The sequence below is a fragment of the Lactuca virosa genome, chromosome 7, assembly GCF_052849685.1.
Source record: "Lactuca virosa cultivar CGN04683 chromosome 7, Lactuca_virosa_CGN04683_v6, whole genome shotgun sequence".
NCBI classification, from domain to species: Eukaryota; Viridiplantae; Streptophyta; class Magnoliopsida; order Asterales; family Asteraceae; genus Lactuca; species Lactuca virosa.
In genome coordinates, this window is record NC_136432.1 from 2,178,663 (window position 1) to 2,250,751 (window position 72,089).

Sequence of the window (72,089 nt, forward strand, 5' to 3'; positions counted from 1 at the left end):
AATTATAGTTATGGGCTTAGACACCTAATCCAACAATTTATGTGTTGATTGTGTGATTGCGGGTGGGTTGAGGCGGTCCTGCTTTGTGCTCTAGGCCAACATACCCAAGGCGGCCCAGATAGACTGCAGACCCATCAGGGCGTACTAGTCAGGTCGAAGGCCTGGAGAACGGTCCAGACAGGATGAAGGCCCGGGAGGGCGGACCAGACATGTTGAAGGTTCTGAGAGTGGGCCAGATAGACTGAAGGCCCGGTGCGGGCGGTCCATTCATACTGAAGACTCTGAGAGTGGGCCAGATAGACTAAAGGCCAGGTGCGGGCGGTCCAGTCATACTGAAGACTCTATATGGTTGGTGTTTGTGTGTTATGATATTGATCTGGTTTGTATGGCGTTGGTATTTTGGGGGAACTCACTACGCTCCAGTCTTACAGTTTTGGATTTTGTTTCAGGTACTTCAGATGATCGCGGGAAGGCGAAGGATTGATCGTGCACCTCCTCACATTTTATGATTTGGATTTCTAGGATTCTCTGATATGAAACTATTTTGAAAACATTTTTGTAATAACTAATGGTTTTTGAATGCTTGAAAAAGTTTTAAATTGGCTTGAATTTTATGGATGTTACAGCGCGCGGAGTTGGGTCATCGTGGATCGATTGACCAAGAGTGCCCATTTCATACCGATTCAAGAGAGTATTTCGGCCGAGAAGCTGGCAAACATCTACATCAGGGAGGTAGTAGCTCGGCATGGGGTGCCGGTTTCTGTGATTTCTGACAGGGATGTGCGGTTCACTTCCAGATTCTGGAAGAAATTTCATGACGAGTTGGGTACTCGTCTCCACTTCAGTACAGCTTTTCACCCTCATACGGATGGGCAGAGTGAAAGGACGATTCAGACTCTGGAGGATATGCTACGCGCATGTGTATTGGATTTTGGTGGGAGTTGGGATACGTATCTTCCGTTAGCGGAATTTTCATATAACAACAATTATCACGCTAGTATAGATTGACCTCCCTTCGATATGCTTTACGGGAGGAAATATAGAACCCCAATTTGTTGAGGCGAGGTCGATCAGAGAGTCATGGGGAGTACCGAGGTGGTACTCAAGACTACCGAGATGAGACAGCAGGTCCGGAGCAGGCTCCAGACAGCACAGAGTCGGCAAAAGAGCTATGCCGACAGGCGCCGGTCACACCTAGAGTTTCAGGTAGGAGGTATGCTGCTCCTGAAGGTGTTACCTTGGAAAGGTGTCATCCGGTTCAGGAAGCGGGGCAAGTTGGGCCCCAAGTACATCAGTCTATTCACGGTTTTGGCTCAGGTGGGTCGGGTTGCATATCGACTGGATCTGCCAGTCGAGCTTAGTCAGATCTACAACACTTTTTCATGTCTTCCAGCTGCGAAAGTGCTAAGTGGACGATTCCGTAGTTGTGCCTTTAGGGGATATCCAAGTGGACGACCGCCTGAACTACGTCGAGAGGCCAGTGGCAATTCTGGATCGGAAGGTGAAAACCTTGAGGAACAAGGTTGTGCAGTTAATGAATGTGAAGTGGCTGCACTGCAAGGGGTCAGAGTGGACATGGGAGCCAGAGGAGGAGATGAGAGAGCATTATCCAGGATTATTCGAGACAGAAGACTTCAAGGACAAAGTTTGAGACAAGTGGGGGAGAATTGTAACACCTGGTTCTTGGTATGCATTTAAACTTAAAATTTATTCATGATTTCAGAGAAACTCGACGAGTTGGAAGCCCCAGACTCGTCGAGTAGAGATTATGTGGACCGCGGATTTGAGAAACCTACTCGACGAGTTGGGAGGCATCAACTCAACGAGTAGGCTGGCAGATGTGAAACCCTAATTTTCAGGGTTTACACCCTATTTAACACCTTAACCTCAAGGTGTTGGCCTCATTTCCATCCTCCACCGTCCTAACCCTAAATCTCGAAACCCTAAAGCTACTTTGAGTGATTGTGAGCCATTTTGGGTGTTTTTGGTGTGTGTTGAAGCCATTTGAAGAAGGAAAAGCTTGAAGACATAAGAAGGATATTTTAGATCCAGAATTCTTGCCTCCTCCACGTCACTTTTCTGGTATAAAGCTTGAACCTTGCTTTGTAGTTGCTTAGATCTTCTTTTAGGGTTATTTTGTTTGGGTTTTGTCCAAATATCATGGTCCTCGGGAGTTGGACGTCCCAAATGGTAACACTTCAGATCTAGGGTCTTGAGGGGTTTTCATGGCATAAAGGTGCCAACTTTATGGCCATGGGAGTCCCATGCAACCTTTAGACCATCATTTTGGCCTTTTGGAGCTTCTTATGGCCATGCATGAAGAGAAAGCTGGAACTTTACGTGATCTATTAGTCCTTAGAGTCCATATCTATGACCTCATGGTCTATATTGTAGTTTTGCGGGTTTATGGATTAAGACTTTGGCCTTTTTGGGTTAGGGTTTGAGCTTAATCTCTTTAGGAAGGATAATAGTGGGTAAAGTGGGAAACTTTACCCTTCTAGATGCATTTCCAGTCGAGATCTGAAGTATAGGGTTTAGATCTGAAGAATAATGGCTTAATGAGTTAAGAAGGGGTTAACAGACTGAGGAACTCGACGAGTTCATGGAGGAACTCGATGAGTTGAAGTAAAGTGTCCTGATTTTGTTGATAAGGAAGAACTCGACGAGTTGAATCGCGAAATCATGATTTTGTGATTCATGGAAACTTGAAGAGTTGAAGGGTAACTCGACGAGTTGAGTCAACTCGGAGCGTTGACTTTGACTTTGACTTTGACTTTGACCAAAATTGATCCTTAAGGGGTTATGAGTATAAAAGGGTACTTAAGGAAATATTTTATGTTTAGGGGATTGAGTTGGGTTGATATTTGGAGCCGGGGACTGTTCAGCTACTTTCCAGTATTCGAGGTGAGTTACCTTCCCAGTAGCAGTGGGTCGAAGGCACCAATGCCGACCCACTTATTGTTGTTTATAGTGAGATGATTATCTTTGTGATACTTGTCTGGTATGCCACTATATGATACGACTTATATGCTTGTATGTTATGATATTATGTGGTAGTAGTAGGGAGGGGTGAAATAGACCCCGTAACCGGTTGAAAGAGACCGAAGGGGTAGGCCAACACCCAGATATGCTAGGCAGTATGTGATTTATGTGCTAGGATAATATGTGGTAGTGGTAGGGGTGAAATAGACCCCGTGTCTGGTTGAAAGAGGCCGAAGGGGTAAGCCAGCACCCAGATATGCTCGGCAGTACTGGTTGAAAGAGACTGAAGGGGTTGAGACATACCCAGTACCGGTTGAAAGAGATCGAATGGTTTGAGACATACCCAATATCGGTTGAAAGAGACCGAAGGGGTTGAAATATACTCAGTACCAATTGAAAGAGACTGAAGGGGATGCAAGCACTCAGATATGCTTGATGGTCGTGTATGTATGGTATGTGGTATGATGGGGGAACTCACTAAGCTTCGTGCTTACGGTTTTCAGTTTTGGTTTCAGGTACTTCTTCGAAAGGAAAGGAGCGGGCATGATCGCAGCGCATCACACTTTGGTTTTTCCGCACATGAGATCTTTGGGAGTTGTACTCTGATATTACTTTTCTATGACATGTTTTGGATATTTGACATATTGGTTATGATATAGGATGACATTGTTTATGTTTTCAGAATATCATTTTTATAAATTACATAATAAAAAATGAAATTTTTGGTCATGAATTTTGGGATGTTACATGAGTGTGGGGAACATTATGCTTTGATGTACTCAAAATCTGTTCTTTTATTAGGCAGTTATAAAAGCTATTATCAGGCGTGATGTAAACCATGCAAAAGGCGTATGTAGTCAAGATGGGATTTGTTCCTCTTATTCATTAAGATTTAGACATCTAAGGCCTGACGTAAAGTTGAACACTTATATGAGATTGACTGCGATCCATATCTCATGTTCAACATGATGTCTGTAGAAAAGGGATAACTGATAAACTTACTTTACTCACCAATTGTAGCCTTGGGGCTTCTGGTAAATTGGGCGTTGATGGAATGGCTCTATGTCATATGTTGTTGGGGGCAGTGAAATGTTGCTAGACGTTCACCACTGCCTATATCAATTTAATATGAGTCTTGCGCAAGTGGGAGATTGAAAGATCTAGTATGCTCAAGAGTCATATTAAAATGATATTGCTAAATAACATATAATCCTAAGGGTCACACTAACAACAAATTGATACAAATGATTATTTATTAGAAATTTATTTTAATAAATATTCATAAACTCTTATAATAAATTGGGAAAAATATTTATTTCAAGGAAATAATTAATTTACAATACAAGTAACACAATATTTCATAGTGTATGAATTAATAAGTCATGTACAACATTTTGGACTAGGTAAGCCTTTTGTCTTTTAGCAAAAAGACAAAGTTTATATCTTATAAACTTTGAGTTTATAAAATATAAACGCAATCTTCTCTTTTCCATAAGCATGGTCGGCCATGCATGAGGAAAGGAAGAAGCATGGCTTTCTTATTTTTTTAATCAAAAGTATTCAAGGTATTGTGCATGCTAGGGGAAAAGGTTGTCTAAAGTGCTTAATGGTTAAGGACTTATGGATTAAGATTCTACTTTAAATAGTGGAGAGTGGATTCATTGGTTCACTCCTTGTAATTGTCGAGAGCACTCCCTCTCCTCTCCATATTCTCTCAAGTCTTGCACTTTGAAGATATTTGTTGCTTGCATCCTCTCTTTAAGTCATAATCTTGTTTTGACTTTAAAGCTTAAGAGTTGTAACAAGCATTACATCAAGTTGGAACATTGTTGGTGTCTCAAGGGTTCATCCTCACTCCATCAACTTCCAAGCCTCCCCTAGAGGACTCAAAGTGCTTCAAAGGTTATTACCACTTCTTCCTTCTATGGTTGTGTTTTAAATCTTTCTTTTACTTGCAAGATGATCCTTGGTGGGTGATAAAATGTTTATGTTATTTATAAAACTCAAGTCTTCCGTTTGCCATTATTTGTAGTTTTTGAAACTAAGTTTTAAATAAAATCCAACAACATAATGATTGAGGTAATTAACTGAATTATATTCATTCCATGGTAATTCTATTATAATTTACTGTGCATAACAAGATATATGTATTTTTTTATAGCTCAAAGCAAAAAAATATTATTGAGTATGCTAAGAATGTTATAGAAAGGAGGATCAACAAATCCTCTGGTTTTCGAGTATACCAGATTGATCAAAGAATATATGAAGGGACTGACCAAATGAAAAATGGTATAGTTAACTTGGAATCTCGTTGTTGCACATGTGCGAAATGACAATTGTCTGGTATACCATGTTCTCGTGATATGGCGATATTCAAGGAACTGACATATCAACAATGTAGACAATAGATGTCACCGTACTTCACAATGGAAAAATATTGATCAACATATATAGAGGTTGTGTTTCATGTGCCAATTCTAGCTGAATACGAACAACCGGATGAAGTCATGGTTGTATTACCACCATTGATAGACAATCGATAAGTCGAACGACCACGAAACCATAACTATATCCCATCCCAAGGTAAAGGTCTGATTCAAAAAATATAGTCGTTGCCGAAGTATCGTTCATACAAGCATAAATTATGACACTCAGTTTCCCACAGATTCAACAAAAACTAAATCTTCAAGTAAGACTAAGTCAAGTGTCAAAAGTAAGGATAAGTCGAGGAGTAGATCTAATGTCAAAAATACTCAAAATACTAGTCAAGATTATGATATTGTTAATCTGAATTACTCGTAGTCATGTTTGTACCAAATTATATTATTCTAGAAATTCTTTTTCAGTCACAAAAACTTGTTTTTGCAAAATCGTGAAGAAATTGTTTAAAACATACACAAAAAAACACCATAACTCAATAATCAGGGTAATTTGCAGTACTTATCCATGGCAAACTCTCGGAACAGCACAAAGCAGGACGGTCCTACGGAGTAGGCTGCAATAGCTCGGTAGGGGGTGGGACGCTGCAAAAAACTATATATATATATATATATATATATATATATATATATATATATATATATATATATATATAAAGGTTAATGCTATGTTATTTTCTCATAGCAAGTTATAGATTATAAGGTAAACTAAGATACATACATTGTTAACATCAAGAATACATTCACTATCAGCAGTGTGTAAATGCATCATCCTAGGGTATGCAACTGCCCGAGGGATAATACCATGTATAGTGGATCAAACTCTACTTACTATTGGGAAATGTCTCCATGATCCAAATCTACAAAAATAATAAATCAAACAGCTAATCAACATAATAACGTTAGAGGTAGAGTTGTGCCATCGTTGTCATCAGCCTGGTCATATCAGGGCGAATTGTCCCCGCATAGAGGTTAGGGTTGCTCATGATTCATCGCTGGTACTTCCGCAGGAAGTCAAGATCGAGTCGCAATAGATCGCTAATATGTAATTTGAAATTCCCCTTTCTGTAATGAAATTATGGTGTAATTACTCTTAACCAGCAGTTGTATTTGCTTTGAAATCTCACTAAGTTTTGGGTAAGTGTATCCATGGGTTTATTTCTCTACTTGTATGTGGATTATAATTTCAAGAAATATCATATGCCAATTGCATACCATGAGTTGTTAGTGGATTAGAAGAGGGATTGTATCTCGTATAGAGAGTTCTAAGTGTTTGGTTGTTATTTAGGGTTGAGGTCGAGATCGGCTCCGGGGTATTACGTGAGAGGTTTGTGGTTAGTTCATCGGGCTAGCTCCCCTGTATCGTTGGGTATAGTGATTTCATCATCTGTTTGGGAACGGTACCAGAAGGATACGAGTGTTAGACGCATAGATGTTTGGTCATTGGATGTTTCAATAGAATTGTACTTTCGCATGGGTTGTGTTCGGTTAGAGTTCAGTGGTGCTGTGAGAATGGAAGTGGGAGCGAAGATTCGCCAGCCAGGGTAAAGATTGAGGCCTCCATTCGCCAGCATGGGAGGTGGATTGAGGTATCGGACCAGATCAGATTTCAAGAGTACTCTTCAGGATTTCATAGAATGGGTGATCTTAAGGTTTAACTGGTGACTGATCGCTAGCATTGGTAAGTATATGTTGTCATCAGTGGATTGTTAGAAAGTAAGAAGGATTGGGAATCCTTCAATTCTCACGTGACGTGAAGACTTAGTAGAATCTAAGTGGGGGAGAATCGATCAGGTGTCCAAGAGCAGAAATGAGTGTGAAACTAGGATGAGTTTCGCATCCCCGCTAGGGAGAAAGACGGTCGAGTGGCAGTCTAGTTTGAGGATTGTGGGAGTTGGAAGCTCGGAAAACGTTCCAACATTTGGTCCACATTTTCCTTTGGCATCGGATAGCAGGCCTCGGGAAACAGGTTAGGGATTTCAGTCAGGACATGAGTTCATCTTGGGATATTAGATCGGGTATATAAGATCAACTTTGGGTGTGTTCGGAATAGTAATCAGCGGAAAGACCGAGGTTAGCGGTTGAGTTAGCATGAGAAGTGTGGTAAGTCTACGGGTGTATCCGTAGCATTCACAAATTTGTCGGATAGTGTTAGAGTGTTGTAAGCCTGCGGGGGTAGCCGTAGCATTCACTAGGTTAGTAGATAGTATAGGAGTGATGTTAGATCACGGGATGAACCGTAGTACCCATTAGTTCTGGTGCAGCAGTAAGGACGTGGCAAATCCACGAATTTGGGATACGGATTAGTTTACAGATTTTCTTGGATGAATTAGACCTGGTTGAGCCAGTGGCTAGTCCGTAAGGACACCATTGCAGTCATGGGAGCAAGAAAGAGATAGACCGTATAAGGTCGTTTGTGATATAAGGCTATTTTTGTTCATGTAGCATTCACTTTTAGCTTGGATTTGGTGAGGCAGGATTTGACGTATGGACCCGAACGGTTGGATCAGGAGGTCGTTAGAGCCATAGTGGCAAGATAACTAATGGAAACTATTGACAGATGAGGATTTCGTTCGAAAGTCGCTTAGGGTAACTGTAGAGGAGCCTTTGGCTCAGTAACCAGGTGGGAACTCGGTATTTCAAATAACTGGCAGATGAACTGAGACCATGAAGTTCTCAGTGAATTTTGCAAAGCAGCTAGGAGACATCATACTGTTTCAGGCAGTTCAGTGTTACAGGAATTTCAGTGCTTCGGACAGCTTCGGTGTCTCGAGCGATAATGGTGTTATAGGATGTCATGAACGGACGAAGCGACTGGTTGATTGGGAAGTGATGAGTCACTTACAGTGGGATTAAATAATCTCAGAGTAGTTGATTTAACCCTGTTGCACAGCTCTCGTATGAGTCTAACTGTTGCAGGGATGAATCTTCTACTCTAAGGATTATCTGAGCCTTCTGTCAAGTATAAGAATTATGCAGCAAGGTTATGGTTAAGGACATTGTTTTCGAAGGTTGCATCAAAGTCATCAGGGTTGGAAGTTTTGTGGTTGACCAGTTGTTCGATGAGGTTTGAGCATGGTAACATTGCAGTGTAGGTGGTCGGTCAGGGAGGCGGACCATTATGGAATTCAGACTTTGGGGAGGCAGAAGTGGTTTGCGGAAGCTAGGAGTTCGTTTCTTCGGGATAGAAGTTCGGTACGATTTCGGTTGACTTGAGAAGGTTGTTCTATGTGCAGGATCATCGGTTGCGTTCCACAAATCAGTAGTTTTGGATATGAGTATTGGTAAGGAGCGATTTCGAGGACGAAATCTAATTTAAGTGGGGGGAGTTGTAACACCCGGTTCTGGATTGCTTCGTTGTTGGGGGCTGCGGGCCAGTCATCAGCACTCAAGAGGCTTAAGGCTTCGGGAAAGGAAGGATTTAGCCCATTTCGGATATAGTTGCCACGGTATAAGTGGTCCAAGTATTTGATCGTGTTTTCGGAAGCCAAGGGTGTAATCGTAATTTGACCTCCCGGCCTTTTATGGATTTTGGATTTTAGTTCGGTTGGCTTTCAGGCTAAATAAAGTTGATAGAAGCATAGGGCTTCTCGTTAGCTTTCCGTGGATATAAAGAACGTCAAAATTGGACTTATAACGAAGAAGTTATGGCCTTCGGAAGTTTCGTGGTTTTCAGGCTTAGCCGAGTACGTAGGGCGTACACAAAGCGTACGCGGGGCGTACTAGTGAAGAAGGCAGTACGCGGGGCGTACCTTGGAATACGATGGGCGTACTGACCAGGATGGTCGCGAATGTTCTTAGGAGTACGTTGGGCGTACGCCAATCAGATCAGAACCCTATTTTAGGGTCTTGGACCCTATTTAAGCTCCTTATCTCATAACCTAACCCTAATATCTTCAGGCTCCATCCCTCTAAACCCTATAAATCGACCCATAGCCCCCATTTGAGTGATTGTAGATTTTCAAAGTGATTTTTGTGTGTTTTGGTGCTTGAGGAGGAAAAAGGAACTTCTTGAAGAGTCATTGTTTGACTTGGAGCTTTTGGATCCAAGCTTTGTGCACCTAGATCTATCTTCTAGAGGTATAAAGTCTTAACCTTGACAACTTCTTCATGTAGATCTAGCTAAGTGGTACATTTGTTATGGTTTTGGTCCCTTGAAGTGGTTCTTGTGAGTAGAAGTTACTCCAGAACCTTTGAGCTTCATATTTGGCCCTTATTGAGGTTATGGAGTCATAAAGTTTGGATCTTGATGGGTATAAACCTTTCATGCATGATTTGGTAGTCATTTGATGAATTTTGGGACTTAGGGTTTTGATTTGGGCCCCATTGAGTTATACAAAGTCATAAAGTTGGAAACTTTATGACTTAAGAAGTCCCTTGAAATCAGATCTGGAAGTTTGCACTGAGGTCTTAAGGTATTAAGAGGTTTTAAGACATTTTGGGAGTGATTTTTGACCTTTTTGGAATTCATATTTGGTGTTTGGGCTTCATTAAGCCATGCAAAGGCTTAAAGCATTCGACTTTATGGATCAAGTCACTTATATTTGGCTATTCTGAGATGTTGGACGTCTTGACTTAATGGATTAAGAGCTAGAATTGAAAGTTGGTCATCAGGAGGAGTATGCTGGGCGTACAAGCCTGTACGTGCATCATACAAGCTCTTAAGCCAGTACGCTTAACGTACAAGCTGAGTACGCCCCGCGTACTCAGCAGAGTGGGATTTCGGGTTTTGGGCTTCAGCTTGGGTCATCTGTTTGGGCCTTGATGCTTGGGCCCTAATGGACTATCTGAGTAGTTGAATTCTGGACTAATTGGAGAATTAGACCTTAGGATAAGGCACATGAAAGGGTTTGGGCCCAATTTGGAAAATTGGGCCATTAGTGGGCTTTTTATGGATTTTGGAGTTTTGGTTTGATTAGTTTTGGGCTTGGTCCTTAGTTATGTATCTTGTTGGGCCAGGGGTAAAATGGTCATTTTACCCCAAGTATGGATTATGGATCATGGTATAGAACCCAATTGCTAATTGGGCGATATTTTGGTATTAATAGCTCGAGGAGTTGCCAGGACAACAACTAAGGATTTCTTGCAGTGGACTTCAGCAGCATGAGGTGAGTTACCTTCCAGTAGAAGTGGGTATAAGGCCACAATGTCGGCCCACTAGTAGGAGTTCGTAGTTAGATAATGGTCTGTGTGATAGTTATTTGGTATGCCACTATCTGTTATGTTATATGTGCCAGTATGCTATGATTTTATGTGGTAGTGGTAGGGGTGAAATAGTCCCTGGTATCCGGTTGAAATAGATCGAAGGGGAGGCCAGCACCCATATATGCTAGGCAACAATCCGGTTGAAATAGACCGAAGGGGAGGCCGGCACCCATATATGCTTGGCAATGTATATGTTGTGTGGTATGTGGTATGATGGGGGAACTCACTAAGCTTCGTGCTTACGGTTTTCAATTTTGGTTTCAGGTACTTTCTTTTCAAAGGAAAGGAGCCGACGATCGCAGCGCATCACACTATGATTTTCCGCACATGAGATCTTTGGGATTACACTCTGATATTATTTTATGATAACATGTTTTGATTACTGAAACTTTGGTCTTGACATGTGATCTTATTATGAATGTTTTTATACTGTTGGTTTTATAATAACTTAATTAAAAACGAAATTTTTGGTCTTGAATTTTGGGATGTTACGGTATGTTCCAGAGGCCATTCTGGAACACAATTCTCGATTAACATATGTATGTTCCGGAGGACATTTCGAAAAAGAATTATGGGTTGACATTTCGAATGAACATTCTGAAATACCATTCCAGATCAGTTCTACGTATTCCGGACATGTTCTACATATTCTGGACATGATCTTTGTATTTCGAAGTCATTCCGGACTTTTTAGAACTATGATTTTTTTAAGATTTGTTGCTCTAGTGCACACATATACCCACATGTAATAATACAATAAAAACAAATAATACTTATGTAATCGCATCAAAGCACACAAAATAAGCAAAAATATATCTACTTTTTAACATATAATATTAAATAAAGACATAATTCTAAAGAGAATCGAAACGTACATATAAAAAATGAATCTCTTTATTTCTAGAAGAAAGCATTCTTTCAGTTGGATTTGTGTCCGGAATGAAGCTGAAATAGTTCGAAATATTATTTATAGGAGGGATCATAATTACCCGGTCGGATCTCTATACCATTTACTCATTACGAAATACGGATACGAAATGGATCATTCCGGACTGAATTGTTATTTTTCAAATAAATTTCTTTTATATTAATTTTTTTAAAATACTATTAAAAAGTTGTTAGATTCCTAATTTCCTTAATATAAACTAGGAAAAGGTCCGTGCGTTGCACGGGTGAAAGTTTAGTGGCAAAAATATAAAAAAGTAAAAATAAAGTGTCAAAATTATAAAGAGGAAAACTTTGTTGAAACTTTAGTGGCAAAATTAGTAAAAATAAAGTACAAAAACTATAAAGAGAAAAAGTTTGTTGAAACTTTAGTGGCAAAATTATAAAAAAGTAAAAATAAAGTGGTAAAATTATAAAAGAATAAAGAAAAAGGATTTTAAAGAAGTAAAAGTGAATGTTTAGTGACAAAAATATGAAAAAGTAAAAATAAAGGGGCAAAATTATAAAAATGAAAAGTTTATTGAAACTTTAGTGGCAAAATTAAGAAAAAGTAAAAATATAGTGTTAAAATTATAAACATGGAAAGTTTCTGTTCAAACTTCCCATGTGTTTTAATATATATATATATATATATATATATATATATATATATATATATATATATATATATATATATATATATATATATGTGTTTGTTAATGATATTAAGTTGACCCAGTTTTGCTCATTTATCTCAACAGTCAACAGATGAGTGATGACATCATGGTCTTACATAGAAGAACTGTAATGGGTATTTTACCCGACCCGACCTGAACAAATAAATAGAAGAACTGTAATGGGTATTTTACCCGACCCGACCTGAACAAATAAATACGGCTGGCGTTTAAGATACAAGAGAATGAACCAATAAAACAGTTTGCTTCCAAAGGTGTCTAGGCTGCCTACACATTAGTCATGTACTATTTTCTCTAATTCTTATCCTTACTTGCCACCTCATCTTTCCTTCTCCTGCCACGTGTATGATGAATCAGATATTTATCAATATTCTATTTCTACTACAAAGCCAATAATTGCTGCGGTAGGCTTACATTATATAACAAAAATACCATTTTACGGTTTTCCCAAATAAAGTCATTTTTCTTCTTTTATTTTCTCGTTTTTTTAGTTTTTCTTTTTATCATGTTAACGAACCTTTATATGTCAAGCATTCGTGAAAGTTTTCTCGGGCAAACGGCAAAAAGCTTATTATGGTGAAAAGATAAATCGTACTCATCTTCTTGAAGTACCTAATATACTTTTGTTTTTGCTTAAATTTTTGCTATAAAGAAAAGATAAACGACGCCGTATGATGAAAGAAAAAGTGGGGAAAAGAAGATAATAATCGGATAAATAAATAAATAAATAAAATGACAAGGCAGTGGATTGATTACTGGGACAAAATTCACATCTTTGTAACTTTGTGAACTGAAGGATGGTGATTCATTCAACATCATCATAAAGCAAGAAGATTCAATCCACCTTCTTAATTTCGCAGTCAGATCTTACCACCCGCGCCAACTTTCCCATCAATCTCTGGTGAGAATTGAGATACTTTACTTTCAGTTTCTTCCTTCTCTCTCATCTTCGCATGTTTTCAATACTCTTCTTAAATCTTAATCACTCACTCTTTGTGTATGTGTCGCTATTGCTATTAAAGATGACAGAACTCCATCTCCATGGTGGATTAGTAATTACTCATGTGTTAAATTATTAGTTATTTCAAAGATGTTTGTGTAATTAGCTTTTGCGAGTCTTTCTGTATTATTTGGTTGTAGAAATCGGATCTTTCTTTGTTGTTCTTGTTTCTGGTTCAAATTTTCATTCTGTTGACCGGAATATCAAATCCTTTGTTCATTTGGGTTTATCATTTTGAGTGCCTTGATTTAGGTTTCGCGAATTTCCGTCTGAGATGAAATCCAATTTCTAGAAAAATATCATAAAAATCTGCAAGGTTTGACTGAAATCGCTGATCAATTAAGTCGAGCATAGGAGTAAGGGCTTAATATTGCTATTCACTTGCTTGCTTACGGTTTTGGTAACTGCTCCCAAACATAAATAAAATATAAAATATGTGTATTTGTTCTGTCTTGTGTTTGATTGTTGCCAGGTATAGAAATAGTATGCAGTATGCAGTGTCATCTAATGAAATGGTGAAACTATATGTATATATATGTGTGTATATAGGTGTATTACTGAAGCAATTAATGGAATAAGTGAGTAATGGCTGCAGCTGAAGCAAGAGCAGCATGGCAGCGAACTGCAAACCGTTGTTTTGTCCAAGAAGATGCAAAAAGAGCTCCCAAATTAGCATGCGTCCCTCCAGCAGCATCCTCGTCTTCATTGTTTAAACAAGCCGACACTACTAGACCTACTACAAATGGGAATGGGAATGGGAATGGGGTGGACGATTTAGCCCCTCCCACTGCCAACTCCATGTACTCAAATCTCTCTTCAGACTCAAGGTGGTGGCTTCATTTGCAGCCTAACCCTAGTAACTATATGTACCAAAAGGAACAGGTCAGCAGCAGCACATTGGAATTTGTCGACATTATGGATTCTCAATCAAGTGTGAAGGGTTGTAGTTGTAATTTAGGGGAAGAGTCTTATGAGTTTGTGGAGATGGATTCTGGTTCTAAACAAGTGGATGAGTTCAGTTTGGGGTCTGAATTCCCTCACTGGATGGAAAGGGAGAATGAGGAGCTGCCATTGCCATGGTGGCACAAAGATGACCTGGCATCCTTTGTGGCACAGAGATCACAAGATTTCATGGAGAATTGTGATCTTCCTCAGCCTCAAAGTCAAAACACAAGTTTCACCTGTTTTGGACTTTCAAAGCCACAAAATTCAGCAAGCGTCCATGGTATTGCTGTCAGGTATATACTTTGACCATTATTTATTTTATTATTTTTTTTTCAAATCTGTAACTCATTTTCTTGATTTATTCTTATCTGGTCAGCCCTTTAAGTACTACTACTACAGTAGTGGTTGATGAAGGAGGTGAGATGGATCCAAGCAAGCGTAAGCTGTTAGAAGCACTCTGTCATTCTCAAACACGAGCAAGGGAAGCAGAAAAAGCAGCAAAACAGGCTTACGAGGAGAAACAACATGTTGTGAAGCTCATATTCAAACAAGCTTCTCAGTTATTCGCATATAAGCAATGGCTCTATCTTCTACAACTTGAGAATCTTTATAACCAAATCAAAGCAAACAAGATCCCATCAGATTCTCCATGGAACGTGCCTCCTCGAAAGAAACCTGCCAAGAGGAAAACACCCAAACCAGGTTACAAAGATGATGATGATGATGATGATATAATCGGTAAGTATGCTGTGGCTTTTGCTGTTGGATTAGGGCTTGTTGGTGCAGGTTTGCTTCTTGGGTGGACTGTTGGTTGGATGTTTATCATTTAGTATGTTTCAAGCAATTGTAAGACCTAGTGTACAAAACTTGTTTTCTTCCAATTCTTAGCTACCAGACTGCAGTATATAAATATAGTTTTTGTAACGAGTTTGCAGTTAAACTCTTGTGTTCATCATGTGTCACAATCTCATATATGGATAATCGTATTAGTAACTTCCAATCAATTAGTCTCTATTTGCCAAGTCATGTACATATATAAAGATCTCCCCATCTTCTCATGTAGCCATATTGGAACAATGTAAATCTTTGTTTAGTTTTTTATTTGGTTGATTGTTTACGGTATTAGTTTGAATATTGTATTTGTATGTTGGTGTCTTGGTTGGCAATTATTTTTTGATTTAGTTTAGTTTCTGCAAATGTTTGTTTCGGGGTTGTGAACAGTTATGGTATAAAATCCCAACAAGTGATATTAGATTCACTGTTTTAGATCTGATCAAACAAGTGCTATCCTTTAAGATGAATATGCATCAGATTTTTCGAAAATGTCATCTTAGGAAGTCAATCCAACCATCACATATTTTTCTGTTTTTTTTTTCTCTTTTAAGAATTTAACTTGTTTTAGTATCTTTGTTACGGTCGTTATTCGTTGTGGATTGAACTCATTTGAAGTTTCAAGCCATTACCATTTTTGTGGATGCATATATTATAGATAGTGTTTACATTTGACCCTCTTCGGATGATTCATAGTATTCAAAAGGTACTTTGTATTATCAGAGGTGTTCGTTTATGGAGATAGCGGAGATCTCGAGACTGCATCACTCGTCCATTGAAGGGAGTTGTTTGAAGTTCGGGCATTTGCTCATTCAGTCCTTCCACTTTTCAATTTGCCCCGGTGATTGTCTCTCCGCCTATCCAATCTACCAAAGTTCGTTTGATACGTGCGTTTTCTTGTGAGTAGATAAAGGAGAATTTTATATACTATGGTATAAGACCATTTCGGCACGAGTGGTTGGCATTGTTACATGTATATAGGTTATGCAAGCAATCAAATAAAAGCAATAAAACGACATAATTAACATGGTTCGGTCAACGCGACATACCGGCAGGAACCGTAGCTCTTCCATTATTCAACTATTTTCAAAGTGATTACATTGGAATCTCTAGCTATGAATACTTACAGCTGTAAACCCTAGCAACTAGAAACTATAGGTTGATCGCATATACAAGTAAAGCTATGTATGTGACTTGGATTTTATACCAATATTTACCCTTCGAAATCGTCATTCGGGTTTCTTCACTTTGTTATGGTTTGTTGTTTATTCTTTATTATGGTCATTAAAATCCAAGTCACACTTTAAGGTTGGAGGGAGTGGCTCGCTAGCCAAGCTCACCCCAGCTCGCTAGCCTCGTCTCCTCCACTCCCATTAAAGTCGTTAGGTCCCTCGCCAAAGATGGCTCGTTGGCGGGCAACGAGAGGAAAGAGAAAGAGAAAGAGTAAAGGAAAGGAAGGGCAACATTGGTTGGCTTCATTTTCTTTTCTTTTTTTTTCAAAATAAAAATAACTTAACAACCTTATGCTACCACTCCTTACCTAGATGCTACAAGATGCTACAATTCTATACATCATATGTGGCTTTAAAAAATCATATGTGGCTTCAAAAAATCATATGTGGTAGCATGTTAAAGATGCTACCACTCCCTCCAGCCTAACAGTATCATTTAAGATGAATATGTAATGCTAAAAACTATATTTGATGTACTTACAAGGAACTTGAGTTTAGAGGTTCATAGCGTACTTTTGGATTTCATGTCACCATGTCTTGTCTATTTCGATCAAGAGACCTTCATCAATAAACCTAGGTTGTGTTTAACCTCTATGTGATGAACGCTAAGTGGCATATGGGGTTGTTTTATTTGTAATTATGGTAGAACTTGATGGTATTTATTTGCAATAAAATTTTGTTGTGTTGGAAGTCACTTTACTTTATGACAAGAGTATGATCATTCTTTTAAATTCTCATCTTTGGATATTTTGTTTGGCTCATATGTGTGTGATGACCATGTTGAAGCTCATTTTCATAAATCTCAATTCAGTCTTATGAAGCATTATAATATTTGGATCCAAAATCAATTTGTTGAAGATCAGAACACGATGTATCCTTATGAAAGCGAAGCGTTGAGGAATGGTTATTTTTGAATTATGACTTCAACAGATTAATGAAATAACCTTAAGGACCAACACGTTTGTATGAGGATTGGTTTGTTGCCTTTTGTGGACAACTCATCCTACCATGTCTGTTTTTACCTTTGATTCGTGTTATAGATGGTGAACAAAAGCAACTAGAACAACCAAGACCATGAATGTTTGGATGGAAACCCTTGCGAGAAAAACCACAAGGCATTCATATTGTATTATAACTACAACCAAGAACATGTATTGTTGGACACTTGAACTGATTTTGACATTATATTAATGACACTTAGAAGAGACTTGTTTTGAGATGCCCCACAAATTTGAGTAAACATAATGAAAGGTTGGTAGTGTGAACCAAAGTGTTTATTTTCACCCTCTTGTGCTTGCCAAATCGATAGTATCTAATCTTTTCGGTATTTTTATAATAAGGGATATGGATTTTGAAATTTCATAAGTGGAAGGGATGGCTAAAGTTGTCAATTTTTAAAATTTAACAGGGAAGAGAATATCAAAATGATGGGTATAGCAGAACCTACAATAGTAGTGCCTCAAAGATAATAGTGAACATTTAATTTTCTTAGGTCTCGTTTGATAGTTTCTTACTGAGAAAGTGTTGACTAGGAAAGGTATGTCTGGGTAATAAATTTTGCCTGAGTAAGAAACCATGTTGTTTGATTGTATATCTGATTGAATGTGTGACTGAATGTGTTGACCAATGAAAAAGTACCATTTTACCCTGTTGGTCTATATAGTGATGGATGAAGTTGTTGAATAATTATAAAAACATACAAATTGTATACAAAATGTAAATTACACACAAGTTAATTAAAAATCCAAATAAAAATTATTTGAATAAATAGGCCATGATCGAATTTTATAAGTTATCATATCAAAATTTTATAAATGGGATCTCATTTGCTTCACTGATCTCGATCCCAACTCCTTCCTTTCTCTTTTTTTTCTTTTTCTTCCTCCTTGTTGTCAAGAACACACCACCAGTTGTGGTTGTTTTCTTTTTCTGACGAGATCAAAGAGGCAACAGCCTCTTGCCCCACATCGATAGATATGTCGTCACCGTACCAAGCTCCACCACCACTGCCTTCGATTTCCTTCCTTCTTGTCTCGATCAAACACCATAGAACCACCCCCACCTGCTGTGCCCAATCTGCTCCACCCTTCCTTCCCCTTTCGTTTTTCTTTTTGCTAATCCTACACTGGACCACCTCGTTTGTTGCCATTGTTCATGTTTGTTTTCCCTTTATAGGAATTAAATTGATGAAAAACATACCTTCTACCAACGGGAATAGAGAAGGAGGTGGAGTCGGTGGCTGTGAGGAAGGAGGATGCGGGTGGCTGTAACGTCCTGTTTCGAATCGTTTCCCATTTTGGGGTGGTGATCAGGGATTGGGTATTAGCAGGCTGTGGACCCTTGAAGAATTAAAATCATGGCTCATTTGGAGGTGGATGATGTATTGGGATGATCTGGGTATTCGGTTTGTGTTTTGGAGTCAAATGGTATTTTGGTAATATGTCAGCTCGGGCTTTTATGGAAAGTGGATGTTTGATCGGGAAATGGCATAGAAAGTATGAGTTGATTAAAGCGTAGAGCTTCTCGCTACCTTTTCATGGCAATATGGATCGTCGGAATCGAATTTATAACGAAGAAGTTATGACTTTCGGAGTGTTTAAGGGTTTAAGAGGAAACCCTAGTACGCAGGGCGTACCTAGGGAGTACGCGAGGCGTACTGATGCGAAGGGCATTACGTTGGGCATAATGTGGTGTATGCTTAGCGTACTGCGAGGGTTGGATCGGGGATGCGAGACCTCGTGTGCTGGGCGTACGAGGGGATAAGTGAAAACCCTAATTTTGATGTTGTACCCTATAGAAGCACATTAAGTCATTAGGGTTGGCCTCTTTACCAGCCTCCAAGTCCCCAAAACCCTAGAAATCGTCCATTGGCTTCCATGGTGGTGTTTTTGAGCTCATTATGTGCATATTGGTATTTTTGGTTCATATTCAAGAAGATGGAGTTTGGTGCAAGGTTGTGGATCAAGGAAGAGCTTGTGGATCTTGATCTTTTGCTTCATTTCCAGCTTGTTTGAGGTAAAAAGATTTGAACTTGTTCATTGTTGGCTTAGATCTATTTTGTATGAGTTTTGGTTCCTTTTTGGCCAGAAGAATGAGATCTAGTGGTTTGGTACCACTCTAGGAGCTATGAGTTGACACTCTTGGTATTTTTGAGGTTCTAGATGCATAAAGTTGTTTCTTTTAGGGTTTGGAATCCCCCATGTATGAGTTTGTGTCCATTTGGTGAAACCGTGAAAGTATAATTCTTTATCTTGAAGTTGGGTTCTTTTGGGGCATGCAAAGTCACCAAGTGAGTGACTTTAAGGTTCTAGACACTTATTAGTACTCAGATCTGTGGGTTGGACTTTTGGAATTAAGCATTAAGAGCTTAATGTCAATTTTTGGCTTAATGGATGAGTACGTTGGACGTACAGGTCTATACACACAGCGTATAAGCCAAATAGCGTGTACGCTTAGCGTACAGCTGAGTACGCCCCGCGTACCCAGTCAGGTGGGTTTTTGTATTTGGGCTTCGAGTTTGGGCTTCCCTTTGGGCTTGGGTGTTTGAGTTCTTAATGGGCCATCTGAGTGTAAGTGTTTTGGTCTAAAAAAATTGGTTGGGCTTTAGGTTAAGGCCCATGTAAGGAGTTTGGGCCCAATTTGGAAAATTGGGCCATATTTGGGCCTTGGTTGATTATTTGGCTTTTGGGCCTTTCAGGACGCCACCAAATTGACCCGGGCATGCGTGGAGTGCCAGAACTTTTCACCAGTACAAGGCGTACCCCCAACCAAGTTGACAAGCATAGTTAGCCCATGGCCCTTTTACCAATGGGGGATCGACATCGTCGGTCCTTTCCCAGAAGCACCAGGGAAAGTGAAGTTCTTGGTCGTGGCAGTCGATTACTTCACGAAATGGATAGAAGCCGAGCCATTGGCATGTATTAGTGGAAAACAAATGATCAAGTTCATGTGGAAAAACATCATAACAAGGTTTAGAACACCTAAGGTCTTGATCAGTGATAACGGGCTGTAATTCGCCGAGAACCCCTTCAGGAACTGGTGTGCAGAGAGAGGAATAGAGCAAAGATTCACGTCGGTGGCACACCCCTAAGCCAATGGACAGAGAGAGAGTTGTCTAATAGGACGCTGGTGCATGGAATCAAAAAACGAATTGGCAAGGCAACGGCAACTGGGTAGACAAATTGCCAGAAGTCCTCTGGTCGTATCGAACCACGCCGCGAACCAGCACGAAGGAAACACCGTTCAGCCTGGCCTATAGATGAACTGATGATGCCAGTAGAGATGATGATAGGATCGATACGAACAGAGTACTGTCAGGGGCAAACAAACGACAAAAACCTGAGGGAGAACTTAGACCTTTTGGAGGAACGACGAGAACGCTCAAGCATACGCCAGGCCGCATACAAAAAAATAACGGAGGGGTATTATAATCAGTGAGTCAAAGACAAGGCCTTTCGTGTTGGGGACTACGTCCTACAGAAAAACGAGGCCAGCCATGCACATCCCCACAGAAAACTTAGCCAGACATGGGAAGGGCCGTACAAGGTGATAGAGGCGCACCGCAACGGGTCGTACTCTTTAGAGACACCTGAGGGAAGACAGATCCCGAGAACGTTGAATGCAAGGAACTTAAGAAAGTTCCACTTTTGAGTGAACCCACAATCCCCTACACAGAAGGGAAGATAGTTCTAGTAAAACATCCCCCGGCCGGACTGATCACCCGGACCGACAGGCGGACGCTCAGTGTAGTCCGATAGGGAACTTTGGTGCATTAAAAACTAGCATGTATCAGGATTACATAATGGCAATAGAGAAAATTGCACTAGTTTTAATATATTATGCACCATGGGCATGTATGATGAAGTAAAAATGAAACACAGAGGATACTTAGTGAATCCACACACGCACATGCACATATTCACATATAAAGCAACAAAACGACAAGTTTCAGAATAAAGTCGTAACGAGCAACAAAAAATCTATACAAGAGGCTTAGCATGCCCAAAATCTCAACAAAAAGAAATGTCCAAGGATAAGCAAACACGCCCAATCCATATAAAAAAGGCAATACAATGCAGGGTAGCACCAAGGCAAACAAAAGCAAACACAACTATTGCCAATTAATACATACGCAAAATACCGTCAGCATACAGAACAAAAGTCCTTCAGGGCCACAAGTCATTGGGAAACAGAAAAAAACAGAATAGAAACAAGGGGAACAAAGCTTCATAAAAATTTTCACATCCCGAGGGGTAGCTCTAAACAACCTCAAAAAACCAACGGGACTGCTATTACCATCTCCAACAACACCAACTATTGGACCACCCCCACCATCCGCACCAGTACCATCCCTTCCAGCACGACCCGCCGCCGTACCCCCCCACAACATCCTCAGCCTCGTCAAACACACATAACGCCCTCACCCCATCCACATCAAGCTGACCTAACCCAAGCAAACCTACAAAATCCATAGTCGCAAAAGCCAACATGGCATCATCTAGAGCTGAAGAATGGCTTGAGCGAGAATCACTAGCAGATGGATCATATATCCCAGCATCAACATGTGCCTTCAAACCTGCTCGAACCGATTCCTCACCTGCAACAAACGCAACATGACGAATGCGGCTGATACCCCCAGCAAGTTCAGGGTGCTCTTTGAGTTTATCCATTACATGCACAAACCCGACCTGAAGTAGCCAATCGTGATCTGCTTTCAAGGCCTCCAACTCGCGATCACGGTCAGCAAGGTCACGTTCCAGGCTCTCGTTCTGGATCATCAGACCCTTATTCGTCTGCGTCAACGACTCCACTCGAGCCTCCAACAAACTCCGAACATCCTCCAACACCAATTTCTATGACACCAACGACTTGTTTTTCTGGTCCAACAGATGAGCAGCAACCTCCAGCTCCGTTACCTACCCCTTCAAACTCACCTCGCTCGTCACCAAAGCAGAATGTACACACTCCAAATGTTGGATTAGATGTCTAACCCATAACTATTATTGGTATGTACTCGACCCGAGAGTAGCATGGTCCATTTAGGTTGCATATCATCAGGACAATTTGTTAGGATGGATTCTTGAGAGAAGGTTATATATGATTTGTTAATATATTATAAGTTATAATATATTAATATGAAATCATATGTTTTAATTAGTATTGATCAAGAATTCATTTGGAATTAATTTTGTGATCAAAAGAGACTAATTAAATCTATGGGGACTAATTATGGTAATTAGTTATATTTATATGTGTTGGGCTTATGATCCATGTTGGACCAAGTTTATGTATGGATACATAAAGAGTTGGGCCACATGAACCATGGATCATAACACCCATGGGTATGGATTTGGGTTATACCCATGACCCTTGGAATCCTACATATAAATATGTCCATTCATAGCCAAAAACGCCTAGACTTGTACTTGGAGTTCATGGAGGTGTTTTTGGTGTGGAAGGAATTCTCTCTCAAGTTCCACCTTTGTCCATGATGTGTTGTGACTTCATTTGAGGCTTCCACACTATTGGGGCTAAGCTCTTAAGGCCAAATACATCAAGACTTCAAGCTACATAAAAGGTATGTTACCCTAACTAGTATCTTGTATGATATATGTAAATTGTATGTTAGTTATAGGCTTAATACCTTGGAAACATCATTGCATGTATAATTAGTGAAAACATAGATCCAAGGTATTTAGGGTTGTATGTGCACCATAGGATGTTGTAGTATACTAAACCCATCACCAAATTGTCAAACCGTTGCACATGTCGGGAGCCAGCGGCCAAATAAGCCTTGGCCTGTGCCGCGGCATAAGCCAGGTTGTAGGCGAGGGCGGTATTGTTCATCGCGTCCATATCCTTAATAGTAGCAGGAGGAAGAGCATGTTAGGTAAACTCCAAAGCAGCAGAACGAATAGACAAACGGGAATCAACACGAAGGTTCCACCCCAGAACAAAGACAGAGGCACCACGAAAAGCCCCCGCAACGGAAGACTCATGGTGCAACCGCTCGGCACTATCCCTTAAAGATCGAGGACTAGCACAAGGACTTGATGCAATCACAGCAGGAACAATGGGCTGATGGGACGCCCTTTCAACACCCTCGGACTATTGAACGTCATCATCGGGTATTACCAAAACATCTCCATGATGAGGCGGCGCAGAAGAAAGCAGGCGCATAAGCCCACGACGTTGCACCACACGCCTGCTAATCTAGCCAGAACTGCCCCCGGACACCGGCTCACTCATATCCTGAGCAGCTTTTCGTTTCTCTGCAACACGACGGACGCTGGAAATGGTCCCATCCTTGCTATCCACTACATCATCAGTCAAAGCCTCACCCGACAGGCGAGGTATCAGGGCAGGGGATAAGGAAACATCTGGAGCCGACCGGTCCCCCGTCGTAGAGGAACTCCCCACTGGTTGTGGCGGCACCATAGTGGGGGCACTCAAACGACGGGGCTGAGGCAGAACCTCATCAAGGGTTACCACCCGGTGTTCAAACCTCCCATGGTATCACTTGCGCAGGACAGAGTCCATGGAAACAAAGCATTCGGCACCTACAAAGAACAACGATGAAAACCTGAGACACTTTCTTTCTCCTAAAAAAAATTTAAAAAAAAGGGGGGATAAGGGAAGTAAGAACAAATCACTATTAGAGACAATATAGAAAACCGGCATCTCCCTCCAGGCACGTCAGCTAGGACTCATTCCAACTCCGGCAAGCAAAACCTCCGATAACACATCAATGTCAACTTGAAGAGTGCGCAAGAGATCGGCGGTCGACTGGTTATGGGGAAACAGTTTAGGAGTAACATCGGACAAAGCATTTGCCTGGTGGTACTCCCGGCCAAGCAGATCCCGGTCAACCCACAACCACCTATCCTGCCAGTTCTTGGGCGGTTTGCTGTCAAGAACAAGGTTGTGACCTCCGCGGCGAGCAGAAAAAGTATATTTTTCGTTGGTAGCTGCAAACCGGAAAAAGAACTTGAAGACGAAGAAATCGGGAACAATGTTGTTAGCTCGACATATCATCTCAAAGGCTACCATCTTATGAACAACGCTAGGGGTCAGCATCTAAACGCTGCAGTCGTTGCGACGGAGCAGTTCTTCTTGGAAGTCGGTTAAAGGGAGACGAAGTCTGGCATCAAAAGCCTTCAAATAAACGCCCACTTTTCTAGGCGGCGGCGAAGTGATCATAGCCCCAGTTGTCGGGAACTCTACTCCGTCAGCCGGAGTAAGGCCGTAAGCCTCCTGAAGAGTGGCAAACTCGGAAGAACTAGGGGCCAAACCCATTGGGAAAGTCATAAATGAGATATCGAAAAAGAAGAGAAGGAAGAAGAAATGAAAGAAGAAGGTAAAAGATCAGGGAAACCCTTTTTCCAAGTTATAGATAGGAAAGAGAGGGATTTTCGAAAATCCCTGACACGGCTGACGTAACCGCCACACACGTCGAGCAGTCACATCACCGAAAATGAAGCGACGACCAAACAAGGTCGCGACACGTATACCAGCTGTTAAGTGCAGAACATCATAGCTAGCTAGCAAACGCTATGACTACTGGACTGGGGGACTTGATGATACACCCCTCAGAGCGGGCCGAGAACAAGAGAATCCCCAGCAAGGAACCTCCAGCTGAGAATCCCCAGCGGGGCCCGGCCAGGGCCAGGTTGGTCGTCCCAGCTGCCAGGCGCCTGTCACACCCCCAAACCAAGGATAACATCCCTTCACCCTAGCCACTTGCTCCAGCAACCCTCCATATAAGGAAATGCCTGGGATTTCCTTGATCTTTTACTTCACCATCAAAATTATACACTTCTTAAACCATCAAGAGGGCCTCTTTTCTCTCAACTTTCAGCCACACTTTTGATGTATTCTTGAGTCATTCATTCACTTATTGGTAAGTATTTCCTTCTAACTCAAGTGTTATTACATGTTTTCATAACACTCTTGGATTAACGACTCATATCTTCACACCAAAAATCGTTCTTAGGATCATCCAAAACTTCGTGTGTTCATCAAGTGATCTAGACTTGAAAACTCATCATCTACAACCTTCTACTCTTCAAGAAATCACTCAAGGTGAGTTCATACCCCTACATTTTTACGTTTTCTTCAAGTTTTAGGGGGGGAATACAAGTTAAAACACCAAAAACTTAACCAAACTCAAACAACAGCTTTCATCAGAAAAGTTAAGTCTTATTCACGGACTGTTTTGACTAGCTTAAACTTAATATCTTTCAAAACTGTGTAATATGCAAATAGTTCAGGTTCATACCTTTAAAATGACTACTTGCAAATCTCCATACGATTTATGGTGATTTTTACAAAACTGCCTATCATTTCATAAACGAATTCGGACCAGTCTGTGAATATGAACATTTTAACACAAGTTAAAGACTTCCAAAAATCATAATAAAATTTACGAATAAACTAGACACATTTTATGAACTCTCAGAATTTACGGATTCAGTTTTCGACTTCGTATGATTTTTCTATGATTTTTTCTAAAACAGTGCAGAAAGGTTAAAAACTAGTTAACAGCTTATAACTTCCATAACACTTTGTATTATGTTGAGCAAAGTGTATAACAATAAGTTCTAAATATTGAATGTATTTTCTTGTTAGTTTATCATCATAAACTGAAATTTAGTCATTCATGATAAGATTCTTCATTCACTTCGAACACCTATAATAAGCTATAATAAGCATAGTTTATGGATTCATAGCACTAATGTATTTTCATAAAAGAGTTCTTTTACATTACAAACGTTTTAGGATAAACTATAATAGGTATAGTTTATGTATCATTTACATTTCAAACTCATTTACCAAAGGTTTTCAGTTCAGTTCACGTAAATCTGTTAATGAATAAATTTGTGAGACATTCGCTTCGTGTTACCTTCGTAGTAACAAAGTCAAAAGTCCTGTAAATTGTAACCAGAGTCTCTTGTAGGGAGAGCGTGATAATTGTGTATAGATCTATATTGGGTCTGAAAAGCCCGCACCTGAACTGCTTGCAACAGCTAGACCGGCAAGTCTGTGGTGACAAGTGTCATAACATTCCGACGCTTGAAGAATGTCGTGTTACGAGGCCGTCTGAGTCTTAGCATGGTTATAATAACTCACATGTGGTATTAACAAATCATAAGATTTACGGGTTTTACTTTTAAATTAGCGAGTTATGTCGATTTAACTCACAGGAATTACTTTAAGTATGGAAAAATACTTGTACACTTTCGGTCTTAGGATTTAAGACAACACATAACACATAAAGTTTACGGGATATTTCCCAAAATTAAAAAGGGTTTTATGTCAATTTAAAATCACTTTTATATCTTTAAGTATGGAAAAATACTTGTTTATTTTCGGTCCTGGGACTTAGGACTACATAACTTTTATAAGGAAAATATTGGATTTTCTTTGGAAACCTATTTCTGTTAAACTTCATTTCATCTAGAATTGTTAGACTTCAGCTATAATCGCTAAGTGTATATGCTAGGGTTATATAAGAATCTAGTCACAATCGACTTAGAATTGGTGGGCCCGCCTTATCTCCTGTTCCTTGTTTGGTGGTGGACCTAGGGCAGACCCATTATATTCAACGGTTTATTTACTGAAATTTTATATAACTTATATACGTTGGGCGACTATAGAAGGAATCTATGGGTCCTTCTAGGGTTCATTATCGCATAACATAGAAGCATTCATTTCACACTTAATAAAGAAAATATTGGATTTTCTGGAAACATACTTTATCGCTTTTACAAGGAAAACGGTTTCTTTTTCAAACAAAACTCTTATGAACTCACCAACTTAATTGTTGACGCTTTTTCAAACTACTTGTATTCTCAGGAATTCAGTGAAACAGGAAATCAACCGCTTTTGAGGATGGGACGTTAAATCGTCAAACGTTTCATTTTTGTCATCATAAGTGTAATTGATTGGAAACATGTAAACACATACTATTGTATAACTTTTTCAATTATATTTATGATGGTTGTATTTACTTTGGGCACTATTATACTCGTTGTTGTGATACTATACATGAAGTCCTCCACCCCCGGACGTTTCCGCCATCCTTGGTTTGGGGGTGTGACAGATTGGGACTTAAGTCTCTGATTTAAACATTTTCAAATAACTATACTTTTAGAAATAAATAGTTTCATGTTAAAAGTATAAGTACATACATGCATACCGGCTTAGTGTCACGTCTAAGGAAAACACAAAGGTTAAAAATAGAAGAGTTGTGCAATGTGAATATGCCCTGGGATATGCAATCAAGTCTGGGAGGAATATAGCCTGATCAACTATATTCGTCCGAGAAGTGACTAGTATGTGCCGGGGGATAGTCATAGTGGACAACGAGTCTATCAACTTACCAACACCCATACCAGAAAATCGTTAACAACCAAACATAACATTTAAAATACTATAGGAGTATTTTGTGGTAGTATAACTTATGTGAAAACTAAACTGATTCTTGCTAGTAGGTCTACAATCACTAAATGGATACGCTAAAGTTATATATAACCTAGATATGTAACTAGTATGCACCATGTCATCATAAAAGTAACTAAAGAGGATCAAACCCCTATAAGTAATTCTAGGAATATAATTATTATATGCCTCTTACCTCACCCCTATTCTCGCACGGACACCATGACAAGATCTTACTTACCGGGAGACCCCTACTTTCCGAACCCGGAAAGTTAGTGGGTGATGAGGAAAAGAGTCGAAGATGGAGCCAGAGGTCGACAACTCTCCTTACATAGCCAGGGCTCTCGCGAACCGCCTCGACTACATCGAACATGTGCCCCATTGGGCAGCATTGATCAAGGGATGGAGTCGCCATCAGCAACAGTAATCGCCATTTGGAGACGAATTGTCGAGAGTAAAGTTCATTTTACTCACAAGACCTGGTATATGAGGCCTATGAGTATGCGTTGGTGTTACTCCCCTCCATGCATAGGCCCGACCTCGCGAGTTAGTGATTACACTAGTCGAGAGATTTGTTTACGGTCCAAACCTTTCCTTGCAATAATGTGGTGTAGACCTGCATCAGGCTCAAAACCTTTCTCTAAAAGCTAAATATACTAGAATCATACAAATGAAAGGGGCATGCGTATTATTTCATTGGGAGCAATACTACTAAGAATTCATAAGTTTATTATATATAAACTCTCATTATGAATTGTTTTCAAAAGACACCAAAAACATTGGAACTCGATACACTCAGAACTAAGATAAACTGAGTGAGATAACTCCTGACGTATAAACCCTTATTCAATACTCATTATCATCTCTTCTTTTTAAACCTCATGGTTGAAAGGTGCCTCTCCATAAGACCTATAGGGTGCGGTCATACCAACACTAATGCGTCAGATCCCATCAGAACTCCTCAACTAAGTGTGTTTGGACAAACCTAATCCTAGGATGGGAAAAACTTAACGCCCGTACAAAACCCACTTCTACCCACTACCATAACTCCGTCTCCGGAACGTTAGCAGAAACATCATGAATAGCTCAGTAAAGTGCAAAATTTATATATGTGTATATAAATGATAAGGGTATAATTAGAATCATCCCCACTCACGAAATCGTTTCTCCACATGCAACAGAGATATGTCTTCACAAGAAGGTAACCAGCCAACAAGCAAGGCAGCAATCCTGCAGATAGACTCTGCTACTTTTCAAGCTGCGGTCACGGCAGCCGTGACAACCGTCATGGCGCAACTCAATACTAACAACGCCAGCAGAGTTGAAGGCGGTGTTGACAATTCTAACCGCAGTAACAGTCAAGAACACCAGCGGGTGCCTACCCACGAAGACGCCTCAGACCACAAACCTAAGAACAAGAAACGAAAATTTTGGGACAAAAAGAAGTGCAACCTATCTCAAAAACGCGCTAAAAGACAATAATCTGTGGCTGCCCCTGTAATTGCAACATCAGTCCCGACTCATGCCTCGACACTAGCCACAACGTCTGTCACTCAAGCACCGGTTAGACAATATATGGGAACACTTCCAAAGTGTATCAAGTGTAGCTACCATCACAATGGGGTTTGCCGAGTGATGCACTGTAAAAACTGCAATAAGGACGGACATATTGCCCGCTTCTGCAGGAAACAGACCCAGCACATCGCTTCAATCACCAACATCAGTGTAAGTCCAGTATGCTACCTATGCGGTGGAACGGGAAACTTCAAGAGAGACTGTCCAACTGAGAGGAATGACGGGGGAAAAGGAGGAACGTGACAAACAAACCAGCAGGAGCAACAAGGAACCTTATTAGGACTTTTGTAATGTTTCCAACAACAAAAACGTTTAAGTACCATATGTTTGTAATGAATTTGGTATGTTTGCTAAAATTGTCGTATATCAAAAAGTAGTTAAAATACTATCTCGTTCAATCAAATCAAAGACACTTATATATGATCTTAGGATCATTACCAGTGGGCTGGGATAACTTGGTATATACCCCAGGGTTAATCATAATCAAAATACTACATACCTAAAGCAAAAAAAATTTTGTCCTGCCCCCTATTCCATGTCTAGTAGTGGGATCAGGGTAGAGCCGCTCACTCAACAGGTTTCGTCAATACCAATTTACAAACGACTTGCATATACCGATCGACCATAGAATGATCGGTCGGGGTTCATGATATAAGGAATCACTACTAGTATTCAGAACACACTTACTACCAGTGCTAGCTGTTGTGGTATGAATCATTTGCAGCAACAATAACACCGATCGAAACGGAGCACACTAACAAGAATCACATGATACTCTATCTCCCTAACGAATAATTCGTATGAATACAACCTAACACATGTATTACTAAAAAGATTCGTTGTCGTCATTTGATGTCGATTGGTATAGTCCTCACTTTCCCGATTAAACGGCTACGAAAAGACCCTTCACCTAACCTCGAAACTCTCGTCTCTTATAAACGCAAATTCGACACGGACCTCCGGGTCATCTCTCGCTACGAAGCCCCAAAACACTCACCAGAGGAGTATTATACCTTCCGCACCTTTTATTCCTAGTAAACCCTTCGAGAATATCACACGTATAACAGGACAAGATCAAGCACAGAAGCTTGAGATGAACACAGTTAGTCTATCACTACGAAGTATATACGCGAGGATAATATATAATTAAGATTCTATGGACATTGGATGTGTGTTTCCGCCCTATTTCTTGTTCCTTGTCTGGTTGTGGACTTGGGACGGAGTCACCCATCCAACTGTCTTACCAATCCTAATTACATACAACCTCTATACGCAAGTTAAAGATAGATGGACCAGGTACGAGTCCTACCATGAACTTTGGGACAAGGCTACCCAGGAGTGCGAACGAACGTCCTACCATCCGAATAAGTCTAGTCTCGAAAACCGAACCCATATGCTCCCTACCGACCTAATCAAATGAGAAACACTAAAGTAGACTTTATGCAGTGCTCCGAGGGGAATTATTACTTACGACTTAGTATAAATTCGAGAAAAGATGAAAGCATCTCGAAGCCGACAAAAGAACTACACAGATAAGCGACGCAAACGCTTGGAATTGCGGGTTGGTGACCGAGTTCTACCGAAGGCCTCACCATTCAAAAGAATGATATGTTTCGGTAAACAAGGGAAACTAAATCCAAGGTACAGAGGACCATTCGAAATCCTTGCTAGGATTGGCTCAGTAGCATACAAACTCCGACTGCCCCAAGAACCTAATAATGAACATCCAACCATCCACGCGTCAAATTTAAAGAAAGGTATGTCCGACGAGACTCTTGTGATACCTCCCGACGAAACCAAAGACGCATCCCTGTTGGGAAGATCTGTTGGATCATGAAACAAGGACCCGAGTTCACCTGAGAACGTGAAGGCCAAATAAAGCAAAAATACCCTCATCTATTCCCCAACCCTTGATGTCCCACTCAAATACAAATTTCGGGACGAAATTCCTTCTAATGGGGGGATAATGTGACAACCGTCAAATTCAAGTCAAAGTCAAAGTCAAAGTCAACAAGTCAAACCGGTCAAACTTAACTAGTATTTGTATGTTAAAAGTTATTCTATGTATAAAAATGTACATTTGTATGTCAAGGATTCAAATGTCTCGAAGAATCTATGTGTTGTCAATGTAAAAACCCTAAAAAGGGAGTTAAACGCATCAAAACACGACTAAGGACCCTTTCGGGGACTTAAAACAATCATAAACAAAGCATAACGGGGTTCACGAACCTTGCATTACGAGATTATAAGATAATAATGGCTAATGTGAAATCTCTCCAAGAATGTGAAATCTCTCCAAGTATGTGAAATCTCTCCCAAATCTCTCCAAGTATGTGAAATCTCTCCCAAACCTCTCCAAGAATGTGAAATCTCTCCAAGTATGTGAAATCTTTCCCAAATCTCTCCAAGAATGTGAAATCTCTCCAAGTATGTGAAATCTCTCCAAGAATGTGAAATCTCTCCAAGTATGTGAAATCTCTCCCAAATCTCTCCAAGAATGTGAAATCTCTCCAAGTCTCTCCAAGTATGTGAAATCTCTCCCAAAATCTCTCTCAAACTTTTTATAGTCATCCGGGTCATCCCGACCCTTAACTTGGTCAAAAATCACGCAAAACGGAAAGATTTCTTGAAAAACAGCCATATAAAACCGAAACCCCTCTTAGGAACCGAAAGTCCTCTTAGGAACCGAAAGTCCTCTTAGGAACAGAAACTCCCCTTAGGAGCCGAAACCCTCCTGTCAGAACCGAAAGTGTCAGAAGCCTCTCGGACCAAAACCTCAGCGGACCGAAGATCAGCAGCGAGGACCGAGCCTCGGCTCCCCCTGCGAGACCCTCGCATCCCCCTTCGGAATTTTGGACCCTCGGCCAGCTCTCGGTTCCTTCTTTTCCCTCTCGGTTCCTAGCTTCTAAGAGCCGAACCTCGCAGGTTCGGTTCCTATTGTCCGGTTTTCGACTACTTTCGCCTCCTAAGCCCGTTTTTGACGTTTTTGACGGGATTTTTTCACCAAATTCATATTTTTATCATTTTTAACCCCCCAGAACTATTATTTTAATTATTTTTCAACGATTTATTAATTAAAAATCATTATTTTATAATAAGAAGAATATTATACCCCACAAGTGGGTCAAGTGTGCCCACTTGCCTCCCATGTGTCACTTTCTCATTGGTCCAACCTTATCCACATCACACAAACCAAGGCAAACATCCCTTCACCCTAGCCACTTGCTCCAGCAACCCTCCATATAAGGAAATGCCTGGGATTTCCTTGATCTTTTACTTCACCATCAAAATTATACACTTCTTAAACCATCAAGAGGGCCTCTTTTCTCTCAACTTTCAGCCACACTTTTGATGTATTCTTGAGTCATTCATTCACTTATTGGTAAGTATTTCCTTCTAACTCAAGTGTTATTACATGTTTTCATAACACTCTTGGATTAACGACTCATATCTTCACACCAAAAATCGTTCTTAGGATCATCCAAAACTTCGTGTGTTCATCAAGTGATCTAGACTTGAAAACTCATCATCTACAACCTTCTACTCTTCAAGAAATCACTCAAGGTGAGTTCATACCCCTACATTTTTACGTTTTCTTCAAGTTTTAGGGGGGGAATACAAGTTAAAACACCAAAAACTTAACCAAACTCAAACAACAGCTTTCATCAGAAAAGTTAAGTCTTATTCACGGACTGTTTTGACTAGCTTAAACTTAATATCTTTCAAAACTGTGTAATATGCAAATAGTTCAGGTTCATACCTTTAAAATGACTACTTGCAAATCTCCATACGATTTATGGTGATTTTTACAAAACTGCCTATCATTTCATAAACGAATTCGGACCAGTCTGTGAATATGAACATTTTAACACAAGTTAAAGACTTCCAAAAATCATAATAAAATTTACGAATAAACTAGACACATTTTATGAACTCTCAGAATTTACGGATTCAGTTTTCGACTTCGTATGATTTTTCTATGATTTTTTTCTAAAACAGTGCAGAAAGGTTAAAAACTAGTTAACAGCTTATAACTTCCATAACACTTTGTATTATGTTGAGCAAAGTGTATAACAATAAGTTCTAAATATTGAATGTATTTTCTTGTTAGTTTATCATCATAAACTGAAATTTAGTCATTCATGATAAGATTCTTCATTCACTTCGAACACCTATAATAAGCTATAATAAGCATAGTTTATGGATTCATAGCACTAATGTATTTTCATAAAAGAGTTCTTTTACATTACAAACGTTTTAGGATAAACTATAATAGGTATAGTTTATGTATCATTTACATTTCAAACTCATTTACCAAAGGTTTTCAGTTCAGTTCACGTAAATCTGTTAATGAATAAATTTGTGAGACATTCGCTTCGTGTTACCTTCGTAGTAACAAAGTCAAAAGTCCTGTAAATTGTAACCAGAGTCTCTTGTAGGGAGAGCGTGATAATTGTGTATAGATCTATATTGGGTCTGAAAAGCCCGCACCTGAACTGCTTGCAACAGCTAGACCGGCAAGTCTGTGGTGACAAGTGTCATAACATTCCGACGCTTGAAGAATGTCGTGTTACGAGGCCGTCTGAGTCTTAGCATGGTTATAATAACTCACATGTGGTATTAACAAATCATAAGATTTACGGGTTTTACTTTTAAATTAGCGAGTTATGTCGATTTAACTCACAGGAATTACTTTAAGTATGGAAAAATACTTGTACACTTTCGGTCTTAGGATTTAAGACAACACATAACACATAAAGTTTACGGGATATTTCCCAAAATTAAAAAGGGTTTTATGTCGATTTAAAATCACTTTTATATCTTTAAGTATGGAAAAATACTTGTTTATTTTCGGTCCTGGGACTTAGGACTACATAACTTTTATAAGGAAAATATTGGATTTTCTTTGGAAACCTATTTCTGTTAAACTTCATTTCATCTAGAATTGTTAGACTTCAGCTATAATCGCTAAATGTATATGCTAGGGTTATATAAGAATCTAGTCACAATCGACTTAGAATTGGTGGGCCCGCCTTATCTCCTGTTCCTTGTTTGGTGGTGAACCTAGGGCAGACCCATTATATTCAACGGTTTATTTACTGAAATTTTATATAACTTATATACGTTGGGCGACTATAGAAGGAATCTATGGGTCCTTCTAGGGTTCATTATCGCATAACATAGAAGCATTCATTTCACACTTAATAAAGAAAATATTGGATTTTCTGGAAACATACTTTATCGCTTTTACAAGGAAAACGGTTTCTTTTTCAAACAAAACTCTTATGAACTCACCAACTTAATTGTTGACGCTTTTTCAAACTACTTGTATTCTCAGGAATTCAGTGAAACAGGAAATCAACCGCTTTTGAGGATGGGACGTTAAATCGTCAAACGTTTCATTTTTGTCATCATAAGTGTAATTGATTGGAAACATGTAAACACATACTATTGTATAACTTTTTCAATTATATTTATGATGGTTGTATTTACTTTGGGCACTATTATACTCGTTGTTGTGATACTATACATGAAGTCCTCCACCCCCGGACGTTTCCGCCATCCTTGGTTTGGGGGTGTGACAGCTCCCCAGCGGAACCCCTAGTTGCCGGGCGCCCTAGCAGGACGACCGCGTGGAAGGTCCTTTCCCGCCAAAGGCCACCCTCCACTACAGTCCAAGGATAACGGCTCCAGGCGACAAGGAGCACATCCAGAGCACTATCGCCTGGACCAATCGTTGGGCCTGGCACAACGAGGAACACGACTCACCAATAAGGACAATGGATCTTGTCGGGATCGCAGTCCTTGTTCCTCGTACGGACCGAAGAGGATCCTCGGTATAAAAGGACCATCATTCTACCTTGAGAAGTAAGCCATCTCTCCCGATACTCGGCCCTTACTCTCCAATACACTACTAACTTGACCGTCGGAGCGTTTTCCCGGGACCTTCTCCCGGAGAACGGCTGACGGTTTTCTCTTTTTGTGACCTCTCAGGTTTCTCTTAGACGATCACTGCCTTCACCCTCTAGGTGGTCGGAACCCAGGTCACATCAATATATATATATATATATATATATATATATATATATATATATATATATATATATATATATGACGATCACTGCCTTCACCCTCTAGGTGATAGGAACCCAGGTCGCATCAATATATATATATATATATATATATATATATATATATATATATATATATATATATATATATATATATATATATATATATATAGCGTCTCCTCATAGGTATATTGTTCATTTGTTTTTTCATCCCCCACCCGGTGCCTAAACTTCATATGTTAATCTTTACCTTTAAACTAGTTTAGAACTAACAGTTTTATCTCTATAATTTTAAAATTAACTTATTGGTATCTTATAAGTTGTGATTTTAGTCATATACTATATTTCAAAGTTATGCGTTTGCTCACTTACAAAATTTGTTTTTATAATTTTCATTTTTATTAATATTATTATTTATTATTGTAATTTTTTAATTAACTATCATTTGTATATTGTACGAATTGTTGGTAATTTTAGTGTTATGGTTATTATGCTCGAGACAAGCCGAGTTCAGTTTACTATCTGAGAGACTGGAGGCGCGGGGGTGCACACTTGGAGTGTTAAATGTGAATTCGGACATACAGGGATCCGGGGGCAATGCCCCTAGGTACGGGTTTCCAAGGGGCAGCTCCCCTTGCGGGGTCCAAATAGTAGAGCTTCTGGCGGTGGTCTGTTAACTAAACGGATTTTTATATTAGGAAAGAGTCCTAACTTGTATTTTCCCACCAAAACTTACTGATAACATCATGATGATATAGGCATCAGTTGTGTCTATTAAGTATTAACTACCCTCTAGGGATGTCAAAAAGTCACGTGGGGCCCCATTCTTGTGAGGGGACCCGTCCCGTTTGAGGGTATTTATTAAAAAAAATCGGGGGCGAATACGGGGCATTCACATTTTGGGGGTGGGGGTGGGGGCGATGATGCACTCTCCGTCCCGTTTGCCCCCGTTGACATCCCTACTTCCCTCTTTTTGGCGCCAAATTGGTATAACCAACATTTTTAATTATTTCTTTCCTTGTATAAATGCATGTATAAATGTTACACGCATTCACATATATGAAATTGATCATTAGTAACTCTATGTCTCTCAAACACATCACACATGTATTTTATATTTTATTATTTTGGATTAAGCCTCTAATCTAAATTAGATTTTTTTTGGATTATCCCACTTTTGAATTCATGTACACAGGCTATAAGGAAGAATTGCAAATTTTCAAACCTTATTTTTGTCGGCCTCCTTCATACATAATTTTTTCGATCGAAAGTTCAGGTTCACTTTGCAAAGTGCGGGATGACAGAATACTAGTTTAATTTATTTTTTATTAATCGTTTTATAAACTAAAGTCTCCGACTTGTTCTTGTGCAGTATTCATAAAACTAAAAGAAACGTGATCATTAAGAATGATAGGTTGGCTTTGACAAAATGGTAGTTTTGCAAGTTTAAAAGTTGGTTAATTCTTTAATAGAATCTCCTACGATATTTAGGAGTAATATAATCATTATGTATTTGAAGATAATTACAAAATAAAAAATTTTAAAAAAAATGGCAGAAATAACTGTTTTGTCCGAAATAGACATTCCACACTTAAAATAAAAATAAAAAACATTTTGTTTGACAATAAAATAGATTCCAAACCAATAATTCGGAATTTAGACTGAAATTTCGGATTTCAAAAAAAAAAACTCAAAATTTTCCAAAACAAATAACAATTCTGGAAATCCTATGAACAATTCTGGAACTCCGAAATTTGAAGATTTAAACCAGAATGAAACATTCCATATTTCAAAAACTGGAGAAAAAAAAAAGTCAATTATAATGATTAGTTTATTCGATTTCCCTATATTTAATTTAATGCATACTTAATTAGCAGAAAACAGGTATGATGGGTTTGGAGTAGTGATAGGGTTTGTATATAAAAAATTGAGAGAAAATGAAAAATATGATAGGATGTTGAGGAACAAGAAACGTATTCATTCATATAATACCTGAATCAATGACTTTGGTTACACACAACACAACACAACACAACACATGACATAAAAGAAAAGAAAAGAAAGAAAACACCCTTTTACTCCTGGTCATATATATTATATATTATATATTATATATATGCCACCTGCTGCTGCTGCTATTTAACAAAACTGTATGAAATCCCACTCTCCATCTCCATCCACATATCCAATCCAGCCATCCTGCCATGCAAAGTATTACGAGTGTTATAGAAACAACCATCAAAATTCATGTATGTCACAACTCACAACCCAAGCAAATACATATGTCATGTCATGTGTTTAGTATATCCATCCATGACCATCAGAGAGAGAGGGAGAGACCAAATCCTAATGTTTTACCAAACAAACTAAAACTCAAAAGGTCACACCACTTACAAAAAAATGCTAATTCTATTCTCTATCAATCCAATCAATTCTTCAGACTTTTAACTACATTGCCTTTGCCCTTTGTGATTGGATGTGATAAATCACAAATCAAACCTCCCCTTCCCCTTCCCCTTCACCTTCCGTTATATTATTTTGATTAATAAGTAAGTTGGATCTCAACTTTAATCTGGTCTATTTAAATAATAACCTTGTTATTGTGATTAATCACATTCACAACACAAACCTCAAGCAGTCAAGCCTCTATTTCAATAATAACCTTGTTATTGTGATTCATAAAATGGTCCCTTAAACATTTTCATCACTTCACAACAGCCAATATCAATCCCAAGATTATTTTCAAAAAACAACTAACTTACCATGTTCATGTTCATGCAGCTAAATTAGGCTCTAGCAAATCCATTTATTTTCCAAATTGGTCAAATTAAAATTTTAAAATAGATAAGAGAGATTTGGCATGATAACAAGTAAGACATACTGTATTGACTCTTGATGATATGATAGTACAGTAAAAGCTAACTTGTAACTTGGGGAGGTTAGTCACAAAACAGATAAGAGGAAACCTACAAATATCATCATCAACTTTTTCAACTGCAACTGCTATATAGATAAAATGACATATAAGTTCATAAAGGCATCACTCACAAAAGCTTGAAAAGAATAAACATCATTATCAAAGAGGATCAGAATGTTACCTGTGTTTTTTTATAGTATAGCAAGATTGTAGGAATTACATAGCTGAGCAAGTGCAGCTTGATTAGCAGGAGAAAGATATTTGGTAATAAGTGGCGGGAATCTCCCACGGAATTGAGAAGAGAGATTTGAGAGTAAAGCAAGCGAAAAGTATTTTGGATCAGTGATCTCCTTGAGAGGATCCTCTTCTTTTTTACCAGCATTGTGAAGACGAACAAAAGTGGCTTGATAACCAGTAGTTGCCTCCCCAAAATCAGGAACTTCCGGTTCATCCTCAACTCTGTCCTCCTCTGGCAGGGACAGAAGAGTCACGATACCATCCAGCAACTTCCCCCAGAGCTCCTCCACTGCAGGATCCAACGCCAACAGGGATGCTGATTCACACAGTAGTTTGCTTGATGCTACTGCACTCAGCTTCACCTCCGTGTACCCGGTTATGGTCTTCAGATTAGGTATCCAAAACTGGCCCAAGATCACATGAAACAGATTCGGCTGAACAGAATTTATGGAGTCCACAAGAGTTTGTATCCCATGCTTCACCAGGAACAGAGACATAAAGATAATCAGACACCTAACAAGTCTTGGGGTTTTGCTATTCTGGAGGCGGGTAAACAAGGAAGCCCAGATGTGGTTCATGTATTCTGCCATCACATCATACCCAAGATTCTCAATCACCGGGTTAAGAATATGAAATCCTTGCTCTTCGGTGCTGGGTGAGGACACGAGCCTGTTGAATATCCCAAGAACATTTCTTAATCTCCCTTCCCTGTTAAGCTCATTGGGTGCCTGCTGGAGAAACGACTGAAGCAAACGAACGAGAGCCGGGACATTTGCAGACTTTTTCCACAGATCGGGTGTTAACAAGATGTCAAATATCTGCATGTAGTGTGCAGGGACAGGAGGTCTGCTTAAATCCACAAGCTGAGCCAACAGCTGGAAGGCGTAAGGGAAGAACTCTGTCACATCTTTAGCCAAGATCATCTGGAGGCTCGGTAAAAGGCAGCTTTCAAAGGCTGGAACAAGAGAAGGTGTCTTTTCACATGCTCTTCGCACAAGTGTAGCAACCGCCTCAAACAGACAATGGTTGAACACCGGGTTTTTCGGGTTCTCACAGACCCTGTTTAGAATTGAGGTTAACCCGGTAATGGAGGGTGAAGCCACCTCAGGGGATATATCAGCAACCTGAAAAACACGCATGATACACCTCATAATATACTGATTCTCCTCTGATTCCGGCTTCTCTAACGCACCAAAAAGATTTGTCATCAAAACTGGAAGAATGGGACCGATGTCCATTGACGTGTATCTTGCCTGTGAATGCACCCCATTGTTGTCTTTCACAAGCAAAAGCTTCTCGATACAGGTGGCAGCATACGAGTGGACCACGTTTACATCTGAACCAAGAAACCTGACCACATCACCAACAAGAGCCATGGCAATGGGTTTAGGGATCAAGACACGGAACATTGTGAAAAACTTCAATGCACCTGCCTTCAACATTGGGAAAGCATTCACATCTTGTCCCTGTAGCTCTGGGACAATAACTGATCTGAAGAAACTTTCAACATCAACAAGATCGGTTGAGATTGAAGCACCACCTGCCTTTTTTGTGGCAAGAGAGACAACCAAGTAAATGGCACAATCTTTATACTTCCAGTTAGCAGCTGGGTTTTCAGCAAACATTGCCAAACAATTGTGTATCTGTGTTGAGACCCTCTCTGTGATCTTCTGTTTGTAATTTCCAGCAATACCCTTGAGAAGCTCACACGCAATTCTCCTTCTTGTATCAAGGTCACTCCCTTCCATGTCTCTCCTAATAAACTCAACATAATTCATCTCAAACAGCTCTTCATCTTCATCCCTTAACATCACATTTGGAATAACAATACTCTGAGTAATCTGCTGCAATATCTCATCACCAGCAAACAATTCATGATGTACACTTGTGCTGACAATGGTCAAAAACTTGATGGCAGTCACAGTCAACCGTTCACGGCTGGGTGATGCTGATGCAACTACAAGGAGACTCCAAACAGCTTCTACAAACTCTTTTAAGTACTTTTGGAACAGTTCCTCCTCTTTCTCCATGTAATGGCTTATATTTTCACACACAGCTGCTCGTAGCTCATCAACAAGTGAAACACCATCTGCACCAATATCCTCTATAGCTGGATACCTCACAGTCAGATAATTCTTAAACTCTTTCATCCATTTATCTGCATTATCCTCAAAATACTCTGGCAAATCCAAAAAGTTGAGCGAATAAAAAATCCTAAAGCAGATCCTCTGTGCTTCAATCAACTGACGGAGTGTTGCAGCAGACCCAGCAGCCTCGTTTATCTTACCCGAAATACTCACAACAGTACTCGACAATGGTGCAGCAAAGTTATCCAAGCAGTATTTCAAATCAAGCAGTAGGGGATCACTCTTAAACTGATACCGAAATTTTTTAAACAAAGAATTTACAGTAGCAAGAATACCATTAACTGAAGCAAAATCATTCGCGTTGATAGCCGTTTCAAGACTTGCCTTAAGCTCGGGAAGCAAAGCCGGCCACAACCTAGGGAAATCATGGTTCCCAATCACAGCTAGGGCTTCGCTAAGCTGGGCCTGGATTCTCGGGGTAGCTGAGAGCATGAGAGGCACTATTAGAGTCTTAATCTGCTCTTTTTCACTATCGGGAATAGGAGTAGCAGATGAGGGCATCCACCGGGTTTTAAGATGGTTCTTGAAGTTAACAGCGGCGCATTGGCGGATCTGCTCGTCAACAGAAGGTTCAGCAACGAGACGGAGAACGGCAAGGCCGTAGTTAGGATTATCGGCGGCGTCGGACAAGTTTTTCTCAGCGTGGCGGCGGGGTTCTGGTTGAGGGGAGAGTGTACCGAGGAAAGATTGGGACAGAAACTGTAGGGTTTGTGGATTCCACTCCATCTTTAGGGTTTTTACAAGATTTAAGAGCCTGAAAATCAGAAGTATATGAATGAAAATCTACTAAGATTTCAACAGTGATAGGTAATAGGGATCGAAAACTGGAAAGCAGTGAAGAAAAAATGCACCTGCGTAGGAAGAAATGATCGATTTGAAGCGCTGCAGACTGTGAATGTGAAGGAGAAGAATGAGGAATGAGGTGGGACTGGAGCGTGTGTCCAAGAATTTGAAATGAGGAAAGTAAAGGAAGGAGGGACCGAGGGATGAAGGAATATGGGCTTCGTCAAGCCCATTACTATCGATTGAACAATATATCAAGTATTTGTTAAAACTTAAAACGCAAGTTACACTACAGGACTACAATTTTTTTCTTTTTTTTTTTTTTTTTTTTTTTTTGAAACCGATTCAGTTTGAGTCAACGAAGTCAAAACCGGATCGGAGTGAAACCGGTTAAAACTGAAAATTACCCGTTTAGCCAACGAAATCAAAACTGATTTAGGTTGAAACCGGTTAAAACTGAAAATTACCCGAATCTATACAAACTGATTTTGGTTGAAACCGGTTTAAAACTGAAAATTACCCGAACCGGTTTCACCCAAATCGGTTTAGTTTCGGTTTTAAAACCGGTTTCGGATCGTGAACCGGTTTTTTGTGCACCTTTAAGTTACACAACCAAAATCAAGATATATGTATTTTTGATTTATTCACTTATAAACCATCAATCGAGTTAAACTAGAGCTAACTACTAAAACAATTAAAAATAAAATTGTATATATTGACGAGATTTTGTTTACGAACAAGATAATTATCGAACAAGTAGACTATTGCATCATGTTCTCAAGTTTAAAACAAGATTTTTTTTTAAATAATGGTCGAGCGAGTAGACTATAACACCTAGAGTTCGATATTTAGGGGAAGGCAACAAAATTCCTTCTTTTTCTTTTTCTTCCGTTTCCTTTCCTTCCTCCTCTCAATCATCCCACGTTTAAGGATAGATTTCAAGGGAAAAAGACTCATCCTAAAGGATACTTGAAATAAGTTTAAAATCAGTTATAGGAATGACAATTACACAATTTGATTGATACAAAAAGCTTGAGCCAAAAAAACTCATGGCCATCCTAAAGGATACTTGAAACACATTCGCACATGTCTTTGTTTAGAAACATCATTATTGAATGGTATGTCTTAGAGGAGTACCCACTATAGACTTGGTATAATGATGTTAAGAATGTTGGAACGAATCGTTTAAGTTGTGGGGTTATGACTTGAAAATAACATATACACACTTTAAATTTGGTCTCAAGTATTAGATTCAAAAGACGTCACACCATATGTAGATATGGAAAGCTCCCACATTGTCTTATATTAGGATTTGCGGGATGTGATGTATGTGTAAGATGCAAAGAGACAGAATCACATATGTTGATTTGTTACATACGTAAAGAAACAAAGGCATACTACTTCTATGATTCGGTAGACAATAAAGTGGTTGTTGTCAAGGGATACGACTTCTTGTAGAAATCGTTTCTTGCAAAGAAACACTATAAGGGCAAAGTGATAGTTATAAAAGTTCTAGAGACACAAAATGTATAATTTTCTAGTGAACTAACGTCCACACAAATTCTTGTTAATGCTCCTTCGAAAACATGTGAACATATCAAAGATCACCCTAGTGATACAGTAGGGGTGTCATATGTTGGCACGACTAGACAAAAATACACAACAAAAAACGACATGTCAGACGAAATTGGAATTGGAATTTGTATATGTCTTATGTTTGTCTCTAGTGTAAAAAAACTTGATGGTATGTCGTGTCGTCCATGTTCGTGTTTGTGGTCAAAATTCAACATAAAACGGACACGATATTAGCATGTGTTTGTTGTTTTCTATGTGTTTGTAACACTTGTTTCGAGTCATTTCATAATTCGGGGTCGTAACCCGAAGATCAAGTATCATAAGGCTTCAAGCTTTGGGAAAGATAGGTTTAGACCCATTTGGTTGTGAATAATGTAGGCTGTGGGTACCGAGTGTTCGGTGTGTGCTTTGGAGCCCAAGGTTATGATAGTAAAGTGATGGTGCGGGCCTTTCATGAATGTTGGCATTAATTTCGGAATGTTTTAAGGCAAATGAGATTAGATAGGGTTGTAAAGCTCTTCATTACCTTTCCATGGATATAAAGATCATTAAAAACGAAGTTGGGACACAAAAGTTATGGTCATCGAAAGATAGATCAGTAAGGAGCATGTCGTGTACGTTGAGCATACATGCTGGAGTAATCGTGAAGGCTCCTTCGCGTACGCTGGGCATACCAGATGTACGCTAGGCGTACGCAACTCAATCTCAAAAGGCTGATACACTTTATTATATTCATACATAAAGGCTATATATAACCTTCCATACATAATCACGTAGGAAGGAAAAGAAAACAATAAAATACTACCTAAGCTAAAGAACGGGTAAAAGGGATGACTTTTTCTTCTATAACCAATGTGTAAAACCCCCAACATACATATCTTTGAAACAGTCAACAATGTTTAACTTAACATAAATCACATTTAAGAGTTGGAGTTACCCTTTGATCATAGAGAAGCACCCAAAGCTGATTATACCAAATTTATATGAGCATGGAGTTACCAACAACCAAACAAAAATGAAACAAAAATGTATGAGATTATACAAGCCATGTTGACTTATGGTTTTGGGTTAAAAGGACAATCCCGACGTATGTGTCCCTCTTTATGACATCCAAAGCACAAGCCTCTCCCCCTCCTCATGTGCATGTCTTTCCCTTTTGACCACCTCTGTTGTTGTTGACTACTTCTGGAATCTTCCTCATCCTTCAACCAGTATATCAACTTATCAAGAGGTAGATACTCTTGATGCATCATCAGTTTTGCCCTGACATTCTTCCAAGAAGGAGGAAGCTTTGAAATGATGGCACTTATGTGAAAAGTCTCATCTATGTGTATCCCGGAGGCTGTAACACTGCCTGCAATCCTGTGAAGTTGTTCAACTTGTTCGACAACAGAAACCCCATCAATCATCTGAAACTGAATGTAATTGTTGACATGACATCTTTTCGTTCCAAAATCATCATCATACAGTGACTTAAGCTCCCCCCATAATTCTCTCGCATTCGTTGTTGTTTTAATTGAGTATTGGTCAAAGAGTTGGTCAGACAGGGAGTTCAAGATGCTGTGGCGACAGATGTAATCATCATTCATCCACATCTGTGCATGTGATTTGGCCAAACAGATCTCTTCCAAAGATGCTGCTGGTGAAACAGGGATTTCTGGGCATGATTCAATAACAACATAATACACTTTTAACTGCTTTAGAAAGAATTCCATTTGGCGTTTCCAGCAGTAGTAATTTCTTCCTGTCAAACGTGTAGTTGCAATGGGGATGAGTGGAATACTTTGCAACCTACTTGATCTTGATGGATTTGAAGTTTGCTTCATTTCATTGCCTTCTGATCTGAATTAAATCAGATTTTTCTAAGAATGTAATGAGAGTGATGTGGTACTTAATATTATATGAATACTTTAAACATGTAAGCGTTAAATCCTCAGTCAACAATAAATTCTACCATATATTTTATATTTCATGCAGAAAAAGTAAGGTTGCGTTTTTTTTACCTCATCCTTGATTCCATTTTTGTGATGGCTACTTCTATATCATCAAAACTTGGACGAAATGTCGACCATTCTTTTGGGTTCAAGGTGATTCCTGATTATAACACAAAAATAAACAGATTAAAGACTAACCATAATCAACTGCTTTAAAGATATATTAATAAATAAATAAATAAATAAATAAATAAACTGTTAATCCTTCAAGGGAACATAACATGAGTAACATGGGAAGTTATAAATTCTATTTAAAATAAAAAAGTGCCAATTATGTTGAAGCTTCTTTCCTATACAAACCAAAGTTATAGTAATCTAGTTTTCATCTTGGAGGACAAACACAACTCTCAACACCTTGACCTTATTATAGGTTTTCTAATTTGAATTGTATGTAGACAAGGGGCATGTTTGGCAAAACTAGCTGGTAGCTGGAACCTGTTGCTTTTATTTGTGCACAAAAAAAAGTAGTTGTTAGCTTTTAAATGTGTAAAATTACATGAAAACTAAAAGCTCTAAAAAGAATTTGTGCCAAACACACCCAAGATCTAGAGTACAAACTTTTGAATGTTATCACATGGTCAGAACCATGTTTTATGATTAACCATCTAGAATATGGTAACAAATCAATATTTGCTAAAATACATGGTTAAATGCTTATTAATGCCATAATGTATCACTTTTTTCGCAATATATGCAACAATATGGTTTTTTAGAGGAAATATGCAACCAAGCTTCATTCTAGGACCAAAACATGCAAACATCTTTTACTTGTCACAGATAACAATAAAACAGACATGGATTGAAACTACAGAGGAAAGAAAGATTTTAATATCAAATGCATTCATCATTTGTTGCCCATGATTAACAATATGAAAATTGAAGAGCTACAAGTGGCCACCTCACCTCCACCGGAAGGAAACACCTTTCCCTCTTTTTGATAGTACTCCCTTATTGACAACAACTTTGTCCTTTTAAACCTTTTAACTGACACTCTCATCATACCTGGTAGCTATACAACATGGGGAAAGGGAAAGGAAAACAATATAAGTAAGCTCAACAACCAAATATCTCTTCATAAAGATTATTATTCAACGGGCCAATACTACCAAACTTCTTAGTTTTACATGAAATAGCAAACACATCATGTAAACTCAGGTGAAATAACACTAGACTTGTATCTATGAATCATTTTACAACTGAAAATAACTTTTCAACTTACACCCCACCAACTCATGACAATGCACAGCTTTAACTGAAAAACGTTAATAGAATAAAAAAAAAAAAGCTTATTTCTCTAGAGCTTTTTAGATTCTTTCAACTGATAACGTACTGATTACATTTTTATTTATTTATTTATTTATTTATAAAAACGTACTGATTACATGGAATGCAAGTTTGAAAATAAGACTTAAGCATTTAAAGCTTATCATGTAAGAAGAAACACAACCGTTAATATAGGATGTTTTTTTTCTACCAAATTCGAATAACTCCTCCTTCCCCCCCCCCCCCCCCCCCCCCCCCAAAAAAAAAAGCTACATTTGAATTTTAAAATATGATGTCTATTGAGGTACTCCTAAACGTAATCAAAGAATAGTTGCAAATTAACGACAATATTATGCATGCCATACATGTGGTAAAATTAGATGATGTTAGCATTTTTCTCTGTATAGATCACAAGTCGATCGCTTTGATGAAAATTGATGCTTTTGAAATATTCAAATGTACCTTTTTGGATAGCTGAGTGAGTATGACTTAAACCCTAGACTAAATAGGACTTATCAATTAAAGCTCACTAGATTAAGCAGTTTGAGTTACAATATAAATCATATATGAAAATAAGCTTAATTCACGTCTCCCTAATATATTCTAATAGTTTCATCGTTGATTAAAACTTGATTCAAAAGTTAGGTTTTCGAGAACTCACCTTACATATAACACGTCCACCACCATCATCAGAAGCATCTTTTTGATTGTCAACAGGTGGTTTATCCACTTGTACTTCTTCCACGTGCTCTGTTCCTTCGTGAACTTCATCGACCGGCGAAGTAGACAGCAAAAAGGACTCAACGACTCGTCTAACTAGCCGCTTGCTAGCTATATCAGATAGGTCGACGCCAAGCAGTCTTTCGGCCTCTCTTCGAACAACGAGCTCGGTGGCGATTTCTAAATCGGCACCTTTAAGGATTCGAATCACTGTTTCTTCGAGTTTCCCCTGGTTACGTTCGAATTCCATTGGAGGGAGCAAATGATGAAGGGAGAAAAGAGAGGGAAGGGGTTTATTACAATTACAATTAATCAATTAAATGAGCAGAGTGTCCTTTACTTTTCGTATTTTGCTTTTTTAGCCCTTAATAGTTTTGGTGGGGTTCGTAATTTGCATTATAATCCTACATGTTATTAGCGGGTGTCAATTTCTATAAGTTTATTGCACTTGTTTTTCCCTATAGCATCCTTTTCCACCGAAGCCATGCCTATTTTTAGGTTGAGATTGATCTAAATTTTGTCTATTTTATATTTGCTAAATGAAGTTCTGAATTTTGCTTTATATTCATGTTTTTGGTGCTATTAATAAAAAACTGTACCTTAAATTTGTAATTGATAAAAAAAAAGTCCTAAAGTTTGGGAAAAAGAAATAAGAACAAGGCATAAGCCACGGTCCAAAAATAATTTGTTTACTTGTTAAAAGTAAATTCCAAACTTCAGGGACTACAGATGTATATAATACTAATAGTGCTCATAAATAGGAGAAGAAAAAATAAATAGGTTCTACCGAGACTTGAACTCGGGTTACTGGATTCAGAGTCCAATGTCCTAACCACTAGACCATAGAACCATATTGTTAGCTTATTAAAATTATAATATGTATACTGAAGTTTTAACCAGGTGAAGCCGAAAATATTTTTGTTAATAAATATTTCAAATCATTGAAAGTCGACCAAAAATTATTTTTGATGCATATAACGAAATAACATTGCATTTAAGAAAATATTAAAATTGTTATATGTAATTTTATAATCATATCTCTAAATATTATTAAAAGAGAAACTTGATGACATCACTTTCAACAATCAGGACATTCATTGTATTTTCTTGATTAATTTCAACCTTTAGATCGTTTAGCATTATTCTGATGATGTCATCTTAAAGAAAGACAAATCATTGTTGATTGAACGCATTCCAAATTCGCTTGATTACAAAACGTCCGTGTGTAATAAACACTTTCCATGTTGAATTCGATAAATCAGCCACCTAATTAGCAATTTTTGATAAGTCAATGAGGATGATTGCAACATATTTGATTGAAATCCTTTCTGAATCGCTTCCTCAAGCTCAGCTATTACGCGATTACATCGTCTCTAGATTAGGGTTCTATATTGTTATTCATCTTTTCATTCTGATTAATCTTAACCAACAGAGCTATCGGATGATTCTAATCGTCTTCTCTCTCAAACACTAGAACTTAATAAACATTTGTTATATGTAGGTGCTTGAAGACGATTACAAAGATAAAATTTTGATTACTCAATCCACAAAAGAAAATAAGAAATTGAAGTTTTTGGCCCCTTGCAACTCTATCATTTATCGATTGAAGAATCAATATTGATCTTACAGGTAACAGCTTTAGATTATGGATTGATCAAGCCACTCAATGCATATTGACGACAGGTGTGTTTTTGTAAAAAGAATTGTGACGTTGTCTTTGTTTTTTCATTTGTAAGTTCAACATTTATGAACATATTCTTGATTTCTTTTTACGATTTTTGTACAATTTTGAGACAATTGCTGAAGATTGCATTGAAAAGTTGTGCTTTACGTCATGACATCCTTACTTTAGGGTTTTGGTCCCCTGTTCATGGTGGAGTGTGGGTGTATTTCAAATCATATGGTATTAACTCAGAAAGCACTCGTACCAGTTGCACCATTGTGAAAGGTTTTCATTTTTCTTTTATTCTTCAACTTCAAACTGTTAATTTGTTCCCATTCTTCCCCTGATCATTAACTAATCCATCACCAATTTTTTCTGAAACACAGATTTGTTGAGGATTCTTTGACCCGTTTGAAGAACTGGAAAACCTAAAAATCAATAACGTATGGCAATTGATTAAAAATTAGGAATAAGATGAACCCAATTTGGCGATAAAAATGAAGACGAAAAATAGGATCTTTGATGGAAAGGGAAATTGTACCGGGTGGGTTTTTTGATGACGATAGAAATCGTTCGTCATTTATTCACTGATTTCTAATTTCCTTTATTTTTTCAATCTGTTATGTGTATTTTTAAATACCCTTTGTTAATATTCTCAAATTTGATGGAACTTTAACTTATTTTAAATTTGTTTTCTAGGTGATGATTACAGAAAAGTCTCAAAGTTGAGTCACAATGCTTTTGCTGCTTCAAAATCCCTCATCATACCCAATTTCTGTCACCGGAATTCTATTTTTGTAATTATATTTCATATTTATTGAAGTATTAAATATTTATTATATTTTTTTCTTATTTTACAAACTTTTCAAATTTACAGTTTTGGAGTAGGTGAACTTAAGTTAAGGTGTTGGTATGCAAATTCACAATCTGCAAAAATATCATAGTATTATTTTTCAGCAACTTTTTTACATCAATGAATAATTGATCTATTTTTGTAATTATATTTCATATTTATTGAAATATTAAATATTTATTATATTTTTTCTTATTCTACAAACTTATTATTTCTTTAGACATTTCAGTATAATCAATAATACGATGTCTCTTTATGTTACTTTATCTTATTTTATTTTATTGTGTCGGATGTTCCCCACATTTATGACATCATTTTATACAATCACGACCCTTGATTGTGCTTCCTTTATAGGTTGTACACCCTTAGATCAATTTGCTTATTTCATCTTCATTGAATTACTTTGCTTACGGTAAACATGAATCAGTATAATTGAGAAAACATGTAAACTCTTTCTATCATAATATGAAAAACATGTAAACTCTTTTTATCCAAAAAAAAACAGTAGATCTTTTCCATTTTCAAAATGTATTACACTTCTATAAAAGCCCACTAAAAATTGAGAAAACAAATCTCAAAAAAAAAAAAAAAAAAAAACAAACAAACAGTAGAGGCCGTCTCCATTCAACATCTCGAGTTCACCCCTGTATGACCACTCCAAACCAGAGCCTTATTACAACAATAACTTCACATCCATCAGATGTTCTGAAAAAACAACATTATTTTCGAACACTAAATAACTGAAACAAAAAATAATATGATAATCAAAAAATATATGAAAGAAAGCATATTCTTAAAAATCTGAAACAACACTAAAGTTCCAACACCAAGCACCTTAAATCCTGATTTTTGTTTAAGGTTTAGCCAAATCTCATTTTACTGCTGCCACTAAGGGCAGAGTCTCCACCATAACCATAACCACGGTCAACACTTTCAAACAGGAATGGATGATTACAACATTTCTTCAACTCCACCACAATGTTCAAGAGGGAAACCTCAACATTTGCATCAGACAAGATTCAAGTCAATATTTAACTATATGTATGTCTAAAGAAATAACAAAACATAGATAAGATTCAAGTCGATATTTAATATTTTTCATTACTTTTAAAATTTAGTTTAGGGCTTTAGGCTAACCTGATTTCGACGCACACCTTTGTTGAGGTCATGAAAGTTGCGTTCAAGGATCCATTTGTAATACCCGACAAATAAACCAATCAGTTTAGTGGCAAGATATAGAACCACTTGAGAATCCAGTAGGGGTAGAGTTGGAATAGGATTATTATTACTATTTTTGTAGAGGGGACATTTCAACACGGACAACATTGTTATTTCCTGCATTTACCCCTAACAGTAAACTAACATAAGCAGACAATCAAACTAACAACAAAAGATTCCAGCGGAAATGAATTCCATCCATTTGGCAACAATGGAATGGAATCGTCAATTCCAATTGTGAACAAACACAAAATTAAGCTTTACATACCTCTCGCCTAGCACGAGTCCCAACATATACAATCATGTTCATATCAGGAAGCCACTTTCTGAATTCTTTAGCCAAATTTGACAAATTTGATAAAGGAACAACAACAAGAATTGGTCCATGAATTTGTTGGGAGTTCTGTGCAGACCTCATAAAAAAAAGTTAATCACTTTGTATAGAGCAAATTGGCAGAAAGATGTGAGAAATTAAAATATATATGAATACCTGAAGGAAACCAAGCATAGAAACAGACTAAACTATTTTACTAAGACCCATTTCATCAACTAATATGACATTTGTATAATTTCTCCAACTGCAATGTGAATATTATTAATAAGTATAGCTTTAAATATAACAAATAAAATGGAGGTATCTGTATGAAATATCTACTATTTTGACTTTCAAAAGTCAAATTTACCATGTCACAAATTGAGAATTTGTCTTAAGTATAAAAGGGTAACATCAACATTTTACTATTTTTGTGATGCTTAGAGTCGCATGTTATTTAAAAAAAGTAAGGAAAATGTTAATATGCATTTTCATATTTGACAGATTTCATATATGATAAGCTAAATAAGGAATTTTGAGTACATATGGAACGGAACCTTCAGTTTTAAGTATAGAGATCATAAGCAAATATAAAAACCTACAAAATTAGGGACAGAAAATCATAAGAAGATTTTTTTTGATAAAAATTGCAAAGAAATCTCACAAAAACTAGGAAAATCAGGGAAAAAAACACGACTTTACCTTAAATAAATGTCACAACAGAGATCATAAGCAAATGTAAAAACCTATAAAATTAGAGACAAAAACTCATGATTTAACTCTTTTAGAACCTACCGTCGTCGGTCTTTAAGGTTCTTTTCCTCCTCGTCTTTACTCTCTGCCTAACATCAAACCTCCATCGATCTCTACGCTTCTTCTCCGGTCGACGGCACCGATCGCTACCTCAACATCTACTTCACTGCTTGCGCCTGAAGACGATTTTTCCCACACAGGTGTGTAATTTTCTTGGGTAAAACCAAAAAAGTAGATCTTTAAATTTCTTGACTTTATCGGTCCCAAATTTCCCATTCTGTCAACCTTAAACTAAAACTTATGACTACTTTTTTATTTTTTATGAATATTTTATTGTTCTTTGAATTACTTGTTATAATATTGCTACTTATTAATTGTAAATGTCACTTGTAAAAGAACATCAAGTGTGAGATGTAAATAACTCATTCGTATATATAAATTGAAACCTAATACCAATTTTTATTTTACTAATCATGTTATGCTATGTTACGACCAAAACATTTTTGTATTAAATATTTTATTGAATTATTTGTTGTTATTTTGCAGGGTGAATATTCAAATGTCCGGGACGAGGTGGAAAAAAAAAAGCCCTTAAGCATTAACTAAATTACATAAACTATCTTTTTTTTAAAGCATTGATAAACTTTATAGCAATAAACATTGCAAAATCTTAGTATTTTAATGAGTAATTCAAAATCTTGGACAATATAGAACCAAGGGTATTTTGGGAAAACATTCCAATTTTAAGTTTTTAAGTTACTTTAGGATTCCAACAAATTTTTCAGAAATTTTTTTTCTTCCGTGTTCTGTTCTGTCCTGTTAATCTTTTTTTTTTTCAGCACAGTTAAGTTGTGTTTAATTCTTCTAGAATCAAGAGAATTGATTCTCATGTTTTTTGTCCTGTTAAGCCATGTTTAGATTTCCTTCTTTGGTTGTGACATTCTATTAGAATCAAATAATTCCATTACAACAATGACAACATTCATTCATGAATCATAATTCAACATTCAAGATTTCAAGTATTCAAGAATCATAATTTCAAGGAAAATTGTTAAACTGTTAATGATAAAACATTAAAACTAATAAAACTAAATCTAATAAAATTGTGAATTTGTGATAATGATAATTGTCCAAAACTCTAATTAATAAACTGTAACTAATTCTGTAATTCGTAAATCTGATCATAATCGTTTATTCGTTTACCTGATTCTGTGATTCAAAGCAATTGACTGATTGAGTTCTTATTAATGTTTCTCACTTCTTGTCGTTGAGTGCAATATGGACATTTATCCATCTGCTATGAATGTACTTTTGGATAAAAAGTTTGCGTTCATAATTCAAATTTCAGATGATAATTTGAAGAACAAACTTGATGGTTATGAAATCTTAAAGTTCACTGATGATAATACAATCATTGTTCAATTGGAAAAAAAATTAACATCAAACAAGTAATATATGAATTTATTTCTACATTTAGAATTTATTTCGACATTAATGATGCTCTTTTTGCTTATTATTTTTTTGTTTTACAGTTCTCGTCATTGGACATTAAAGATGGTGTTGTCGCTCCTTCTTTGAAGATCTCCAAAATGGAAAAAGCTTGAATAACTTTAAGTCATTCATTATTACCTGACATTTTGGGTTGAAAACTTTTTTTATTAGTTTTTATTGTTTGCTTATGGATTTGTGTGACAAGTAATTTCTTTTGATTTAAAATTTTATGTTTTTTTTCGTCTATTTCACATAAATTTTATTTTTATAATTATTATGTGTTCCCTGCGTTTAACGCGGGTTATAATCTAGTTTAATATATAAAATTATTAACTTTAGGTGATATAATATAGAAGCATTCGATGGCAGACACAAGACAAAATCTTAGAGGTTGCACACATGATTTTAGAGGTGGTATGTCGGAAAATTTCTTAAAATATTTACACTGTGCTGTAAAATTTGAAGGGCTACACCAGAAACCCCCTATGCTCCTCCCGGGAAGCATTTACTTTATGTGCCTAGTGAAAACTAGATGGGTAAAAGCCTTGTATGTAAATATTCATAGAAAAATTGAAAGGGTTATTTTTTAAATTTTTAAATTTTACGTATAATTATATATTTTCTATAATTAAATTGTATATATTGTCGGTTGTTAATAGTTGAAAATACAACGATGGTATATAATATATGTGTTATACATATAACTTATTCCATTAATTTTTTATTTTTTTAGTAACGGCAAAGACACTAATTCTACTTTTAATTCTATATATTTGTTACGATAAAATTTGAACATTCAACCACTTAGAAAAAACATATTCATTACGCACGTTGATACCAAAAGACCAAAAAAAACCCTTAAGTCAATAGAAAAAACAATGGCGGAACTAATAAGTTGGTATGCTACCCCTCATTCTCTCCCAACATGTATAGAAAATTTGGATATTTTTAGCTATGGGCGTGTTCGGCACACAACGTTTGGGAGTTTCTGGCTTCTAATTGTTAAGAAAACGCTAGTAAAAAAGAAAAAGTCTCGTTCGGCGACAGGAACGTTTAGCTTTAAACATAAACAAAACACTCTAAAATCAAAAGATATCCGCTACCATCTACTTTTGCCGAACACTCCCTATATGTATTATATATTACAAGGTGTTCATAGCCAAATCAATTATGCTCATATAGAGGAATAAATTTAAATCCACTTAACAATTTGATAGCCCACTAAATACAATAAATAGCCCACGGATTAATTATTAAATTTCATTTAATAATTTAAAATACATTTTTAAATTACTTTAGTTTAATTTAGATGTTCAAATTGAAAACTTAAAATAGCTAATTATTTGTTCAAATTGAAAACTTAAAATTAGCTAATTATCTGTGTACTGTTGGTGAAATTAGGTTTAAATCTTTAATTGTATATTTTAAATCTTAAATTGTGTTTGTAGTGAGATTTGCTAATTTGAAGGGCATTAAAGATCTTTTGTTTATAGGTTATTAAAGTTGATTTTGGTTTTGTTCGTCGCTACCAAAATTGTTGAAAGATGTTTTTTTCGCAGTAAAGCTCTTGATAACCGACTTGTGTAATAAACAGGGGCGTAGCTATGCTTATACAAGGTAGGTCCTAGGACCTACCTTCTTTTTTTAATACAACAAATATATATAGAAAAAATGTTATTTTTGCTAAAAAAACTTACCTATTTTTGCTAAAAGACCTACCTATTTTAGTTTTATTTACAAAAGGAACCATGTGGTTTTTTATTTTAGATTCGCCACTGGTAATAAAACTAGGGATGATTTTTCGAATGATGCTTTTATTTGTATAGAAAAAAAAGCACTTATGGATTTTTAAGATCGAACGAGTAATAATAGAGTGTTTTCGGAAAATGGGAAAATGAAGATGTCAACTTCAAAATGTAAGACTTTTGTGTTAGTTTGTTATAGCTAATGAAACTTTAAGTAAAAAAAAATTACTTCACTATCTTTTATCGGGAATTTTTTTTGTGTCGCCCCTGTTAAAAGTTTCTGATTCGCCACTGGAAAAAAAAAAAATACGTTGCATTTTGTATTATTGGTTGATCGTGAATTAGATACCCTTATAGATTTGAATAGTCACTTTTTCCATCACTATACCTCTATGCTATCTTATTTTATTTGACTTAATAGTAAATATGGTTGCTATAATTTGAGATACGTTTTCTCTATATGTATCCAACTGTCAATTTTATTTATTTCGAAATATATCTATTATAACTATTATACTTATTATTATAGGACTCATAAAACAATTAGAATCTTAATATTAATGTTTTAATAAAAAAAATAGCCCTAAATATAGATCGTTACATTTTGGTATGAAATATAACTAAACAAACATTCATAATGTGTTAGAGATGATCATTATTCTATATGAAAATATATTTATAATTTATACACAAGTTTGACATGCTTCATACACGCGTATAACAATGTTTTACCATATTAGTTGAACAATAAATAGAAGTCTAGGTAGGTAAGTAATAACGATTCAAAGAATGTGGTTTAACCGATCCATACCTAATTGTAAACCTAACATGTCAAGAAAATCTAGCATGCAAAAACTGTGTAAAAGTACACTTTAATATGTTTATATTTTCTTCAAATGGGACATTTTATCTTTCTCTTGTCAAATCAAGAAGTGATGGACTTGCAACAACTAGCATTTATAATTGTCTTTGTGGTTCTCATATCAAGAATTATATCATTATGGGTTGTCAAATTTTCACTACAAACAGAAACACTGGGTAGACTTCCACCAGGGCCACCAAGGTGGCCCATTGTTGGTAATCTCCTCCAATTAGGGTCGTTGCCTCATAGAGACTTGGCTTCTTTTTGTGAGCGCTATGGACCATTGGTATACCTTCGTCTTGGAAAAGTCGATGCCATTACCACCAATGACCCTAACATTATCCGTGAGATACTTCTCCAACAGGATGATGTATTTGCATCGCGCCCACAGACCCTAGCTGCAATCCACCTTGCATACAATTGTGGTGATGTTGCACTAGCACCTTTTGGTCCTCGATGGAAATGGATGCGAAGGATTTGCATGGAGCAACTTCTTACAACAAAAAGACTTGAATCTTTTGCAAACCAAAGGGCAAGCGAAGCCCAACATTTGGTACAAGATGTATGGACTTTGGCCCAAGATGAAGGCCCGATTAACCTTAGAGAAGTTTTAGGTGCTTTTTCTATGAACAATGTGACCCGAATGTTGCTAGGGAAGCAATACTTTGGTTCGGGCTCAGCTGGGCCAAAAGAGGCCTTGGAGTTTATGCACATAACCCATGAGTTGTTTTGGTTGTTAGGTTTGATCTATTTGGGTGATTATTTACCATTTTGGAGATGGGTAGACCCGTATGGTTGTGAGAAAAAAATGAGGGAGGTGGAGAAAAGGGTAGATGATTTTCATATGAACATAATTGAAGAACATAGACAAAGAAAGAAGAACGAAGAACAAAAAGACAAAGGATATATGGATTTTGTTGATGTTTTACTCTCTTTGCCCGGTGAAAATGGTAAAGAGCATATGGATGATACCGAAATCAAAGCTCTTGTTCAGGTGATTTTTTTTCTTCAAAACTCTATTAGGTAGTATAAATGGTTTCAACATTATTAATATACATATTAGAATCCTAACATGCTTAGGAACAGTATAAAGTGGGCCATGTGTGTAAGAATAAGTAACGATCAATGTATTTAAATTTCAGGATATGATAGCTGCTGCAACAGATACTTCAGCAGTAACTAATGAATGGGCAATGGTTGAAGTAATCAAACATCCTCGTGTCCTTGAGAAGATCCAAGAAGAGCTTGACAATGTTGTTGGTCCCGATCGAATGGTCTCTGAGTCCGACTTATCAAATCTCAACTACCTAAGATGTGTGGTACGAGAAACCTTTCGGATGCACCCAGCTGGACCATTTCTAATTCCACATGAGTCAATACGTGCCACAGAGATCAACGGCTATCACATCCCTGCCAAGACGCGTGTCTTCATTAACACGCATGGTCTTGGGAGGAATACACTCATATGGGATGACGTCAATGTGTTTCGTCCGGAACGACATTTGACTAGTGATGGGAGTCGGGTGGAGATAAGTCATGGAGATGATTTCAAAATCCTACCATTTAGTGCGGGAAAAAGGAAATGTCCAGGTGCGCCGCTTGGTGTGACATTTGTTCTAATGGGATTGGCTCGACTTTTCCATTGCTTTGACTGGAGCCCGGCTGATGGATTGAGATGTGAGGATATTGACACGGAAGAAGTGTATGGTATGACAATGCCAAGAGCCAACCCCTTGATGGCTGTTGCAAAGCCTCGTTTAGCTACTCATATGTATCAATGATCAAAACAACCAATTTCAGTTGCATTCCTCATACAATCATTAGTTTTCATTGCAACATTCATTAATTCAATAAAAGAAAATGCAGAATTTTGTAGTTTATACTCTTACCCTTTATATGTTTGTTACACTGATCTGAACATTTTATAAATAAATTATCTAAAAAGTGTGGTATATATATTTCTACCCTTATAATTATAATCATGTTTAGTTAAACATACAATTATTAGAAAACACGATATATATAAATAAGAAATAAATGATATTAAAAAATGATTAATGAAGTTGAAAAACAAATAGAATGATATTGATATTGCTATTGATAGGTGTTAACAAGATTCTGACTTCCTGTTGAATTGCAAACATCTTATATATCGCAATACATTAGACACTGGCGACTGGACCTTCTTCCATGTGCAATCGAACGAACTTTTATTTTATATGAGATTCGAAGTCAGAGCCATACCCACATACCGTTAAAGTGTTATGTCGAATCGAATTTTGCACTGTTAGAAAAATTGATTTAACCGCACAAAATTAGTAATCATAATAACGAAGGCTACCAATCAAAGTCAAAATTTTGAATCGTTATTTTTCATCCCGACACCGTTAATCTCTATAATAATAATATACATTATAGAACTAACGCGTCAGATAGATTATTCTACAAATAATGCAACATGCTTTGAATGATGAGGTTTTGTGATCTTTTGATCCGCTTTAATCAAAATATGGTTTAAAGCAAAGCATTGTAGATTTGTAGGTGTTGATTAAAATGTGAAGCCCGAATGAGAAAGAATATAAAAATGTTGTTGATTTGTCTCTTGTTTTATTAGGTTCATTAGATTAGATTTGCTACTGATTTAGTTTTTCATGTATCTGTATGTAAAGACTAAAAGGGGATTTTCTACTCTCATATACATTTCATCGTCAGGAATCAACCCTTGATCTTACTTCAATCAAGAAGGTCATTTAGCAGTAGCAGTTAGGTGTTAATCGGGTCAACTCAATTGGTTTCAGATTAATGTTAAGACTTATGGAGTCTTGAACAAATTGACAAGTTCCTAAGAGTTCAAGGGACATAAATGAAACTTGGAAATTAAAACAATTGAATATTGAATTGGACGCACTATCAATTGTTTAATAATATTGTTGGACGGTGACTATCAATTAAACAATTGTTTAATATTTCTTTGACTATGCATACTTTCGCTAATGAAGGGCCGCAATATTATATTCACAATATGTGAATTGAAGAAAAGTTTACGGCACATCTCAATATATATATATATATATATATATATATATATATATATATATATATATATATGTTCAATGTAACTCTTTGTATGTGTGCATCAAATATAACTTGTCGAGTTATAAATTGTAATCTTATTGAGTTAATAAGAAAATCTAGTTGCAGCCCGTGGACGTAGGATTTACACCGAATCCGAACTACGTAAAATCCTTGTGTTCCTTCTTGCTTTATTTCCTTCGTGTGTTTGTGTGTGTGATAGTGTTTCCGCTGCGTGTACCCTGTCTCAATTCCTAACAACTGGTATCAGAGCCTGGTTAGCGAGGTTTTGGAGGGTACGATCGTTTTTTTTTCACGCACGAGTGTACCTGATTTATATCTTGTTTGTCGTAATGGCTGAAGACAAGATTATAATCGAAAGGTTCAATGGTTCTGATTTTAGCTGGTGGAAAATGCAATTAGAAGCATTGCTATGTCAGAAAGACTTGGACATGGTACTCGGAGACAAACCGGAGAAAATGGAAAAAGCTGCTGAAGATGCGTGGAACTCAAAGGACAAGAAAGCCAAGGCGGTTATTACATTGTCGTTGACGAAGAGCGTTGCTTTCAACATCATGAATGAAACCACGGCACGTGGTATGATGGAGGCTCTGTCAAATATGTATGAGAAACCATCGGCGGCTAACAAGGTGTTCTTGATGAAGGAGCTGTTCACTACAAGGATGAATGAGGAAGGCTCAGTTACGGTTCACATTAACAATCTAAATTCAATTCTGTCCAGATTATCATCTGTGGGAATTAAATTTGATAATGAGACTCAAGCTTCGCTGCTACTAGCTTCTCTACCTGATAGCTGGTCCGGAACAGTTACTGCTGTTACAAGTTCCGTGGGGACCAGTGGTATGACTTTTGAAGGGGTTAGAGATTTGGTTCTAGGCGAGGATATCAGACGCAAGAATCAAGGTGGATCTTCCTCTTCTGATTTATTAAATGTCGGAAGAGGTAGAGGGAATAGCAGGAATAGTGGAAGCAGTGGGAGTCGGGGAAGAAGTTCATCTAGAACTAAGAAGAATGTGAAGTGCTGGAACTGCCAGGAGGTGGGACATGTTAAGAGTCAATGTCCAAAGAAAGAATTGAACATTACCGGTGCTGAGAGTGTGTCTGAGGATGATGCATTGATACTCAGTATTGAAAGTTCTGTAGACTCTTGGGTCATGGATTCAGGGGCTTCGTTTCACGCCATGGACAACGGGGAAACGATGGTGAATTTGAAAGAAGGAGATTTTGGAAAGGTACGTTTGGCAAATGACGAGATGCTTCAGGTAACGGGCATGGGAGATATTGATTTGGTTACTTCATTAGGAACTACATGGAGCCTGAAGGATGTCAGGGTGATTCCGGAGCTGAAGAAGAAATTGATTTCTGTTGGTCAGCTGGATAAACAAGGACTGGAAGTAAGGTTTGGTAGTGGTAAATGGAGGGTGGTCAATGGTGATCTGGTGATTGCTCGTGGTATGAAGTGTGGGTCATTGTATATGGTTGAGGTACCTGCTGAGGGAAGTATGACCGTCCCTGTTAAGCAAGACAAAATCTGGTTCGCTAAATCTACGGCTAAGAGAGTTCATTTTGCAAACATGAATTCTGGAGCCAAGGGGATGTTAGCTGAACGAGTCGGAAAGTCTAAACCAGTCAGGAGATTCTGTGACAGTGGGAGCACGGGGCGTGTTCCGGGTACAGTTACAAAGAGCCGTTGGGTTTTGAAGACTAAGACTGAAAAATTCTCTCCTGTTGAATGTTTGCAAAGTTGGGAGAGTGTTAGTGGTCCTCGGTGTATCTCTGGATCTGGTGGAGTGTCCAAACCGATTAAGACAGAGGATGAGTTGGTGGCGGGATTAGCCACGACTGAGTTGGAGCTAGTGGGAGCTTCAACTGACCCTTCTAGAAATTGATGATGAGGGGCGGCTGCAACTAGAGAAATCAGACTAAGTTTTAGCTTGTTCATTGGAACTGGAAGCCTAAAAGGACTTGGTTGTTTTTTAAGATTATTGGAATAATTGAGAGTTGAATGGCGGAGAAAAGCTAAAGTTGTTCAAGCCTCCAAGTGGGAGATTGTTAAGATTTATGGAGTCTTGAACAAATTGACAAGTTCCTAAGAGTTCAAGGGCCATAAATGAAACTTGGAAATTAAAACAATTGAATATTGAATTGGACGCACTATCAATTGTTTAATAATATTGTTGGACGGTGACTATCAATTAAACAATTGTTTAATATTTCTTTGACTATGCATACTTTCGGTAATGAAGGGCCGCAATATTATATTCACAATATGTGAATTGAAGAAAAGTTTACGGCACATCTCAATATATATATGTGCAATGTAACTCTTTGTATGTGTGCATCAAATATAACTTGTCGAGTTATAAATTGTAATCTTATTGAGTTAATAAGAAAATCTAGTTGCAGCCCGTGGACGTAGGATTTACACCGAATCCGAACCACGTAAAATCCTTGTGTTCCTTCTTGCTTTATTTCCTTCGTGTGTTTGTGTGTGTGATAGTGTTTCCGCTGCGTGTACCCGGTCCAATTCCTAACAATTAAAATGGTTTTTTAAAATTAAATTTCACCCGAAACCCGGCCCTATTAAGCTACAGGTTCAGGTCAACCGGGTTTCGAGTTAATAGGACTGGGTCAATCGGGTTAGTCGGGTTAATCATTAAATATCCATATATAATGAACTTGAGTGTTAACGGATGTTGATGAGGGAAAAAGACGATACAAGTTTCTTCTACTAGTTTTTCTATTAAATATACTACAAAATCTTTTTAGTCTTGTAACAACCAGATTTCTTATAACATTTATACACAAAATACGCATAAACGTTTTACAAATATTATACATCAAAATATTGGATTTAGTCGGATATTTACAACAAAAGTAAATATAAACAATACATACTAAGAGGTCGTTTGATAGTTGCTAATTGGGTTAGAGCTGACTTGGTTAGAAGCTGATTGGGTTAGAAGTTTTGACTGAATTAACTTCTAACTGAAACTTGTTTTTTGATTTTGCATCTGACAGACTGTACAAAATGACTATATTACCCTCAAACAACATTTTTTATAAAAAAATCCTTTATGGTTTACCATTTAATTTATAACATTACATTTTTTATAAAAACATTTAAAAAGATGAAAAATTACCATATTACCCCTAGATGGAAATAACTCATTCTATTGTCCTTTAATTTTCAAACTTAACTAGGAGACTAGGACACTATAGTTAGATTCAAGACACATTGAAAAAAAATTAGTTTTCCAATATGATCTTAATGATAGAGTTCAAGACATCAATATTTCAGTGGGATTAGAACTTTAGAAACTCAAAACCCAAAACCTGCAACTAATTTCAATGGGATTGGAACTTTGGACATAGAGATCAACCATACACAAAACGTCTCCAAAACCATTGAACATCACACATTTTTTTATTCTATAGTGGTAGAAGTCAAAATTTTCTAATATAATTAGTAACAAATATGCCATTAGCATTCCGAGGTAGGTTTGGATGTATATAAATTGAAATAAGATTAGTCAATTCTGTTTTCAAACGACATTACGGAGCGATTGAGGCTAATTTTGTATCAACTGGTTATTCAAATCCCAATTTATCAAAGATACATTACAGATTGTAAGGTCAAATTAGAAGCTAAACGTTAAATTGAAATAAAATTTTATAATTGCAGTTCATCAGTTGATATGTGAAACATGAACTTGAGATAAGTAAAACTCCGATAATTCAAATTACATGAACGACAATAGAGTAACAACACGCACCGAGAACATATTAAAAAATTCTGATATGTAGAATTACAAGTAAAGATCTGCTAACCTTGCAATTTCGATTTTGATGAGTACTATGAAATCAAATTATTACTAAGAAATCGGATATTCACTGCTAATTTTTTCCTTACGAAATCAAATTATTACTAAGAAACGCAGGAGAAACCAGGTCACACTTGAGTTGGAGGAAGGCTGGTCGGAGGTTGCGTGATCGGAGGAAACCGACGGAGAAAGAGGACGGAGGCTGTAGAGGAATACGATGGGGGCTATGGAATCACTTTCTTCTTCTGATTTGTGCTTCTATGTAGACGATTGTTTAGGGCATAACGAGAATTGATTATTTTGGAGATGATATGTCCCAGTCCTTCACTCTAGAATAAGGGACCGAATCAACACATTTCTTTGGACTGAGTCTAAGGTTTGGATCGAGTCCAACTTTTTAGAGGATGTGTCAAACATGCCAATTGAGTTTTTTGGTCCCAGTCTACCCTTTGGACCCAATTAGAAGGGAAATCAAACGGACCCTTAACACAAAAGACACTAAAATTTTATCCAAAATATTTGTTACTTCTCCATAACTGCCTTTCCTTTGCTTCGGTTAACGTTTCTTGCTTAACACAACACATCCTCATAAAATAAGCACACGTTTAGTGAATAGTTTAATTATAACATTCAATCCATAATCACATTGTCTATCTTTAAAAGTTTATATCATATAACATAACACCATCTTATAACTCATTAGAAGGTTTATGATGTGTTCAAAACATGTCATAAAAAGAAACTCATATATGTTTTTACCAACACAAGTACTCTCCTCTTGGTATACTCTAGACGTAATAGACATGTACTCTTATAAGTCTTATTGCAATATTCATATCAATATCTCCATAAAACAAATTTTAACAGTACAAATATGATAACATAACTGTAAATCACAAAACAGAATTCGTAATGTGAGTTAAAAGAGACTACGCGCCTTGATTTGGATGATATGAACGTGTTCCAATTCTATGAAATCCCGTTCCAACTCTTGCTTCACCAGAACCTAGTCAACAACATAACACTTAAGTGTTATGACTCATTCATAACTAGAAACACCACAACATAGTTCCATAATACTCAATTACGTGTAACATAAGATTCAATTGTTCAATTTAATCATATGCCTCAATTAAATCATATATGTGTCTTTAATGAACACTTTTTAAACTCAATTCATCAAAATCACAAACTTCCATTTCTAGGGTTTATAACAATTTACTTTTAATTTCATGAAAATACTTTTTATTATCACTCTATGTACTTAGAATCATGTAATTATCACTTTCAATTACTAGTACACACGATTAATTTCACTATAGAAATCTTATAACACAATTAGGGTTGCAAAATCCCAATTTTGTTTCTGCCCCAAATCATGTATATGATAGACACATAGAACTTACTTTGATTCTAGAAGTAAATAGTTATACCTTGCTAATCCTTTCTTAATCTCCTTTAAATCCTTCTAAAACTCAGTAGAAAATCGCCCATCCCTGTGTGGTTACTGCTCTGGAACGAACGAGAATGATAAGTGGGGAATAAAAGAACTTCTGTTATTTTTATCAGATTTTTCGTTAATCAACATCGTCTCTTCGTGGTTATACTCATGTCATGTCGTGGCACCACTTCTACCACGTCGTGGTCACTATAGTTAAACAATTCTTTAGAATTTTTTCTATTTTACCCTTAACTATCATATCCCACTATTATTACATTAATTCCTTTTCATTAGGAACTTATTTACACCCCAGAATCATATCACTCATCAATCACACACATAGAATCTTACCCAAATTCATAATTTACACATAATGACCAAAATACCCTTTTGGTCTAAATACTTTTACTAGCATTTTTATCTGATTTTTAATATGTACACCTATATATTTTACACCACTACTTCATTACAACCATTATATGTACTTATAATACACATATTTCACTAATATTATCAATTTCATTACTTACTTAAAATGACCAAGATACCCTTTTGGCCTAAACACTTCTATTAGAAGGTTACTCACTTTTAACACATTCACATACAATATTTCACATTATTAATTAGTCACAATTTATAACATACTCTAACAAAATAAGTGTCCCAAGTCTATAGTGGCAATCACATCTACATTGCTAACATGGTATCGATATATCTATTCATTATGGTGCTTAGCTGCTAACATGGTTCGGTGTGCCTTGGTTGTGGTGGTTGGCTACACTGATACTAGTACACATATGCTCAAGAGTAGATTTTGTATAATTAATATTAGGACGGGAAAAAAAAATATTTTGAAGCTAATGTTATTTTGTATTTGTTTATGCATATGAAAATAAGATATAACTTGTGTGTAAGCAATAAGTAAAAACATCGATTGGTAATAAAAACAATCTTTTTACTACATGGAAACACTCATTAATTCACTTTGATATATTTCATATAACAACGAACAAGGGTTTTGAACGTGGACAACAAGAAATAGTCAAACTTTGTTTTGGAGAAGATGTATTTGCGTCATTTAATGTATATAGTGTCAATAAGTTGAATTGTATGTAAAAAACTTATTATTTGTGGAATGGATTAATTATTTTTATTTGGGTTAACCTGGACCCAAAATAAATCATATAAATCAACCTGAAACCAAACCCTATATGTATATTGGGTTTGTCGGGTTAACCCAAATAACCCAATTTGACTTTCTGACCCTATTTATATTATTCGCGTTCGGGTTGGGTTAGTCGGGTTCGAACATTTTTAACACCCCTAGTAGCAATAACCATGATATTGTTGAGATTAACAAGATACTTAGGTACCGTACGATAAACTAAAGTCTATTTATATAACTTTAAATTATATATAATACCTAAAATATATTTATATTATAATTAGATTTCAAGAGATGGAATTTGCTCCACTTGACTATAAATCTTACTACTAGTTCTGATGAAACTCCATTACCTAAGGCTCCAGATTCTGATGTTCTATAAAAAATGAAAATTGAAAATGAATCAAAACTTACTCATGTTATTGTGAAAGGTGAAGCTCAAATGGTGGATGTATCTTACAAGGATATTACCATACCAAGAGAGTTGTTATTTCCAGCATCAAAGTTTTTCATTATGCTGAGGAAAAAGTATAAGGATTTTAATGATTTAGTTTCAGCCAAACAACATAGGCAAACAAACTAATAACCTTAGTTATCCCACTATGCCACAATATCAATGTAACACATGCATGTTCGGGTTCATTTACGATTGAACCCAACCCAACTTTGGTTGTGATTATTATGTTGAAGAAAATACAATTAAGGAAGAGGACTAGGGTAGGTTGAGATAGAAGAAATGACAACAATTATTCTTGTTGGGTTAACATTCTATGATATGTGTAAGGCTGCATCAAAACTGAAAACATATATAGATATTACAAATATGCGATTGGAACACAAAATTGGCGGGAAGAGTGGTGACTGGTGATGGGATTTGTAGGTTACAAAAACCATATTTTGACGGAAAAACATAAACCCTAAGTTTGCATTCAACCTAAAGGATATATGTTTTCACTATTGAATGCAATAACCAATTGAATATCAAGAACCCTAGTATTTTCAAAAATAACAAAAGGGTTTAGAAAAACATACCTCTTGATTATACTAGTAGATAATCAATCAAAATCCTTCTTGTAGTCACCTGGAAGCTAGCACAAGAAATATCGTGCCTCTGATGGTTCACACCTAACCCTAGCAACAAGGAGGCTTAAAGAGAGAGGAGAGGGGATGGAGAAATTTTGGCAATTCCTTGTAAGAATGAGATGGCCGAAAATTAGATCCCAAGGGGTCCTTTAATAGTCAAATTAGGAAAACCTATATAACCCTAATTTGAATATGATATTAATATCTCAAATTTGGTAATTATCTACTCCCTAATTATATATAAGAGATATTCTAGAAACCCTGGAATATCCTTCCAAAAACCGTCCACCTCATATAGAGGAAGGTTTTGGAACCTATTGTTCAACTATTGAACAATTGCAATTAGACCCTTATAATTTTAATTAATCCAATTAATTTTAAAATAATTATTAATTAAATAATTATATTTCTAATTAATATAGTATTTCCATAGCATATTAATAAATTCATTTATTGCTGTTTATTAATCATATAATAAATCAATAAATTAGTCTCTATCTTTCTCTCACCCTCTCTCTAAAAGTCATCATATTCAATTACTAGGTCTGAGGGCAACCCAAAAGGACTTTGCTAATAATTCAAGTATATACTAATTTAGTTACTAGCTTAGACACCTAATCCAACAATCTTCCACTTAGATAAGTCTATAACTGCAATTACCACTATAACTTCTAAATTAGACAGAAAAGAGTGCTTCCATAACAACTGCCGAACTCTGAACTGACCAGGCGTTGGCCCTAAGATAAGTGATCCAATATTCCTCCGTTCTACTAGATATCATATAGAAATGAGACATGGATTAGAATCAATTTCATTTTCCAAGTTTTGTTTCCCGATTTCTGATTTGTGATGACGACATCAGACTTCAAATTGAACACAACAATTTAGTTCTGGCTGGGCCCAACACTATAAGTCAACACCAAATCACTAAGGGGCCCAAAGATATTGCTTTTCCCGTTAGGGAAAATGAAAGAATAAACTTTGAATCGTATGCTTGTATCCTTTACTCACCAAATCATACATGACACTGCATTTTATAACATCATGTTACTGATGTGTTTTCACAACACCAATGCACAACCGACTTGTAAATTACAACTCATATATCTCCGTTTTAAGAATATTAGATATTATCCTCTCAAAATTACTTGTGATATAATCCATGAAGTAATTCGCTGAGTGTGGGTTTATCCAATACTAAAATCTCCATTTCTAAGTACTCATGAATGTTGTAGCAATACAATTGCTATGTGTAACTCCCTTAGACAATATACAAGCTAATTCATGGCAGTATTAATTCATTACTTACTTCCAAAAGTATGAGCGACTGTGGAGTTTGAATAATCAAATTATTATGGAAGTAAAACAGTGCAAAACGAAACACAAGAATAAACAATTGACAAAAGCAGTAATCAAACTCATAAATAATTTCTATTATTTAATCACCAAAACTCAATTACATTTATTTTGTTACAAGTTTCAAACTAATCATATAACTACTAAAACTAATATCATCTCTCAAACCAATGCTCCTAGCATGCTTATTATGCTTGACCCTACTTAGAGCCTTTTTCAAAGGATCTGCAGGACTCTCTTCTGATGATACATCTTCACAATGAGGTAACCTTCTTCTACTCTACGTCTGATGTAATGGTACTTTCTGTCGATATGTCTTGATTTGCTATAGTCTCTTGGTTCTTTAATCAAAGAAACTACACCTTCATTATCGCAGAAAAGTTCCAGAGGCACCTGAATGGTTGGAACTACTCCAAGATCTCCGATAAAGTTCCTCAGCCAAGCTGCTTCCTTCGATGCTTCACTAGCCGCTATGTACTCTGATTCACACATAGAATCAGCCACAGTGTCTTGCTTTGAACTTTTCCATGTAACTACTCCACCATTTAACGTGAACATCCAACCAGATTGAGAACGAAAGTTGTCTTTATCTGTCTGAAAGTTGTCGTCACTATACGTAGTCACTCTCAACGTATCATTGCCACCAAGAACTAGAACCACGTCCTTTGTCCTTCACAAAATGTTCTTTACTGCTATCCAATAAGCTCTTCCAGGATTTCCCTGATAGTGACTGATCATGCTTAAAGCAAATGACACATCAGGGCGAGTACATGTCATAGCGTACATGATTGATCCTATAGCTGAAGCATAGGGGACTCAAATCATATCAGCTATCTCTTCATCCGTACTTGGGCTTTGAGTCTTACTTAATTTGGCATTGCTCTGAATAGGTAGCTCTCCTTCATTGGAATTTTCCATACTAAACCGTTTTAGTACCTTGTCCATGTTGGGTTTTAGTATACTACAACATCCTATGGTGCACATACAACCCTAAATACCTTGGATCTATGTTTTCTCTATTATACATGCAAATGGTTTCCAAGGCATTAAACCTATAACTAGCATGCATTTGACATAAACCATATAATATACTAGTTAGGGAAACATACCTTTTATGTGGCTTGAAGTCTTGATGTATTTGGCCTTAAGAGCTTAGCACCAATAGTATGAAATGCCTCAAATGGAATCACAACACACCTAGGACAAAGGTGGCTCTTGAGAGAGAATTCCATGCACCAAAACACCTCCATATTTCTCTAAGAAAAGAAGTGGTGATTTTGGCTATGGAGTAACCTATTTATATGTAGGATTCCAAGGGTCATGGGTATAACCCATAATCCATACCCATGGGTTTTATGATCCATGGTTCATGTGGCCCAACTCTTTATGTATCCATACATAAACTTGGCCTAACATGGATCATAAGCCCAACACATATAAATATAACTAATTATCATAATTAGTCCCCATAGATTTAATTAGTCTCTTTTGATCACTAAATTAATTCCAAATTAATTCTTGATCGATACTAATTAAAACATATGATTTCATATTAATATATTATAACTTATAATATATTAATAAACCATAAATAACCTTCTCTCAAAAGTCCATCCTAACAAATCGTCCTGATGATATGCAACCCAAATGGACCATGCTACTCTCGGGTCAAGTACATACCAATAATAGTTATGGGCTTAGACATCTAATCCAACAGTCCAAGCATGCACCTTGACTAAGTTCAATTAGCCTTTTCTTTTTGTCTCTCAAAATTCTTATCCCGAGAATATAGGTTGCCTCTCCTAGATCCTTCGTAGCGAAACACTTTCCAAGCCAAGATTTCACTTCTTTCAAGGTTGGAATGTCGTTTCCTATAAGTAGTATGTCATCAATATACAATACTAGAAAGGTTATTATGCTCCCACTAGCCTTGACATACATACAAGACTCATCCTCACTTCTAGAGAAACCAAACTCTTTGACTTTCTCATGGAAGCAAAGATTCCAGCTGCGAGATGCTTGTTTCAATCCATAGATGGATTTCTCAGGCTTACACACCCTATTAGGAAACTTTGCATTAACAAAACCCTATGGCTGACTCATGTAAACATCTTCAACCAACTTCCCATTAAGGAAAGCGGTTTTGACATCCATCTGCCAAATTTCATAATCATGAAAGGCAGCTATGACAAGCATTATCCTAATAGATTTTATCTTAGCCACTGGTGAGAAGGTCTCATCATAGTCAATCCATGGGGTTTGAGTAAATCCCTTCGCGACCAGTCGTGCCTTCAATGTGTGCACATTTCCATCCATGTCGGTCTTTTTCTTGAAGATCCATTTGCACCCGACTGTCTTACGATCGGGTACATGATCAACCAAATTCCAAACTTGGTTATCATACATGGACTTGATCTCGCGGTCCATTGCCTCTTTCCAATTTGAAGACTCAAGGCCTGCCATTGCTTCCTTGTAGTTAGCTGGTTCTTCCAGATTTACCAGTATACGATCACTGATAAGCGTATCACTATCTGCAGTTATATGGAAACCATAAAACTGAGGTAGCATGCTAACTCAACTGGAACGACGAAGAGGTAATGAACCATCAACCGGTTCAACTGGAATTTCTTCCTCTGGTTGAACGCTAGTGTCTTCAAATGTTCCTTTATTGGTTGACTCTTGAATCTCTTCAAGGTCAATTATGCTCCCAATGTCCTCTTTTCACATGAGCTCTCTCTCGCGAAAGACTCCTCTTCGTGCTACAAAGACCACATTCTCACTAGGTCTGTAGAACAAATATCCAAAATACTTTTATGGGTAACCAATGAAAATACATCTCTCACTTCTAGGTTCTAGCTTGGCATGACTCTCTCGTCTAACGAAAGCTTAACAACCCCAAACTTTGATATGTGCTAACGAGGGAACTTTCCTTATCCACATCTCGTGAGGTGTTTTGGCAACCTTCTTGGTAGGGACAAGATTGAGGATATGGGCGGCTTTCTCTAAAGCATACCCCCATAAAGAAATGGGAAGAAAAGCTCGACTCATCATGGAACGAACCATGTATAACAAGGTTCGATTGCCCCTCTCAGTCATACCATTAAGTTGTGGTGTCCCAGGAGGATTCAATTGTGAAACAATTCTACATTTCTTGAGATAGTCGTGGAACTCGATACTAAGATACTCTCCGTCTCTATCAGATCGGAGCATCTTTATCTTCCTGTCTTATTGATTATCGACTTCATGTTTAAAGTCTTTGAACTTTTTAAAGGAGTCTAACTTATGCTTGGTTAAGTAGATATAACCAAATCTGCTATAATCATCAATAAAGTCACACAAAATCGATTAACATCCTTTGTGGTGGATCTGAAGGGTCCACACACATATGTGTGTATGATATCCACAAACCCTAACCTCTTTCACAAGATCCAGTGAAAGGTGATTTTGTCATCTTCCCCAAAAGACAAAATTTGCATTCATCATCTGACCTTAACTTAAATGATTTCAACACTCCATCATTTTGGAGTTGGGCGATGAAATTCTTGTTAATGTGTTTCTTCCAATTAGATCAAAGTACATAGCTATTTCTTCCATTTAAGAATAATATTTTTCTGCATAGTACAGAGTAGCTAATAATCATTAAATCAATCTTCAACTTAAAGTTATTTTTTATAAGTACATATATTTTTTTATAACATTGATCTTTTAACTTTTAGTTAATGGGATTTAAACTTTGTATGCTTTTTAACGCATCTTAAATGAGCAAATGTTACTTATAGTTATGTTTCTAAGAAATATGAAATGAATGGAATTCTAAACTTTATTTAAGATCAAATATTCCACCTAATTAAAGGATGAAATGTATAATTTAAATTTCATATTTACATAATGAAAAAGATTGCCCGGTTTCGGGGGGAATTTATATAAAATGTAGTTTTGCTACCAAATGTATAATATTAAATTTACGATTAAAAGAGAATGGTCCTTTTGATAACTAAAAGGCATCCACATATGAAAGATAATTAGGTATAGTTTAATTTACAATAATAATAATTATTTATAAACACTAATATATATCATCCTTTCTTTGTTACATGATTTGAGAGAAACTATTTCAAAAAAAATATATCATCCTATTAAGATAATTAGGTATAGTTTAATTTACAAATTTTCACATTAGTCATTACATATATAAATTTACAATAATAATAATTATTTATATACACTATTTCAAATTTTCACTTTGAAATAGTCAT

General features: G+C 37.0%; 5 protein-coding genes and 1 non-coding gene across 8 annotated transcripts; 2 read left to right on the top strand and 4 right to left on the bottom strand.

Moving 5' to 3' along the window:
• Window positions 1-12,776: 12,776 nt before the first annotated feature.
• On the top strand, window positions 12,777-15,314 carry LOC145124996 (uncharacterized). Of its 2 annotated transcripts, none has more exons than XM_079060482.1 (3): window positions 12,777-13,145; window positions 13,794-14,482; window positions 14,566-15,314. In XM_079060482.1, the coding sequence occupies exons 2-3, from the start codon at window positions 13,830-13,832 to the stop codon at window positions 15,017-15,019; spliced, it is 1,107 nt and encodes a 368-aa protein (XP_078916608.1). In that variant the 5' UTR covers window positions 12,777-13,145; window positions 13,794-13,829; the 3' UTR covers window positions 15,020-15,314. The 2 variants fall into 2 exon arrangements, with proteins under 2 accessions (XP_078916608.1, XP_078916609.1); XM_079060483.1 differs by having other exon boundaries at window positions 12,781-13,145; window positions 13,840-14,482.
• A 21,980-nt stretch (window positions 15,315-37,294) lies between these two features.
• Window positions 37,295-41,608, bottom strand: LOC145123924 (cellular apoptosis susceptibility protein, putative / importin-alpha re-exporter). Its single transcript, XM_079059104.1, has 3 exons — window positions 41,490-41,608; window positions 38,436-41,392; window positions 37,295-37,536 (listed from the first exon to the last, which is right to left on the bottom strand). The coding sequence occupies exon 2, from the start codon at window positions 41,362-41,364 to the stop codon at window positions 38,446-38,448; it is 2,919 nt and encodes a 972-aa protein (XP_078915230.1). The 5' UTR covers window positions 41,365-41,392; window positions 41,490-41,608; the 3' UTR covers window positions 37,295-37,536; window positions 38,436-38,445.
• A 2,243-nt stretch (window positions 41,609-43,851) lies between these two features.
• Window positions 43,852-47,274, bottom strand: LOC145123904 (zinc knuckle (CCHC-type) family protein). Its single transcript, XM_079059092.1, has 4 exons — window positions 46,915-47,274; window positions 45,894-45,999; window positions 45,000-45,090; window positions 43,852-44,838 (listed from the first exon to the last, which is right to left on the bottom strand). Exons 1-4 carry the CDS (start codon window positions 47,221-47,223, stop codon window positions 44,052-44,054), a joined length of 1,293 nt encoding a protein of 430 aa, XP_078915218.1. The 5' UTR covers window positions 47,224-47,274; the 3' UTR covers window positions 43,852-44,051.
• A 477-nt stretch (window positions 47,275-47,751) lies between these two features.
• On the bottom strand, window positions 47,752-47,823 carry TRNAQ-CUG (transfer RNA glutamine (anticodon CUG)). Its single transcript has one exon. It is a non-coding gene; the product is annotated as a tRNA-Gln (tRNA).
• A 2,098-nt stretch (window positions 47,824-49,921) lies between these two features.
• On the bottom strand, window positions 49,922-52,038 carry LOC145123862 (protein CHROMATIN REMODELING 5-like). Of its 2 annotated transcripts, none has more exons than XR_013715369.1 (6): window positions 51,816-52,038; window positions 51,198-51,285; window positions 50,976-51,110; window positions 50,627-50,836; window positions 50,324-50,484; window positions 49,922-50,194 (listed from the first exon to the last, which is right to left on the bottom strand). XR_013715369.1 is itself a non-coding variant. In XM_079059066.1 (6 exons), exons 2-5 carry the CDS (start codon window positions 51,213-51,215, stop codon window positions 50,350-50,352), a joined length of 486 nt encoding a protein of 161 aa, XP_078915192.1. In that variant the 5' UTR covers window positions 51,216-51,285; window positions 51,816-52,038; the 3' UTR covers window positions 49,922-50,194; window positions 50,324-50,349. The 2 variants fall into 2 exon arrangements, 1 of the variants encoding a protein (XP_078915192.1); XM_079059066.1 differs by having other exon boundaries at window positions 50,627-50,824.
• A 3,906-nt stretch (window positions 52,039-55,944) lies between these two features.
• On the top strand, window positions 55,945-57,652 carry CYP703A2 (cytochrome P450, family 703, subfamily A, polypeptide 2). Its single transcript, XM_079063020.1, has 2 exons — window positions 55,945-56,865; window positions 57,014-57,652. Exons 1-2 carry the CDS (start codon window positions 55,945-55,947, stop codon window positions 57,650-57,652), a joined length of 1,560 nt encoding a protein of 519 aa, XP_078919146.1.
• The last annotated feature ends 14,437 nt before the right edge of the window (window positions 57,653-72,089 follow it).

Bases quoted from the DNA above. Each gene is read 5' to 3' on its own strand.
- LOC145124996 (XM_079060482.1), top strand. From the start codon at position 13,830: ATGGCTGCAGCTGAAGCAAGAGCAGCATGGCAGCGAACTGCAAACCGT. The intron at 14,483-14,565 runs GTATATACTTTG...TTATCTGGTCAG, and splicing joins GTCCATGGTATTGCTGTCAG to CCCTTTAAGTACTACTACTA.
- LOC145123924 (XM_079059104.1), bottom strand. From the start codon at position 41,364: ATGGAGTGGAATCCACAAACCCTACAGTTTCTGTCCCAATCTTTCCTC.
- LOC145123904 (XM_079059092.1), bottom strand. From the start codon at position 47,223: ATGGAATTCGAACGTAACCAGGGGAAACTCGAAGAAACAGTGATTCGA. The intron at 45,091-45,893 runs GTGAGGTGGCCA...TGTTATAATCAG, and splicing joins GGTGTTTCCTTCCGGTGGAG to GAATCACCTTGAACCCAAAA. The intron at 44,839-44,999 runs GTAAAAAAAACG...GATTTAATTCAG, and splicing joins AAAATGGAATCAAGGATGAG to ATCAGAAGGCAATGAAATGA.
- LOC145123862 (XM_079059066.1), bottom strand. The intron at 50,825-50,975 runs GTATGTAAAGCT...GGGTAAATGCAG, and splicing joins GGACTCGTGCTAGGCGAGAG to GAAATAACAATGTTGTCCGT. The intron at 50,485-50,626 runs GTTAGCCTAAAG...GCAAATGTTGAG, and splicing joins AAGGTGTGCGTCGAAATCAG to GTTTCCCTCTTGAACATTGT.
- CYP703A2 (XM_079063020.1), top strand. From the start codon at position 55,945: ATGGACTTGCAACAACTAGCATTTATAATTGTCTTTGTGGTTCTCATA. The intron at 56,866-57,013 runs GTGATTTTTTTT...TTTAAATTTCAG, and splicing joins AAATCAAAGCTCTTGTTCAG to GATATGATAGCTGCTGCAAC.